The 58,312-nt window shown below is 40.0% G+C and overlaps 3 protein-coding genes across 3 annotated transcripts in view; all 3 read left to right on the top strand.

The window, feature by feature from the left end:
- Positions 1–1,128: 1,128 nt before the first annotated feature.
- CD5L (CD5 molecule like) lies at positions 1,129–7,048 on the top strand. The gene is made up of 5 exons (XM_068537593.1): positions 1,129–1,222; positions 2,510–2,833; positions 3,665–3,982; positions 4,517–4,837; positions 6,065–7,048. Exons 1-5 carry the CDS (start codon positions 1,129–1,131, stop codon positions 6,070–6,072), a joined length of 1,065 nt encoding a protein of 354 aa, XP_068393694.1. The 3' UTR covers positions 6,073–7,048.
- Positions 7,049–17,218: 10,170 nt separating this feature from the next.
- Positions 17,219–36,530, top strand: FCRL1 (Fc receptor like 1). Its single transcript, XM_068537592.1, has 11 exons — positions 17,219–17,249; positions 21,380–21,400; positions 23,662–23,931; positions 31,043–31,330; positions 31,474–31,752; positions 32,099–32,215; positions 33,285–33,312; positions 34,528–34,610; positions 34,837–34,908; positions 35,481–35,512; positions 36,459–36,530. Exons 1-11 carry the CDS (start codon positions 17,219–17,221, stop codon positions 36,528–36,530), a joined length of 1,293 nt encoding a protein of 430 aa, XP_068393693.1.
- Positions 36,531–58,297: 21,767 nt separating this feature from the next.
- FCRL2 (Fc receptor like 2) overlaps positions 58,298–58,312 on the top strand; it is a 14,127-nt gene continuing 14,112 nt past the window's right edge. The window contains 1 exon segment of the mRNA XM_068537591.1: positions 58,298–58,307. Coding sequence (XP_068393692.1) covers positions 58,298–58,307 — 10 coding nt within the window.

The raw sequence follows: 58,312 nt of genomic DNA, 5'->3' as shown, positions 1-58,312 counted from the left end.
ACACCCTGAGGGATGCAGTTTGATTCCTTAAAGGAGTGCTGCTTCTGGGTCTCAGTCCAATACTCAGATTACTTGGTCTTTCTTCTCTGGCCTCCAGGGCTATCCCTTACTGCAAGTGCCGGGAGACACCTGCTCTCTTTACAGCCTGCTCACATCCTAAGATGTTGCTCTCCATCCCTGGGTCCCTCTTTCAAGACCTCAGCTAATGAAGTAAGCTAAAACACTGCCTAGGACACACTGCACTGACGAGCCCCTCTGTTCTTCTCTCTAGCTTTCAAATCTTTTCTCACAACTTTTCTCCCCTCAAGCTGGATTTCTTTTTTTTTTTTTTTTTTAATGTGACTGCATCATGGTGTAAGGGAAGAGGCAGTGGTTTTAAATTTATTTATTTACTTATTTTTGGCTGTGCTGGGTCTTCGTTTCTGTGCGAGGGCTTTCTCTAGTCGTGGCGAGCGGGAGCCACTCTTCATCGCGGTGCGCGGGCCTCTCACTTTCGCGGCCTCTCTTGTTGCGGAGCACAGGCTCCAGATGCGCAGGCTCAGTAGCTGTGGCTCACGGGCCCAGTTGCTCCGCGGCATGTGGGATCTTCCCAGATCAGGGCTCGAACCCGTGTCGCTTGCATTGGCAGGCAGATTCTCAACCACTGCGCCACCAGGGAAGCCCCTGGATTTCTTTTATACTTATTCTGTGTTTCTCTCTCTCTCTCTCAGTGTCTGTCTCTTTTTAAAAACATATTTCTTCTTTCTTAGGAGGTGTTCTAGTCCTCCACTTCATGAAAATGAAAACTGATTTAAAACCAGAGTTTTATCATTCAAAATAAAATGAAATAACCTATGCATGATTCTGATAGCTAATCTTAGCTGGAGTACACAATAATGCCTCTCCAAGCTCTAATCTTAGTTACAATGACCCAAAAGTTATTTCTAGATGACTCTTCTTGAATTATATTTGTACTCAGGTATATATGCCTTAAACTTTGGTGTGCAAAAATGGAGACTTTTCTTAGTTTTTTTATAGTTTTATTTTAATTTCTATCTCTAACCTCCATTCTTCATATTGCTTCCCTCAAGAAATTATGGAAGAAAAGGAGAACAAAAACAAATGAACAAACCAAACATAAACTTCCCAATGCAGTTTAAAATCAGGTCAGACTTTTTTCACCCAACAGCTTCTTCTGGGGTTGATGCCAAGTTCCAGGGAGTTTATGCAGAGTTGAGACAAGGTAGGCAGTGGAAAATCTGGTCCTGAGAAATTGTATTCCATTCTTGCAGGGATCTGGGTCATTCCATGTGGCCCATGTTGTCACATGTTATACTGTTCATATTCTAGTAGATCACAGACCACCAGTCCGAATGTGGCCCCTCCAGGTTCAACAGACCTCTCCATGGAGGTATGGCAAATTTAGGCTTTCTGTATCACTCTGTCACTCTGGGGCTGAGAGGACTTGGTGGGATTGCCTCAAGCCTATTAAATAGAATCTCTTTGAGGGCAACAATGCTAACTATTTTGTCATCACTATTCTCTGACTTCATAAAACAATACCTGGAATGTAGTATCCAGAAGTTTGTTTCCTAATGGGCTCTTCCCTGGTCTCCCTACACAACCATCTCTACTCCACATCTAAGTCTTAGTAGAAGGGAAAGAATTTCTATCAGTCTTTTCTACCTCACGGTTGTAGTCAAGAAGCAGAAACAAGTCCTGGATTCCTCAGAACTTATCTGCACACTCTGTGAAGCCTAGCTCCTACTCCCAACCTCTAGAATCCTCTAGACTCAGTTTTGGGGCCCTGAGACTCTGAGGCTCTGACTCTTCCTTTGCCCAGTACTCTCTGTATTTCTTCTGAGCTGGGTTCTTGGACATGGGAAAATGTCATAGAAGTAGCAAGGATGAGTGGGGGTGGATCGCTGATACTGGGAGAGACAGTCAGGTTGTTCAGCCCAAATTATTTCCAGACACCTTGTCTCAATCTAGCTGCCATGGGGGGAGACAGAGTCATGAGGAAGAAAGAACAAAAACAGATATCATCTCTACACTCCTGTTCTGACCCGGGGTTTCCACTATTTGACAGTGTGACCATATGACCTTGAATTTCATGAGGATCATTTTCTTCATCAGTGAAATGGTGGGGTAGACTTGATGATCTCTATAGGTCCTTCTGATCCTGACCACCAGAGGTTCTAAAAACTCTGCTGGATGCTCAACGAACCTCTTTCTCTTAACCTTCAGACACCTAGATATGACTGCTGGTTTTCGAAAACTAGCAGTCATATCTAGGTGTCTTGAAGTGGAGTTTCTTGGTAGGGTACAATTAAGAGTGTAGCAGGGCTAGAACTCAGAGATGGAGTCCTGAAGCTCCTCTTCCTCCTCTTCCCTTTTGGCCCCCTCGTTTTTCATCCCTCAATTTTCCACACACTGGCAGTGGTGGAAGGGTTCTAAGAAGACTGCATACGTGCCTGAGTACTCTCTGGGCTCCTCCCAGATCTCCAGCCAATATCTCATTTCTTTGCAGAGTCTTCATCTAGACTGCGACTGGTGGGAGGTCGCCATCGCTGTGAAGGGCGGGTGGAAGTGGAACGGGACGGCCAGTGGGGCACCGTGTGTGATGACGGCTGGGACATGAAAGATGTGGAAGTGGTGTGCCGGGAGCTGGGCTGTGGAGCAGCCACAGGGACACCCAGTGGTACTTTATATAAGCCATTGGCAGAAAAAGACCAAAAAGTCCTCATCCAAGGGGTCAGCTGCAGTGGGATGGAAAGTGAACTGATTCACTGTGAGCAAGAGGAAGATGTTTTTGATTGCTCCCACAGTGAGGATGCAGGGGCGAAGTGTGAAAGTAAGTATGGCAGGGCTCAAGGACTGTGTGCCAGCTGCCCACACCCCACATGACCACTCTTTGTCCTTATTCTCCACCATGAACTAATGGCTAATTGGATCCTTGTCCTTCACATCTTACACTTCCTCAGTTGTGGACCCTGGTGACAAACATTATCCTCAGCTAGAATTGCTACTCATCCTTGGTTGAACTAATGATTGTCTCTTAGTTTCAATCTATATGAGAACCTGCTTCTCTTCTTCACACACACAAACATGCACAGATCCAGCAAACACTAAACATTTGTATCTAGAGCTCAGGTGGAGTTATGGGGAAGAAATGAGCTCCCAAAGTATAATGTATGCTTTTTCAGTTCTCAAGGATTCCACCATCTTGCTAGGTAGACAGGAGACGCTCATAGGAAACCAACACACAACAACTGTGTGTGTGTGCGTGTATATATATATATCTATATATACACACACACACATATATATACATATATATATACACATACATACATATATATGTGAATATATATATATATATATATGATTGTTTTTGTTGTTGTATTCCTTTGTTCCATTCATATATTTGCTTTCTATGTATTAATAATTTCCCTCTGTGTGTCTATCTCCTCCTCCATTAGACTGTGATTTGGCTAAGGGACTAGTTCATGTCTTCTCTTTGTTACCCCACAGTTCGTTATCAGAGAAACAATCACTAAATGCTTGCACCCTGATGCTGAGGTCTCATTCTTATTTCTTAGAAAAATTCAGTGTTAGGAGCCCCCTTTTCTGGGAAGGATGTGTTCTTACAAAGAGCAGATGCTTCATCTTTCTTTTCCCACAGTTCCAGAGACTGTGCGGCTGGTTGGTGGCCCTGATCACTGCAAAGGGCGAGTGGAGGTGAAGCACCAACAGCAATGGGGCACCGTGTGCAAAGCAGGCTGGAATCTCTCAGCCGCGAAGGTGGTGTGCCGGCAGCTGGGGTGTGGGAGGGCCATACTGACCCAAAGATCCTGCAACAAGGATACCCAGGGCCAAGGGCCCATCTGGCTGAGTGAGGTGTCATGCTCAGGACAAGAAGGAAACCTTCAGGATTGCTCTTCTGGGCTCTGGGGGAAGAATAACTGCACCCATGATGAAGACACATGGGTTGAATGTGAAGGTAATGCCTATAAGTCCAGCAACTAGGTTCATTCATGAATTTGATTAAATGGAGTTCTATTCAATCAGTGTTTACAGAGAACTACTCATGCATCACATAACCATGGCAAAGTTATTTAATTGTGCTGCCCATCAATTGTCTTGTTTTTAAAATGGAGATAATGATACCTGCCTTTGTATATGAAAATGCTTTAAATGATATTAAGCAATATATTAATATGAACTATTATTTTACTGAATTCTATATAATAGGAAAAGGACACACCATTCCATGTACTTGTTGAAGTCTTCAGTTTTAAAAAGCTACTAGAAAGTCATTCATAAATATTAGACTTTTATAAAATAGATAGGAAAGTGAAAAGGTCTTAGTTAAGGAAACAGTCCTGGGCCACATGGATTGGAACCTAGAGCAAGGGCTATAATCACAGAAACACAGGCGAAGAGTCTCAAAAGTGTTGATGGGGTTTGAATGAGGACGTAGATGATGTTAGTTTTTCTTCTTTCCATGCCTCTCTCCATCCCCTGAACCCTGCAGATCCCTTTGACTTGAGGCTGGTAGGAGGAGGCTCCCGCTGCTCTGGGAGACTGGAGGTGCTGCACAAGGGTGAATGGGGCTCCGTCTGTGATGATGGCTGGGGAGAAAATGAGGAACAGGTGGTGTGCAAGCAACTGGGCTGTGGGGAGTCGATCTTTCTATCTGCCAAAGCCCGGAGAAACTTTGGCCTTGGAGCCGGCCGCATCTGGCTAGATGATGTTCATTGCTCAGGGAAGGAGCAGTCCCTGGAGCACTGTCGGCACAGGTTCTGGGGGTATCACAACTGCAACCACAAGGAAGATGTGGCCATGACCTGCTTAGGTAAGTCCTGTAGATGGACCCCAAAGGAACTGGCATTGAGGGAGGTGAAGAAGGCGGGGGTGGGGGTGAACTCTGAGGATAAGGGTTATTCTACCAGTGCCGTACAGCCGCCCATAATAGTCACCTACTTTATGTGTTCTTCAAGGAATTTAACTGAGACATTCTAGTAGTGAATAGAATGATGATAATAATAATCATACTTAGAAAACCCATACCGCACAGTTACTGAATGTGAGAACAAAAAGCATCTCGAAAATTATTGAATTAACATCTTTATGTTAAACATGAAGAAAGTAAGAGTCAGTCAATAAGCAACTTTCCAAAATCATAACAATTGTTTCCAAATGACAGGGCAGAGCTAAAATGACCAGTACTGACTCTTAGCTCAGGATTAGTTGCCTTAGATTCCCTCAGTCCTCAAACTCTGAGTTTAAACTATAGGAAATGGTCCCGTCTCATTCTACCTGTTGTCACTCCCCAGATATTAAGTTAACCTGTGGGAATAGGGCTGGGGTAGGGGGCTCTTTGGGAATGCCCATGAGTGTCTTTCTAGAGAAGCCGGGATACTAACCCTGAACTCTAAACCTCTATGGGGGAGTGAAGGAAGAAATCCTGTCCCGATGTGAGTCAGGAAATGCAAGCATAGCCCTTGGGTGACTGACTCAAGAGAGTCACAGTTCTGAAGCCCAGTTTTTTAATCAGGGTGGGAAACTGGTGTGCAGGGCTGCCTGGTTAAATACTCAGCTATGGAACTGGGTAAGAGCTGATAGTGGACCAAAGATATGAAGAGCAGCTAGTGCCCAGAAAAGGAGGGCTTTAGTGACAGAAGACTAGGATTTGAGCCTTGCTGTTGCCATTCGGAGGCTAGTTAATCTTAGATAGTCACTTTTAACTGCTCAAGACCTCAGTATTTTCACTGGTAAAAAGGGAGACACTTGTCCCATTCCTCTTGAAGAGTTTTGTGATTGTGTGAGGGTGAGAAGTGTTAATATATGTGAATACTGTTTGTGACTCATAGGGGAGCTGGTTGAATTAAGTGCCTGGGGCACTGTACCAGATTCTGACATGGTTCACATCAGTGTGAGATATGTGTGTGATTAGGTCTGGGAGGGTCTCTGTTTCCTATTCTGGAACCCAGTCTTCTTTCGTGGCCTCTTTGTGTCTGAATGAAATAATCCCCTCTTGGCATGTCCCCATCTTTACTGTACATTCTTCTTCTCTTTACAGAACTGTAGCCTGGTCTTCTTGATGCTTGACCTGATCCCTGCAGGCCTTGAGTGTCTTTTGCTTTCTCCTGGGCCAGAATGGCCTGGCATGAGCACTGAGCCTGCAGGCTTAGCTACCACTCCCTCAGCCCCTCAGCAGGAATCTGAACACTCTGCTTATACTTTGCTCTCAGAGCCAAGCACCCCTATCATTGCCTGGAGATATGAGCTGTTGAATTCTCTCTTGCTGGGGAAGATGAGCTCCTAGTCGCCCTCTCCTCACTGCTGACCCTTTGGCATTGGTTCTGGCCTCTCCTGCTTCTTCTCAACCAGCCCGGCATCCCCAGGCCTGTTACTCTGACCACTACAGGCCCTTTTCAAGACAAGATCTATGTCTGTAAAGAACATGAAAGGAATGAGACAACAAAAGAACATTTGAAGGGGAATATGGGTTAACAATTACTTGAAAGTTGGGGGAAAGCTTAGAGTCTTTTTGAACGCTTTTTCTTAACCTTCAGGTGATCACAACAATTAACATCTGAATATTCTCCTATTCTTTGATGAAAGTAGACCATTCTTTCAAGAGCAGTGCAGTATCCCGTAATCCTAGACCTTTTCACTGCACTTGGAAAAAAATACCACACTCCCTGAATGCCCATAATAAAATATCTTTGTTGACCATCCATATACATCTTGCCAACGTGGTGTGCATTGAACAAGAAGAATCTCACAAATTCACTCTAATTTTTCCAAGGAAAAATGTATTGGCTATGGAGCTGCCACTAGGAGAAGGGAAAGGAAGAGATGCAGAAAGAGTTTAGGGAGGTCCAGAGTCATGCCTCAGGCCAACCAGATGATATCATTTTAATTCTGTCAACTCGGACTTTAGGATCTGCAAGTCTGAGGCAAGATAGAATGATACTAAGGAGAGAATCATGACTTAATTCTAAAAACTGACAACTTTAGATTCTGAGGCTGAGCCGAGTACCTGTAATATGCCTACATTTATGCTTTCTAATAAAATAGATCTCACAGTCTCAACAGTTGCCTCTCTCTGTGATATACTCTTTCTACCCAAGAGGAAGCAGGTGTCTCAGCTTTACAGGGATGACCTTTTAGGCAGGATTAGGTAGAAGATGCAATCTGCCAGCAGATACAATCTTATATGTAATATAGCTCTCTCCTCTGGATGGAGAACTTTCTCCCTGTCTATTTCCTATAACGGGAAAATATGTAAAGAAACCTAGCTTCATAGAAGAGAAGAAAATGCCTTAACAGACATTTTGAGATCTATCCTGTCTACTCAAAGAGATTTTGCCTTTATCTGATCAGTTATCTCAGGTCTTCCTGATTTTCCCTACAGACTAGTATCATGTTCCCTAAACCGCACAGTATTATATCTAGAATCTAGAGGCCTGCTGAACTGCCTTGATTGAGTCATTGAAAAGCTCTTTTACCCTAAGTAGAGTAGAACAGGATTGGCATTTCACAAAAGGAACTTTGATTTCCCCTTAATTTCTACATTAAAATTTCTTTTGTAAAATTCCTACTTAGCAAGACCCCTGAGAACAAATTAGATAAAAATAACACCTCTTGGAAGAGGCTGGGTGATCCAACGCAGAAGGCAAGACATGACAGAAGCCTAAGAGGTAGCGTTGGACGTCCAATAAGAGTGTGCCACTTAAATAGAGGAAACTGAGAAGCTGAAAGTCATAGTTGACACCAGCCTATTAGCACTGTCCAGGAGAAAATTGTTCCCTGACCCAAGAATATGGCTCTTTATCTTGATTTCCAAAGTGGACATGGATGAAATAGTACATCAGAGCCTGAAGAAGTTAGCATAGTGACAAGGACTGACAGTGCTCACAGATATTCATGTTTGTTTCTTCTTCCTGGACATGCCACTAGTCTATCCCAAGTTTGTGTTATAGAAGATACCCCAACCAGACTCCTGCCCCCACCCTAGCAAAGCAGTGCAGTAAACTGGAGCTCTTCATTCAATGAGAATATTACCCATTGGGTATTTTAGGAGTTGCCAGTTGGCATACACCTTATCCTCCAAGTACCTGTCCTGTAACAGGCATCTCCTGACACTTGCCCAGTTCCAGATCCCTAGCTACCCCCGAAGTTCTCAGCACGCACTTGCTCACTACACTTTCTTACAGGAGTCCTGGGCAGCAATGGGTCTCCAGGTCTATGGAGCTAGAGCCTAACACCAAGCACCTACATAATCTCCAGTGGGGAGGGGACCCACCCCTGGGAGTTTACCCTGAGGCTGCAGCTGCAAATTGGCCACAATCAGTCCCCATTTGGACTTGCTGCCTGATGGTCCCAGGCTTCTCAAGTAACTAGGGCTCCCAGGTGTCCCTTTGATCTAGGTGGGACCATATGTCCCATTCTCACAGTGGAAATAATTTACGACATTTTCATATCAAGGCAGTTAACAATAGTGTGCCTTCTCAATGCTCTTTCTCTCCTTACCTGCTGGCTTGTTAGAGAAGACCCCAAAGACCTAGGGGAGGGCAGACCCAGAAGGTGGAAGGAGCCTGGATCTCTGAATGACAGTGTGGATCTCTGAATGATGCATACTCTGCTGACTGTGTCATGAATAAGAAATAAACCTTATTTGTGTTAAGTCACTGAGGTGTTGAGGTGGTTTTTACAGCAATTAGTTTAGTCTGACTAAAACAGATATAAATAGTATTTTAAAAAATCAATTGCATTCCTTCAAAGCTCACCAAAAATATTTCTGATGATCATTTGGCTTCCTCAAAAGCTTCTAGATATCTAATATTCCATGCTAATCAGGAAATGTGAGACTTGGCTCACTCACTTTATTTTACTATAAATTATATTTTATTTTGGATATTTATTTTTGATGGTCTTCTGACCGCCCCCCTCCGCACATACTTTTTTTTCTAAAAACCATGCAAGATGCTCCTGGAGAATTCCCTGCCAACATTATTTGGTGTGTATCTTAAGACTTTATTATTTTTTTTAAGAACAATTTTAGGTTCACAACAAAACACAGTGGAAGGTACAAAGATTTCCCATACACCTCCTGCTCTCACATATGCATAACTTCCCCCATTCTCAACATTCCCAATAGAGTAGTATATTTATTAAAATAATGAACCTACATTGAAATATCATTATCTCCTAGATTCCATAGTTTACGTTAGGGTTCACTCTTGGTGTTGTTCTATGGGTTTGGACAAATTTATAAATGTGTATTCACCATTAGAGTATCATACAGAATAGTTTTACTACCTAAAAATCCTCTGTGCTCTGCCTATTCATCCCTCATGCCCCTCTAACCCTTAGCAACCACTGATCCTTTTATTGTCTCCATAGTTTTACCTTTTCCAGAAAGTCGTATCATTGGAATTGTACAGTATATAGCCTTCTCAGATTGGTTTCTTTCACTTAGTAATATGTATTTGTTTCCTCCGTGTCTTTTCATGACTTGATAGTTCATTTCTTTTATTTATTTATTTATATTAAAAAAATTTTTTTAGTATTAGTTTACAATCTACTTAAAAAATTTTCTTTTTAATTTTATTTATTTATTTATTTATATTTTTGGCTGTGTTGGGTCTTCGTTGTTGCACGTGGGCTTTCTCTAGTTGCAGTGTGCGGGTTTCTCATTGCGGTGGCTCTAGGCACACAGGCTTCAGTAGTCGTGGCACGCGGGCTCAGTAGTTGTGGCTCGCGGGACCTAGAGCGCAGGCTCAGTAGTTGTGGTGCACAGGCTTAGTTGCTCCACAGCATGTGGGATCTTCCTGCACCAGGGCTCGAACCTGTGTCCCCTGCGTTGGCAGGCGGATCCTTAACCACTGTGCCACCAGGGAAGCCCTCATTTCTTTTTAGCACTAACATTGCATTGTCTGGATATGCCACTTTTTTTTTTTTTTTTTGTATCCATTTATCTAGTGAAGGACATCTTGGTGCTTCCAAGTTTTGACAATCATGAATAAAGCTGCTATAAACATCTGTGTGCAGATTTTTGTGTGGACATAAGTTTTAAACTCTTTTGGGTAAATAGTAAGGAGTATATTTCAACAATATAAGCATGCCATTCTGGCTACAGTTGATTGATACCAAAAGTGGGCTTATGTCCAAGCTAGATCAATCAACCCTTCCCAGGAGACAGGAACTCTGACTGAAATCAGGTTAGTTTCTCCAAGTAGCTAGACTTGTAACAAATTAACCCAGGAGCTATGGGTGTTCATTTTCCACATAGACAAGAGAATGAGAGGAAGCAGTTCCACAGAGATACATGAAATGAATGAACGAGATGCACAGAGAGGAACATAGATGAGAGACATAGAACCCAAACAACATTTTCAATTTCTGGTTCTCATCTTTTCCTGGAATCCAACTGCATTCCTGGTCTTGGGTTCTGTGACAAACTGTTGTAGGTTTATAATATATGTATATTATATACCATGATATGTAATATATATTATAGTATACATATTAATATATATTAAATTTTTATTGAATTATCTCATTTTTTTTCTTTTTTGGGGGTGGGGGGGTTGCATCAGGTCTTAGTTATGGCATGCAGGATCATTCATTTCGGTGCACAGGCTTCTCTCTAGTTGTGGCACACAGGCTCCAGAGCATGTGGGCACTGTAGTTTGTGGCATGCAGGCTCTCTAATTGAGGCGCGTGGGCTCAGTAGTCACGGCACATGGGCTTAGTTGCCCCAAGGCATGTGGGATCTTAGTTCCCCGACCAGGGATCGAACACTCGTCCTCTGCATTGGAAGGCTGATTCTTTACCGCTGGACCACGAGGGAAGTCTCTATCTCATTGGTTTTTGTATTTCTAACCAAAATAACCCTAACCAACTTTCCTGTTTTAACTTAATAAAGTGGTAATTGACCTGTCCTATGTAAGTTTAGTTAGATAAGCCCATTTATCAGTAATGAATCAATTCTCACTGCATTTATAAAATCAAGTTTATGGATCTGAAAACATGAGGACTAAGATCTATAACAGAGGTACCACTACGTCGTATTATCCTTGAGTGATTCTGGTCGGTTGGATGACCAATCAACTTGTTTACGCAGGTGACATTTATAGCTCATGCCCTCCTTATTAAAACACAGATGAATTGAGGTACTGCCATCAAGATGGTGACATAGGTCATTCCAGACTTCAGCCCTCATAAGAAAACCAACTAGCAACTATCCATAGACAAGAATGTCATTGTGAAAATTCCAGAACCTGGGGGTGAGGCTGAAAAAGAACCCCTGGACCACAGAGACTGAGAGGGACTGCATTAGAAGGGTAAAGGGGCAGTTTCACTTTGCATCGTCCGTCCCCTAGGCTGCCACTGTGCCACACTGAGAGGTTCTCCCTGGGCCTGTTGTTTCTCCAGTAGGAAAAGAGAGCCCAAGGTGGACACCGAGCTCCCCAGCACTGAGAGATGCTTCGCAGGAGTCCCGCTCAGATCTTGCCTCATGGGATTCACTTAGGTCTTCAGCATTTCTTCATCAGGACCACCCAGTAATCTATTCTGAGGGGAAGGTCACCTAGACCTAAAGCAGTCAGTAAGATGGGCCCACAGTTTTATTTAAATTCATGAAGATGCGCTGAAAGTTGTAAGAATGTCCTCATCTCATGATGTCCTCCTGATGCAGGACCTAGATCCAAAACGCTCCTTGGAGATGTTTGGGAAACTAGATAATGTCATTTTTACTCTTCCCCTAACCCATGCTTTCCCCTCCTTGGGTTTCTTTTTCTTTTTTCTTTGTTTGTAATATTTATTTATTTATTTACTTTTTTTTGTTGCGCCGGGCCTTAGTTGCGGCAGGTGGGCTCCTCAGTTGAGACTCCAGGGCTCTTTAGTTGAGGCTTGCTGGCTCCTCAGTTGCAGCATGCATGTGGGATCTAGTCCCCTGACCAGGGATCGAACCCAGGCCCCCTGTATGGGGAGTGCAGAGTCTTACCCACTGTGCCACCAGGGAAGTCCCCCCCTCCTTGGGTTTCTTTTCTTCTACTCTGAGGTGAAGGCATCCTCTCATGGGGCTTAACACATGATAATGGGATAGGTGTGCCTAATGGCCCATTTGTTCTCTATAGACTGGCTGTGGGCAGAGTTAGAAAGCACCTTCTTGTTGAGGGTCATGGTCTAGGGCAGCTCTGTCCAATAGATATATAATATGAGCCACATATATAATTTAAAATTTCCTAGTAGCCACACTAGAAAAAAGTAAAAAAAAAAAAAGAACAGGTGGAATTAATTTTAATAATATGTTTTATTTAACTCAATATACCCAAAATATTATCATTTAACAGGTAATCAATATAAAAAAATTAACAAGGTACTTTACAATCTCTTTTTTTCTTGCTAAGTTTTCAAAATCCAGTATGTAATTTACACTTACGGTGCATTTCAATTTGAACTAGCTACATTTCAAGTGCTCAAAAGACATTCGTGGTTAGTGGCTATTATGTGTGACAGCACATGTAGGTGTAAGATAAAGTCATTGGGGTTATACCAGCCTTAGTTCTTATCACAAGTAAAACTCTGAAAATTACTTAACACTTCTGAGCTGTAGGTTCCTCATGTGTAAAATGAGTAAATTTTCTACCTCAAAATGTTCAAACTCATCACATCTAAAACTTATAATATCTCCTCTTTATTTCCTGAACTTTCTGTTACTGCCCTATTACTGTCTTAGTTGGTGGCCTTATCATTCCACCTTAGGCCAAAAGAAAACAACAACAACAACAAAAAGTCTCTCTCCCTGCACATCCAGCCAGTCGCCAAGTTCTCTCAGACATTTCCTTAACTAAGTCCACTTCTCTCCATTCTTACTCCTGCTTCAGAGCCTCATAATGCCCAGGTTATCCTCTCCCTAATTCATTTTCTGTATGATTAGTAGTGTCTGTGCCCTGACCATGACCTAGAGCAGAGGTCACAAAGCTGTGGGGCTCTACAAAAACGCTTGTTTTCAAACAATTTTTAAAATTAGTCTCAAACATTTAAAAATTAGTAGATTTTACATAAAATTCCTAAACTCTGATTTCCTTGGACAGTCAGACGATCTAGCAACACGTTATTTTAACCTCCTGGCAATGACCAACTGAAACAGAGTAGCAACTGCTCCCTTAGATGAGGAAAGCTTTCTCCAGCTCATCATAGCCCCACCTGGCCCAACTCACCACCTGGAAAGTACACTCCAAAGCTCCTAGGATAGCATTTAAAGCCTTTCATGATTTATCCTCTGTGTCTCTTCAGCCTCATTTCATGTCAGCACTTCTTCATATTTTGTTCCAATAAAATCAAACAACAGGGCTTCCCTGGTGGCACAGTGGTTGAGAACCCGCCTGCCAATGCAGGGGACACGGGTTTGAGCCCTGGTTCAGGAAGATCCCACATGCCGCAGAGCAACTAAGCCTGTGCACCACAACTACTGAGCCTGCGCTCTAGAGCCCGCGTGCCCCAACTACTGAAGTCCGGGCGCCTAGAGCCCGTGCTCTGCAGCAAGAGAAGCCACCGCAATGAGAAGCCCACGCACCGCAACGAAGAGTATCCGCCGCTCACCGCAACTAGAGAAAGCCCGTGCGCAGCGATGAAGACCCAACGCAGCCAAAAATAAATAAAGTAAAATAAATAAATTTTAAAAAATCACGCTACAAATATCTCAGCAAAAATGCCTCACTACTCATGACTTGATGATTTTGTGTGTTTAGAATGTTCTCCCCTACCTAGAAGCTAGCTGAACTACTACTCATTCTTGGAAATTCAGCTTACACATCACGTCCTCTAGAAAGGTTTGCTTAATTCCCTTACCCCACCCCTTTCCTGATATAAGTTCAGTTAGACTCTCCACTATGTTACCTCTATACCCATAACTATTCCAGTTATCATGTTAATCACTTCATTGTGTTTTGTTTGCTTATGTATCTCTCTTCTCTACTATACTGTGGGTTCCTGGCACTTAAGAAACATGCCTTATAAAAAATCACTGTAAACCCAGCATGCAGTACAGTGCGTGGCGCATATTATCATTTTTAGAGACCAATAAGTAACACCCCTTTCTTACTCACCCAACTTTGGAACAAACTGAGAGTAGCAAGAGTCATGCAGAGGGAATCAAACTTCAGCTTTCTCACCAATAAAAAGTACTTTGGAGGAAGTGGCTTCAGTTGTGTGACCTCAGTGGGTTCTCTGATAACTAACCGCTGTACTAAGCAGATTTACCATGCCAGCCACAGGCAGTCGAGACACCTATGGGCCTCTGCATCAGGGACAGACTCCTTTTGTATGGACAGTGGCAGATTAGAGCATGGTGAAGCCTGGTGGCACAAAGAGAAAACCCAGGTGGCACTAGGGCAAGCTTGCTCAATTGCTTCTCCTAAATGTATCAATCAAATAAATCACATCTCCTTGATAATATTCTTCCTCAAGTATGGACAGAAAATCTCTTCCTTTTATGAAAACAGAGGAATAGAGGATGTGTACTCCTATCACTCCAGAGCAGAGATCCAATAAGTAAATGAGTAATATTAATTTGAAGATGAAATCAAATTGACAATGCATATTAGTAGCACCCAGCCACAAATCTGTTGTGTGACTGTGTTAGCATTTGTTATGGTAATAAACCATATCGATATCTCATGACTTACAGTGTAAACTTTTATTTCTTGCCCAGGCTAACTGAGGGTTGCAGGTCAGCTGAGGTTTTTCTGGGCTCATCTGGGCTTGGCTACAGGCTGTAGGCTGGGTTCAAGTTTCCTCTGTCATCTCATTCTAGGAAGTGTGTTGAAGGAGCAGTCAAATCAAACCATGAAACTGCGATTAAGTGTCTGAATGGATGCAGCAAATACCTTGTATATTTATATCCCTTTGGCATGTCCCATAGCCAAGCCAAAAGCCAGTGAATCAGGGATGTCCACTTCTCCCAAAGGAAACTTGAGCAAGTCACCTGACGATGAGAAAGCATATATAATTCTCTTATAGGTAGGGAGCCAATAGTTGGAAGTAGTAATCCAATCTATTACAGTGACTTGAAACAAATTTCTTCTCCGCTATGGACCACATTTTCTTCATCTGTAATATATGGGAATGAAGATTCCTGTTTTTGACCACACATCTGGGCACTATAGCCCAGACAAGTTGACATGGAACATTAACCATCACAGTTTCCCCTGCAGAAAGTGGGGTTTGTTAGACATGACCCATGAGCATTGTAGATCTTTTCTCTGCATTGTGCTATGTTACTTCACTCTCCAAACTATTGCATTTGAGTTCAAATCACCTCTGTGTCCTCATCACTGCTCCGTGGAGCAAAAGGTGCTGATTTCTCAATAGAAGCATCTTCTTGTGTAAATTCGTATCCTGATGTTGGCGCCCCAGTGATTTCCCCCAGAGGATTTCACATTCCTCTCCTTTCTAGTGGTGCACCCTTTCACTTACCACCTCCTGAATCAGCTCTTATCCCCATTTACTTTGTGAGTGGGTTCATGGTTTTTGTGAGTGGGTTCATGGTTTGTGAGTGGGTTCATGGTTTTTCATTTCATTATAGTATTGCATAACTTAAAGGCGTGTTCCATTTCTTGGTATATATGTATGTACTAATGTTATAAAAATAAAATGTGAGAACTTGATAAATAATGCAGTCTTTAAACCCATGGAGAAGGAGGAGACAGATATTTTAATCTGAAGAAATTGTGAAGGCACACACATGAGCACAGGAAAAGGTGTTAAACGGCACAGTGTATGCAGAATCATACCCTTACACTCTGAGTTTAGAGGGTTCCACATTTCTCATTGAGTTTTTTGCCTTGGCCCTGAAACTTTAAACCAGGCAAACTCATCCCCACACAGGCTTTCCCAAGTCAATCAACAAAGCTGTGGCACACTTTTCCTGTTTTTGGCAATTTCCTAGGGGTCTTTAGTCTGGTCCCCAACATTGCTCCCTCTTCCCTCCAGCTTTGTACATCACTGACCATTTGTTTCTTTCTTTTTTAAAGTTTTTATTTTATATTGAACTATAGTTGATTTACAATGTTGTGTTAGTTTCAAAGTGATTCAGTTATACATAAACATATATCTATTCTTTTTCAAATTCTTCTCCCATTTAGGTTATTACAAGACCGTTTGTTTCTTTTCTCAGTCTTCCTCTTTGGACTCGATACCTGGACTTGGATGTCATTACTGAATAGCATCTTCCCAGGTCCCTAATATCTCAGCTTCTACACATTCTTATGCCTAGATACTCAAAGATTCAAGAAATGTTGAAAATTAAGATGTCTTATTCCCCTCTAATCCACAATCTGAATTAAATACAGGCTTCAAGTGTGGAGAACTGGTAGCCACAAGGTGCTAAAGGAAGAAATGGAAGAGATTATAAATATCCTGATTTTGGGTGAGGGCGGGAACAATATTACAAGTGCCAGGGTTAGTGATAATGGCGAACTGACCCCAAATGCCCAGAAGATAATTTGCATATGCCTGTTTCCTGTATTTCACTTATAAATGTTGCCCAGGTTGTAATTTCCCATGATTTTATTTTTCAGCTGTTTCATGCTCACTTATTGGTACACTGTGAAAGTTTAAATATGCCAGCTAGTATTTTATGGATAGCTTGACCCTAAAAATCATCCTGTGCAACAACTGTCAGACATTACACATAACCTGGGTGACAGCCCATCGGTCCCCGCCTTACTGGCACTTGTGCATAGCGTGACTACGATAGAGGCTGCTGTGAGACAAAAGGATGTGCTGATTAGACATGGTTGAGGAGACATCTTTATCAAAGATGACAGACATGCCATTTGAATTTCAGCAGGACCACTGCCTGATGAGATGCTCATCAAAGCCAGAAACTGCCTTTGGGAAACTTCCTTTGAGCTACCTGTGTTCTTGAAGAAGGAGCTGATGTATTAATATGCATTCTCTTCACATTTTGGAAATAGAACCAAACTATAAACAGGATTATTTTTAATTTTCTTGGCCTCCAGAGCTGAGGAAATAGAGAATGGCCATGAGAAGGCTCTTGTTCCTTTTTCTATTTCTGTAAATGTGTGCTTTCGATTGTGTGACTTCTGATCCCGACTTCCTCAAACCTCTGACAAGCCACTGCCTCCTGATTCTAAGGTGAATTCTTTTTTCGATGAGAGAGCACCTCCAGTTCCAGTACCCCGACCTGGTCCTCATGCTGCTGAGGCTCTTGCTGTTGATCTGTGGTGAGTAGGACAACCCAGAAAAGGGTATGGGATTCCATTCCCTGGCGCCCGGTTTCCTGAAGAGCATTGGGACTTCTCAGGACTAAGTTTCTGCTGGGCAATGGTCAGGCATGCTCAGATCTTTACTTCCCACTGAGGGCTTAGAGTTGGGCAGAAAGTCATAGATACTGGAAAGCCAGATTTTGGAAGAAAACTGTCGTTTTAGTTTTTATCTCATAGGAAGTGTTCACTTTCTGTCTTTCTTTCCACTTTTGATTCTGACTTGCTTCTTGGTGGTTTCGATAGCCACAAAGATAATTCAAACAACAAATTGGCCTCTCAGTTCCTTGCCCTTCTTATCATTAACATGATTTTCCTATATCCTTCCTTGACTTCCCCATTTCTACCATCAAACCCTAGAACTTATCATTACCAACAACTGTCCCACTTCCAAAATCTTTGACTTCAGCACCCACCTCCCTACCTGACTACATTGTATTTCCAGCTCACTTTCTCTAATGCTCCATATTCAACATGCCTTCCCCTCCCCAGGCTTACTTTTCCACTGTCAAATTACTGCACTCCATGTCCTCACTTCTCACAATACTTAGATTCTGTAGTTTATCACAATACTCCCTTGGATGTACCTTCGTCCCTCTTCCCCATAGCACTTTCCTGACTAACACACTTTTCTGCATGCTTCACACCTGTGCCTAAGCAGCTGAATGTGACTCTAAACAAAAGGTACAATCCTGCTGACTTATCTTCCTTTAAATGTAGGACCACCAATCTCAGGTGCCATGCAATCCTCCTATTCTTTCAGAGTCAATGCTCTTCCATTCTTTTTTTTTTTTTAATTAATTAATTTATTTATTTTTGGCTGTGTTGGGTCTTCCCTTCTGTGCGAGGGCTTTCTCTAGTTGTGGCGAGCGGGGGCCACTCTTCATCGCGGTGCGCGGGCCTCTCAGTATCGTGGCCTCTCTTGTTGCGGAGCACAGGCTCCAGACGCAGAGGCTCAGTAGTTGTGGCTCACGGGCCCAGTTGCTCCGCGGCATGTGGGATCTTCCCAGACCAGGGCTCGAACCTGTGTGCCCTGCATTGGCAGGCAGATTCTCAACCACTGCGCCACCAGGGAAGCCCCAATGCTCTTCCATTCTTGATGACCACTTCTTCATACCCACTCCTTTCTCCTCAAACTTTTCTCTTCTTACTCTTAGTTTATAACCTGAGAAAAATAAAAGCAATCGAAAGACAATTTCCTCATCTTTATACGGCTGTATCTATCAACCTGCCCACCTCTGCATTTACATACTCTGCCTTTTCTCTCCCTATTATGGATATATTTTCCCTCATCCGAATTGAAGACAGGACTCTCCACTTGTGCATTGGGTCCCAGACTCCCTTGCTCCATCATCAAAATGTTTCTCCATCCTGGATTATTCCTATAAGTATACAAATATGCCATAATGTCTTCTATCTTAAAATAATAGAAATGTGACCTCCATTTGCTTCACCATTCTGCACATCCTTTTATAGTTTTCAGTGAGTCATTATCTTTACTTGATCTCCTCCCATCCTTTCATTTTAAAATTCATTTTTAATTTACATTACAGTAAGATACACATTTTTGATGCAATGTCTATGATTTTTGACAAAGATTTAGCGTCATATGACTACCACCACGATCAAAATACAGAAGATTTCCATCACTTCAAAAATTCCTTCATGCCCTCAATCCCTTTAGAGTCAACTCCTCCCTCATTCCTAACCCCTGGAAACTGCTAAACTGTTTTAGGTCCTTATAGTTCTTCCTTATCCTTTATTGAATCCACTTCAATCAATCTTTGTCCTCACCACTCCACTGAAACTGCTCTTGTTAATATCATCAACCACCTCTATGTTGCCTCACCCAGGATTCAATTTTTATTTCTCATTTTATTCAGCATCTCAGGGGTATTTGACATAAGTTGATCATTCCCTCTCCTGGAAATACTTTTCCACTTGGCTTCTAAATACCGTATTCTGCTGGTGTTCTTTCTAATTTAATACCTGCTTCTTTACTGACTTTGAAATGTTTGAGTTTCTCAAGGTTGGTACGTAGCCTTCTCTTCTCCATCCATACTCATTCCCTAAGTTTTACACTTTAGTCATTTTAAGCTTAAACAGCTTAAAATCAAGCTTATTTATCCAACTTCGATCCCACCTTTGAACACCTTTCATATATTCAACTGCCATTCAGCTGTCTAATATGCATTTTAAAGTCAACATGTCCTAACAGATCCTTTGATCTTCCACATGAGTCACCAACACCTAGGACTTAACCTATTTCTCCCCACCGCTTCTCCATTTTGTAAATGTCACCACCATTCTTCTGGTTGCTATGGCCAAAAATCTAGGAGTTATACTTAATTCCTCTCTGTCTTTGACACTTTATATCCAATCCATAAGTAATTCCCATTGATTCTACTTCCGAATTTATACTGAGATCTGTCCCCTTCACAGCACCAATACTGCCTAGCCTGAGCCACCATCCTCACTCTTCCAGACTAACCTCCCACTAGTGTTCCCCCTGCTACTCTTGCATGTCTGTAGTCTGTTCTTTCTACAGTGGAAGAATGATTCTACAAATGCAAATTAAGTCAGAACTGTCCATCGCTCTCCATTACATCATGAACAAAATCCAAAGCTATTACCAAGCCCACAAAGCCTTCTGTGACTGGCCCCTGCTTACTTCTCACACACCAGTATCAACCACTGTTCCCCTCACCTAGTCAGTTCCCAGTGCACCTGCCTTCTCATTCTTCCTTGGACAAGCTCATTCCTTCTCAAGGTCTTCGCATTTGCTGTTTCTCTGCCAGGAATGCGCTTTCCCAAATATTCAGAAGGCCTGCTCTCTAACTTCATTCATGTTTCTACTCAATTGACGTCTATCTAAATAGTCAAGACCATCCCAAGATACTCCGTAACTTATTTTTCTACTGTACTTTTCTTATAGCACTGACCATTCTCTAAAATCATGTTACATATATATTTGTTTGATTGGCTCTCTCCCACTATAATGTAAATTCCTTGACAGAAAAGATTGTCATTCATGTTCATTCCTGCAACCTAAGTGTGATGTACAATGCCTGGCATATAATAGGCACTCAAAATTATTTGTGGTATGGATGAATAAATAAAATGTGATTTTCATGCTAGCCCTCATTGATTCCCTTCTCCTTCCTGAGGAACTGATTATTCAAATAAACATTTAATATAAACAGTAGGCATCTCAGACCAAACTGAACTAAAATAGATAATAATAGTGAGATAATATTTATTAAATGCTAGATAAATTTCAGGCATTCTTCTAAGCATTTTGTGGATATCAACTCACTTAATCTTCACAAAACTATGTGAGGTAGGTCTATTATTATCTCCATTTTACAGAAAACTAAAGCACAGAGAGGTAAAGCATTTTTCCCAGAGTCACACAGCTTGTAAGAGGAAGAGCCAGGATTCAGGTCTATGTCATCTGGCTACAAAGGCTGCGTTTTCCCCAGAATTTTCTGTTCTTGACCATTATGCCATAATATTATGGTCAAATCCTTGGGATAAGAGAGAATCTTTGGAGAAATCTGAAGTCCTTCTCTGGACCTAAGCCTCCTCTGCCCTGAAGTTGTTAAATAAAGGGGCATCATGTTTTGAGCATAAGCCTGTCCACTCTCCTTGCCTGACCGCTGTTACCATGAGTCAGCAAGTCTCGAGGTGGATCATCAGACTTTTGAGAGAGGGAATGAGGATGATGGGCTTGAGGAAGGGAGCGGCTAAGTAGTTATACAACAAAGGCGCCACCTCGTAACCACAGGTGAGAGAAGTTATTGGAAATTACAATCATAAAACAGAACTCTGTGTCATTTTGTAGGCAGGTGATTGATGTGGAATGTGGGGAAAGGAACAGAGAGAAAGGAGGAAGGAAGCAGGGTAGGGAAGGGGGAGAAAATAAGAAGATAGGAAGGGGAAAAGAGAAAAAGAGAGGGAAAGAGAGAAAAAAGAGAGGAAGGGCACAAAAGAAGGAGGGTGCGTTGTTGGGAAAGCGCTTGTGGGAGTTAAACTTTGGGTATGTTTGGGATTTGCTGCCCTGTACTGATCTCTGCTAAATTCTCTCCCAGCTCCACTCTGTGAACCAACTGGTGAGTTGCACTTCCTTTTCTTCTTCACGGTCTGTGGGTATCTTGTCACTTGAGCCAGTGCAGGAGGCCTGTGGATGGCTGTTTGATATCCGGTATACAGATGACAGCGGCCCCCTTGGGCCCAGGTTGCTTCTGTTCACACCAGTCTCTGCACGTGACATGTACATGCTCAGCTGATGGAGCAGGTCTTGCTCTGACCTTCTCAAGACCACAATCTTTTTTTTCTGGGACGTCCCAGCTTAGGGAGGGTAATGCTGTTTGCGCAAGGAAGTCAGGGGGTGCTGAAGGTTGATGTTATAGAAGAATCTCTGCCCTCTGGCAGAAGGGCTCCAAAGCCCCTGTGTACTCCCAGCTGGGTACTCCACCAGAAGTGTTGGAAAAAAATGCCAAAGTCACGCCTCCACGGAGAACAACATTACAGTCAGTGCGTGGGCCATGTACAAACTGTAGACTGCTGCCTTCTTCCTGTTTTCAGCCCTGCTCTGCAGTCACAACTGTTACCCCGGTGCATTTTCTCTCTCAGATTCTGCTTTATGCAAACTTACTTCATTAGTTTGCTCCTGATTCAGTCTTAATTGTACCGGATGAGGAAAGGAGGAAATTTTCCCCCAGAAGAAATCTTCCACTAAAGTATATGAGGACTGCTGTCTTGTGCTTAAAATAATAAGCACAGGGTTAAAAGAGATTATCCTGCTACTTCAACACAGGCTGCATGTGCAACTAGGAACACAGGGTTTGGAATTCCTATGACAAGAGATACTCAGAACCAACTCAGGCTTCTGGTTTCCTCACCTGATGTTTGTCCAAGTCTAACTCATGCCTTATGTTAATTCCATGATGCCTTGTGCTTGGCTCCGCTTTTACTCTGTAAATATGCCTGACCAGTCATAGCCTAAGCAAAAATCCAAAGCCACATCCAGGATGAAGAAACAACGTTTCTGCCACCAGGAATTTGCCAGGTAGTCTCTGTGCCTGAGAATTTTCTGAAACAAGCTCCAAGCTGCAAGACTGAGCTCTGGACCCATGCAAACTGCCCTGTCCAGTGTCCTATTCCATCCCCACCCCAGACCCATTCAAAAGAGTGGGTTTCAGGTGCCTAGATGCCTTTTTTATTGCTTTTTCTGCTATGCTCCCAAAGCTGTGCTGCTCCTCAGTCCTCTGGGGACTACAGTTTTCCAAGGAGAGAAAGTGATTAATGCACAGGGTATTCCAGGCCTCAGCACAGGGCAAACATTTTGGTACCACAGTTGAACTGAATTTTTAAAAGTCCTAGGGTAAAGCATTCCAGTCGAAAGGCTTGGAGATTATAGATACTGGACTAGGAATCACCCCTCAGTGATCTAGAACACTTAGCATTTTCATCTGATGAGGAGACAAAGAGGCTTTTCTTAGGAATACTCTTAAAACTTCCCAAAGAACAAAGGCTCTGAAGGTTGGATAAACAAATGTCCTGAGAGCAAACGCAATCAGGGCTTTCGATGTTTCATGGGCTGCTGCAACTGGGATAGATAAGGATATGAGATGAAAGCAGAACACAACTTTACTCATCTTTAATTCATCCGGAAAAGAACCCCTATGGCCAAAAAGGGATACATGCTTTCTATAGGGGTTTGTATAGAGGTCCCAGATCAAGGGATCTGGGCCATGTGGATGTATGGATGCAGGGTATTTCTAGGCAAATGCATGCCTCTTCCTTCCATTAAGAATAGCAATAAAAGGGGCAGGAGAGAAACAGTACAGAAGAAATAAGAGTTCCTCTGAGTATTCCCCAGACTGATTCTCCATGTCTCATATTCTATCTCTGAAAGAGATAGCGTGGGTCTGAGACATCAGGGGAATGGGAACAGAAGAAAATGACCAATATGGCTTATAACAAGGATGAATGAAATATATTTTCCTAAAACTTCAAGCTTCACCATCTCCAATGCCAACTCTAGTGACAGTCATCAGTATCCCTGCATTGTCTCCAAAAGTGTTTTCAGTTCATGGATAGAAACTTCAAAGAGTAATAACCAAGTCAAAGGTAAGGGTTGCCTTGTAGAAGGAAGTGGTGCTGCACAGGGGCAGGAGGTGCTGGGGGTGAGCAGCTGAAAGCCCATGCGCCATGTCGGGGCAGGGCGGTAATGTGAGAAGTGGTCTGCATGTCCAATGAGCTGGACCTTTGAGTCTTGCTGACAGCAAGTGCTGAGAACACAAAGTGCCACCCATCAGGATCTCTGAACCCCATTGCCCTAGAACATGTGTTTAACTCTTCCCTCTAGAGCTGTTCCTGATAGTCAGCCCCTCTCAGCCCATAGAGGGGAATTCAATGACCCTGGCCTGTAAGACCCAGCCCCCTCCACAGAAGTTAGATGTTCAGCTCCAGTTCCGCTTCTACAAAGATGGCAGGCCCCTAGGGCTGAACTGGGACAGCATCCCAGAGCTCTGGATTCCTGCTGTGTGGAGGGAAGACTCAGGGTCCTACTGGTGTCAAGCAAAGACAACACCACTCAGAGTCAAATGGAGCCGCAGAGTCCAGATCCAAGTACACGGTGAGTTCCGGTGGGGGCCTCTGCTGGGCTGGGCTGAGAAGGGCAGAGGTACGAGGCTGGTCTTCCCTGACTGTTGTGTTCTGCTCCTGCATGCATGGATGCTCTTTGACACATGTACCTGAGCTTTTTATTATCAGAGTTCTTAAGGGGTCTTCCCTTATCCTTGCTATTCGCATTCAAGCAAACAAAAGAAGTTTTAGGAAGCCTTTACTGTGTGTCATCACTGTGCTGGAGGGTGTGGAGGAAATAGCTGCATAATATATTGTCCCTGACTATGAGAAGCTGATGCTTAACTGGCATCCTAAACAACGAGGGTGAAATGTGTGGTGGTGTCGTAAAGGTCGACTATTAATAGAAACTACAAAGAAGGGAGAAATCTGACTGAGGTGGTAAGAGGAGGCTTTGAGGAAAAGGCTATGGGGGAAGGGCTTACGGAAGAGAAGCTGAGGTCTGATTTTGAAAGATAAAAAGGAATGAGGGTGTTTTGTGATTCTGAACCATGTTATTCCATATAACATGGTTGACATTTCTGACATCCTCTCCCACTCTCAGACAAAGATGTAGCCATGATACCATAAAGCAATTGCTAATACCTTCCGAAAGCTGGGCTTTCCCAGACTTCCTCAAAACTCAACTCCATGAACCTGGACCACGACAAAAAGCCTCTGGACCGTTCATATGCCATAGGCCCTGTTCTTGTGATTCACACATGTTGTTTTTACTTTTTTTTATTTTATTTTATTTCATTTCATTTTTTATACAGCAGGTTCTTATTAGTTATCTATTTTATACATATTAGTGTATACAGGTCAATCCCAATCTCCCAATTCATCTCACCAACCCCCCTTTCCCCCCCCCCCCCCCACTTTCCCCCCTTGGTGTCCATACGTTTATTCTCTACATCTGTGTCTCAATTTCTGCCTTGCAAACTGGTTCATCTCTACCATTTTTCTAGGTTCCACATATATGCGTTAATATACGATATTTGTTTTTCTCTTTCTGACTTATTTCACTCTGTATGATAGTCTCTAGGTCCATCCATGTCTCTACAAATGAACCAATTTCAGTCCTTTTTATGGCTAATATTCCACTGTATACATGTACCACATCTTCTTTATCCACTAGTCTGTCAATGGGCATTTAGGTTGTTTCCATGACCTGGCTATTGTAAATAGTGCTTCAATGAATATAGGGGTGCCTGTGTCTTTTTGAATTATGGTTTTCTCTGGGTATATGCCCAGTAGTGGGATTGCTGGGTCATATGGTAATTCTATTTTTAGTTTTTTCAGGAACCTCCATACTGTTCTCCATAGTGGCTGTATCAATTTACATTCCCACCAACAGTGCAAGAGGGTTCCCTTTTCTCCACACCCTCTCCAGCATTTGTTGTTTGTAGATTTTCTGATGATGCCCATTCTAACCAGTGTGAGGTGATACCTCATTGTAGTTTTGATTTGCATTTCTCTAATAATTAGTAATGTTGAGCAGATTTTCCCTCTTGGACATGCCTTCTTTGGAGAAATGTCTATTTAGGTCTTCTGCCCATTTTTTGATTAGGTTGTTTGTTTTTCCTAATATTGAGGTGCATGAGCTGTTTATATATTTTGGAGATTAATCCTTTGTCCATTGATTCATTTGCAAATATTTTCTCGCATTCTGAAGATTGTCTTTTTGTCTTGTTTACAGGTTCCTTTGCTGTGCAAAAGCTTTGAAGTTTCATTAGGTCCCATTTGTTTATTTTAGTTTTTATTTCCATTACTCTAGGAGGTGGGTCAAAAAAGATCTTGCTGTGATTTATGTCAAAGAGTGTTTTTCCTATGTTTTCCTCTAAGAGTTTTAGTGTCTGGTCTTACATTTAGGTCTTTAATCCATTTTGAGTTTATCTTTGTGTATGGTGTTAGGAAGTGTTCTAATTTCATTCTTTTACATGTAGCTGTCCAGTTTTCCCAGCACCACTTATTGAAGAGACTGTCTTTTCTCCATTGTATATCCTTGCCTCCTTTGTCATAGATTAGTTGACCGTAGGTGTATGGGTTTATCTCTGGGCTTTCTGTCCTCTTCCATTGATCTATATTTGGGTTTTTGTGCCAGTACTATATTGTCTTGATTACTGTAGGCTTGCAGTATAGTCTGAAATCAGGGAGTCTGATTCCTCCATCTCCGTTTTTTTTCCTCAAGATTGCTTTGGCTATTTGGGATCTTTTGTGTCTCCATACAAATTTTAAGATATTTTGTTCTAGTTCTGTAAAAAATGCCATTGGTAATTTGATAGGGATTGCATTGAATCCGTAGATTGCTTTGGGTAGTATAGTCATTTTCACAATATTGATTCTTCCAATACAAGAACATGGTATATCTCTCCATTTGTTTGTGTCATCTTTGATTTTCATCAGTGTCTTACAGTTTTCTGAGTACAGGATTTTTACCTCCTTAGGTAGGTTTATTCCTAGGTATTTTATTCTTTTTGTTGCAATGGTAAATGGAGTTGTTACCTTAATTTTTCTTTCTGAACTTTCATTGTTAGTGTATAGAGAGCAAGAGATTTCTGTGCATTAATTTTGTATCCTGCAACTTTACCAAATTCATTCATTAACTCTAGCAGTTTTCTGGTGACATCTTTAGGAGTCTCTACGTATAGTATCATGTCATCTGCAAACAGTGACAGTTTTACATCTTCTTTTCCAATTTGTATTCCTTTTATTTCTTTTGCTTCTCTGATTGCCGTGGCTAGGACTTCAAAAACTATGTGGAATAATAGTGGTGAGAGTGGACATCCTTGTCTTGTTCCTGATCTTAGAGGAAATGCTTTCAGTTTTTCACCATTGAGAATGATGTTTGCTGTGGGTTTGCTGTATATGGTTTTTATTATGTTGAGGTAGGTCCCCTGTATGCCCACTTTCTGGAGAGTTTTTATCATATATAGGTGTTGAATTTTGTCAAAAGCTTTTTCTTCATCTATTGAGATGATCATATGGTTTCCCCCCTTCAATTTGTTAATATGGTGTATCACATTGAGTGATCTGCATATATTGAAGAATCCTTGCATCCCTGGGATGAATTCCACTTGATCATGGTGTATGATGCTTTTAATGTGTTGTTGGATTCTGTTTGCTAGTATTTTGTTGAGAACTTTTGCACCTATACTCATCAGTGATATTGGTCTGTAATTTTCTTTTTTTGTAGTGTCTTTGGTTTTGGTATCAGGGTGATGGTGGCCTTGTAGAATGAATTTGGGAGTGTTCCTTCCTCTGCAATATTTTTGTAAGAGTTTGAGAAGGGTGAGTATTAGCTCTTCTCTAAATGTTTGATAAAATTCACCGGTGAAGCCATCTGGTTCTGGACTTTTGTTTGTTGGAAGATTTTTAATCACAGTTTCAATTTCATTACTTGTGATTGGTCTGTTCATATTTTCTATTTCTTCCTGGTTCGGTCTTGGAAGGTTACACCTTTCTAAGAATTTGTCCATTTCTTTCAGGTTGTCCATTTTATTGGCATAGAGTTGCTTGTAGTAGTCTCTTATGATCCTTTGTATTTCTGTGGTGTCCATTGTAACTTCTTTTTCATTTCTAATCTTATTAATTATTAGAAATTATTTCATTTCTAATCTTATTCTTATTGGCTAAATGTTTATCAATTTTGTTTATCTTCTCAAAGAACCAGCTTTTAGTTTTATTGATCTTTGTTTCTGTTTTATTTATTTCTGCTCTGATCTTTAAATCTTTATGATTTCTTTCCTTCTACTAACTTTGGGTTTTGTTTCTTCTTCTTTCTCTAGTTCCTTTAGGTGTAAGTTTAGATTGTTTATTTGAGATTTTTCTTGTTTCTTGAGGTAGGATTGTACTGCTATGCACTTCACTCTTAGAACTGCTTTTGCTGTATCCCCTAGGTTTTGGATCATCTTGTTTTTTTATCATTTGTCTCTAGGTATTTTTTCATTTCCTCTTTGATTTCTTCAGTGATTTCTTGGTTATTTAGTAACGTATTGCTTAGCCTCCATGTGTTTGTGTTTCTTACGTTTTCTTTCCCTGTAATTTATTTCTAATCTTATAGCATTGTGGTTGGAAAAGATGCTTGATGTGATTTCAATTTTCTTAAATTTACTGAGGCTTGACTTGTGACCCACGATGTGAACTATCCTGGAGAATGTTCCATGTGCACTTGAGAAGAAGATGTAATCTGCTGTTTTGGGATGGAATGTCCTATAAATATCAATTAAATCTATCTGGTCTTTTGTGTCATTTAAAGCTTGTGTTTCCTCATTAATTTTCTCTCTGGATGATCTGTCCATTGGTGTAAGTGAGGTATTAAAGTCCCCCACTATTATTGTGTTACTGTCGATTTCCTCTTTTATAGATGCTAGCAGTTGCCTTATGTATTGAGGTGCTCCTATGTTGGGTGCATATATATTTATAATTGTTATATCTTCTTCTTGTATTGATCCTTTGATCATTACGTAGTGTCATTCCTTGTCTCTTGTAACATTCTTTATTTTAAAGTCTATTTTATCTGATATGAGTATTGTTACTCCAGCTTTCTTTTGATTTCCATTTGCATGGAATATCTTTTTCCATCCCCTCACTTTCAGTCTGTATGTGTGCCTAGGTCTGAAGTGGGTCTCTTGTAGACAGCATATATATGGGTCTTGTTTTTGTATCCATTCAGCGAGCCTGTGTCTTTTGTCTGGAGCTTTTAATCCATTCACATTTAAGGTAATTATCGATATGTATATTCCTATTACCATTTTCTTAATTGTTTTGGGTTTGTTTTTGTAGATCCTTTTATTCTCTTGTGTTTCCCACTTAGAGAAGTTTCTTTAGCATTTGTTGTAGAGCTGGTTTGGTGGTGCTGAATTCTCTTAGGTCTTTCTTGTCTGTAAAGCTTTTGATTTCTCCATCGAATCTGAATGAGATCCTTCCTGGGTAGAGTAATCTTTGTTGTAGGTTCTTGCCTTTCATCACTTTAAATATATCGTGCCACTCCCTTCTGGCTTGTAGAGTTTCTGCTACGAAATCAGCAGTTAACCTTATGGGAATTCCCTTATATGTTATTTGTCATTTTTCCCTTGTTGCTTTTAATAATTTTTCTTTGTCTTTAATTTTTGTCAGTGTGATTACTATGTGTCTCAGCGTGTTTCTCCTTGGGTTTATCCTGCCGGGGACTCTCTGCACTTCTTGGACATAGGTGGCTATTTCCTTTCCCATGTTAGGGAAGTTTTCGTCTATAATCTCTTCAAATATTTTCTCTCTCTCTTCTTCTTCTGGGACCCCTATAATGTGAATTTTGGTGCATTAAATGTTGTCGAGAGGTCTCTTAGGCTGTCTTCATTTCTTTTCATTCTTTTTTCTTTATTCTGTTCCACAGCAGTGAATTCCACCATTCTGTCTTCCAGGTCACTTATCCGTTCTTCTGCCTCAGTTATTCTGCTATTGATTCCTTCTAGTGTGTTTTTCATTTCAGTTATTTTATTATTCATCTCTGTTTGTTTGTTCTTTAATTCTTCTAGGTGTTTGTTTTTTAATTCTTCTAGGTCTTTGTTAAACATCTCTTGCATCTTCTCGATCTTTGCCTCCATTCTTTTTCTGAGGTCCTGGATCATCTTCACTATCATTATTCTGAATTCTTTTTCTGGACCTTTGCCTATCTCCACTTCATTTAGTTGTTTTTCTGGGGTTTTATCTTGTTCCTTCATCTGGTACATAGCCCTCTGCCTTTTCATTTTGTCTATCTTTCTGTGAATGTGGTTTTTGTTCCACAGGCTGTAGGATTGTAGTTCTTCTTGCTTCTGCTGTCTGCTGGATGAGGCTATCTAAGAGGCTTGTGCAAGCTCCTTGATAGGAGGGACTGGTGGTCGGTAGAGCTGGGTGTTGCTCTGGTGGGCAGAGCTCAGTAAAAGTTTAATCCACTTGTCTGTTGATGGGTGGGGCTGAGTTCCCTCCCCGTTGGTTGTTTGGCCTGAGGCGACCCAGCACTGGAGGCTGCAGGGTATTTGGTGAGGCTAATGGCGGACTCTGGGAGAGCTCAGGCCAAGGAATACTTCCCAGACCTTCTGCTGCCAGTGTCCTTGTCCCCGCAGTGAGCCACAGCCACCCCCTGCCTCTGCAAGATACCCTCCAACACTAGCATATAGGTCTGGTTCAGTCTCCTATGGGGTCACTGCTCCTTCCCCTGGGTCCTGATGAGCACACTACTTTGTGTGTGCCCTCCAAGAGTGGAGTCTCTTTTTCCCCCAGTCCTGTCAAAGTCCTGCAATCAAATCCCACTAGTCTTGAAAGTCTGATTCTCTGGGAATTCCTCCTCCTGTTGCCAGAACCCCAGGTTGGGAAGCCTGATGTGGAGCTCAGAACCTTCACTCCAGTGGGTGGACTTCTGTGGTATAATTGTTCTCCAGTTTGTGAGTCACCCACCCAGCAGTTATGGGATTTGATTTCATTGTGATTATGCCCCTCCTACCATCTCATTGTGGCTTCTCCTTTGTCTTTGGATGTGGGGTATTTCTTTTAGTGAGTTCTAGTGTGTTCCTGTCAATGATTGCTCAGCAGTTAGTTGTGATCCCAGTGCTCTCGCAAGAGAGAGTGAGTGTATGTCCTTCTACTCCGTCATCTTGAACCAATCTGACCCACATGTTGTTCAATTGAAGCATCACAACTGTAGGAGATAACTGTCATTATCTTCTCCATTTTCCAGGTGGGAAATTGAGTCTCAGAGAAGTTAAGTAATTTGACCAAGCATGCACAAGAAGAGTTGGAACCAACATTCAAACCCAGGCAGTTTGATTTGTAACCTAGACTTGTAGCCATTACACTATTGTGGCTTGAAAAATGGGAGTTTGAGAGATCATGGTTCTGGGAATCACACTGTCTTAGGCAGGGAGAAGACACTGTAGCCTCCATGGGAATATTATGGTGTCTTTCTTACCCTACCACCATCAACCCAACTAATGCCAATTCCAAATCAGCAGGACCCCCTCTGCCCACTAGCTCCCTGCCCCACCTTTAAATAATATAAGCTGTTGACTTCACCGGAGGCCTTTGCTTTCAGGACTGTCGCACCTACCCTGTCCCTGAAACCCTCCCTACTCAGGGCCTTCCTGTGTCATCTTGTGTTCATGTAGGAGTCCCCATCAGTAATGTGAACTTGGAGATACAACCTCCCGGTGGATACCTGATGGAGGGGGAAAAGCTGGTTCTTGTCTGCTTGGTCACTGGGGGCACAGGAGATATCACCTTCTTCTGGTACAAAGGGGCCCTGGGTTTAAACCTGGAAACGAAGACCCAGCGTTCACTGACGGCGACGTTTGAGATCCCTGTGGTGAGGGAGAGTGACTCTGAGCAATATTACTGTGCGGCTGACAATGGCTATGGCCCCAGGCTCAGTGAGCTGGTGAACATCACTGTCAGAAGTAAGTTCCACTGCCTTTCTGCTCAGCCAGCATGTTCCCCTGGGGCACCCTGAGGAAGTGAACTGGCGCTGCGCCTCTGTGGGCAGGGATTGTGAGTCTGTCATCATCAGAGACCCCCTCTGACAGTCTACTATCTCTCTCAGTTCCAGTGTCTCACCCTGTCCTCACCCTCAGGGCTCCCGGGGCCCAGGCTGTGGTGGGGGACGTGATGGAGCTTCACTGCGAGGTCTGGAGAGGCTCTGCCCCAATCCTGTACCAGTTTTATCATGAGGATGTCGCCCTGGGGAGCAGCTCAGCTCCCTCTGGAGGAGGAGTGTCTTTCAACCTCTCTCTGACTGCAGAACATTCTGGAAACTACTACTGTGAGGCCAACAATGGCCTGGTGGCCCAGCGCAGTGAGGTGGTACCACTCAATATCATAGGTATAGCTCACGCTGTGGAACTACTTCGGTCAATGTCTGTTTCTCAGCATTCTGGGAGAGTTTTGCTGACCCCACAAAGTTTCTGGTGGTGTGCTACCAAAGATGAGGCTTCTATGGGTAATCCTGTCCTGGGAGATGTATCTGAGGGGGCATGGGGGACATCAAAGCTGGTGCCTCTCTTCTCTCATCAATGTGATAAGCTGCAAGTCCCTAGGTGCATAAATAAGTCCTACCTCCCCACCTCCCCCAGGAAGAGCAGACCTTGCCTCAACCCACACTCAAGATATCTGCTCTCCAAACCCAAGCCCTTCTCCTTGGCAGTTCATGTACAGGTCTCTCCCTTCAGTGCCTACGGAGGACAGAAAAGAAGTTCTTACTTCAAGAGTCATGGAGGTGCTGCTTGGCATCTCTGGTCCCACCACTATGGCCCTATTATTTTGCTGCTGGCTCAAGAGAAAAATAGGTTTGTATTTATAGAGATTGGTATTTTGTTACTGTGACCTTTGTTCTCACTGAAATAGGGCAAGATTTGTGACATATATACTAATAAGGATGAATATATCCCATTAGCCACCTTGCCTATAGATCTGCTCATAGCCAACCCCACTGCCCCAGCACATGGGATGGCACCTATTAAAGTAGTGAAAGTTTTTAGTAAAGACCTTCATCCCGATGTATTATCAATTGAGGTTAAACTGATACCTTGTACTTTTGTGGTTTAATTTTTATACAAAAATGTAACTACTTAAAATAACTAATCAGCCACTTATAAGAGAAATACAGTTAGCAGTTCCAGCTATACTGACAATCTCCCAGGTAAAGTCATTGCACTAATTCTTATTTGCCTTAGAATACTGTCACATGGTTTTTCTTCTCCCTGAAATATTTACCCACACATCCACACATATGCTTTTTGCTGAGTGTTTCTCACTTTTCAGCTTAAACGTCATTTCCTCCAAGAGGCTTCACCTGGCCACACAGCTTACAATTCTCTTCTATTATTCTTCCTCAGAGTACCAATAACTTCACACATTATTACAATTGATTATTACCTATTTATTTGTATGTTTAATCTTGGTCTCCTGTTCTCCATTGAGCAAGTTGGAGATGGGGCAAGAGAGGACAATGTGAGATTCTTACTTAAATTCCAAGCTTTTGGGCATCTTTGGAGACGTCACCCCAACTATACTGTGTCTATGGAAGTGCCTTTTGTCATGATAGGATTAGGTCGTATGGTTCTAAAACCAAAACCAAAAAATGTTATAGGTGTGCAGGTACAGAGCCTTGGGCTCAAGTCCAATTCTGGTATTAACTGTCTTTGGGAAGCTCGCTTAACTATTCTGGACCTAAATCTCTTCATCTGCAATATGAAGGATCTGCCCAAATAATTACCAGGATGTCCTCTGAGCACACAGTGGCATCTTGCAATGGGCATCCTGAAACAAGGCACATTCCCCGCACAAGCGCTGTATGAAAGCACTGAGAAAGAGAGTTCCTTCATTGACATGTATTTTCATTTGTTTGACTTGCAGGAAGTCGTTCAGCCGGGAATTCACTCAGGTGAGACCTCTGCTTTCTCTGTGTGCACAGTTAATGTAGAAAAATCTATTTCAAACAATTTTTTGAATTGTTCTCTCTCATGAGCTTTTTTCCATATTTTGTCATATCCAAAACTACTACTCCAGAGTTCTTCCACTGATAACTTCATTTGCTATTCCTCTTCTTTTATATATTAACTAATTAATTTAAATCCTTTCATCATTTTTCCTAATTTATCTCCTTCACTAAATGTGCAGAATAAGACAGTTCCATTATATTGACCAGTTTCATGCATTTATTCAATCAACCAATATCTGAGAGTCTGTAAGTCATTTTGTTGAGTGCTAGAAAGCATGAAAATATGGAGAGATCTTGAGAGTTTTAAGTATCCTAGAGTAGTTAAGATATACACACATTTCCATAATGCAGGCCAGAGAATAAGTAATAAACATACTGAAAAATTGTTGATGAAGTTCCTTAGAAGATTAGAAGAGGAAAAGATTTTGTAAAATTTATTTTTGATTTTATTTTATTGAAGTATAGTTGATTTACAATGTCATGTTAGTTTCAGGTGTACAACACAATGATTTAGTTATATATTCTTTTTCAGATTCTTTTCCCTTATAAGTTATTACAAAATATTGAGTATTGTTCCCTGTGCTGTATGATAGGTCCTTGTTGGTTAGAAGAGGAAAAGAGTTTTTAAATACTTCCATCGGGGGATATCAGTGTTTAGCTGATACATTTTATACTGTGTTATTATTTTTGCCAACAAAAAAACAGATTTTTTTCCAAATCAGAATAGCACTTTTTCAGTGATACATGCACATGCAAGAGTATTTTCTTCTTTCCCTTCCTCAAGCTGCTTGTTCTGCCTAGCAACCGGTTTCCATCTGGGGTGAATCAATATTTTTTCATTCAGTATTTACCGAGCACTTATGATGTGAATGGCACTATTCTGGGTGTGGGCAATACCACAGTAAGCTGTCAAATAAGAACCTTACACTTGCGGAATATATACTCCAGTGATACTCTGCAGTGCCTTGCTCAGTGTAAGTATAGAGCTGTGCCTTGTACCAGACAGCTGTGCTGATTTCCCCATAAATTAGCATTCTATTCAGGACACTTTGTAACAGGCTTCTCTCCTTCAGTGTTTTACTCATAATCCCGGATAGTTATGTCTGGGACATCTAGGATGCTATCCCAGATAGGTAGCATGTGTTTCTGTGTTTGCAGGAGCCTTCCCAGCCCTGTACCCCAAGAATCCACCTACCTCAACTCACAAGCCCCAGAGCAACTACACCCTGACTATGAAAATGGTGAGGCTTCCCAAATGACCTGGGCCAAAGTAGGCAGAGCAAGCTGGGGAAGAAGCAATAAGGTTATGTCTATTAACCAAATCCGACCCTGCTGTGTCCCAGCCACCTCTACACATAAATGACTCATCTATCTTCATGGCTGTGATAGGTGGTAGGTATGGAGTGAGTTAAATGGCAGGAAGAAGGGACTGTGTCATGTCACGATGCCTCCTCTTTTCTCTTTCAGTGAATGTTGTAAGTAGGGATGAGGTTTATTCTTTGGTGTACTGTGTGCAGCAGGAACAGCAACCAGCGGCAGGTGAGACATGAGGGAGTGAATTTGTCTCTGACTTTTGTCTTTCCTGGAACCGGGAGGATAATCAGTGACCGTGTATGGCAACATGGCTCTGTTCTTTGGTGCTGCTGCTTTTGCTCTTGGAGCTGACTATGAGCATTGCTGTGCCTTATATGAAGATTGGCCTTTGGTCTGGAAGGTGTCTTGAGTAGAGCCCAATGCTGATGCTAACTTGGCCTCCTGTATATCTCACTCCCCAGTCAAATGGCAGCATTGGAGACGGTACCAGCTATGGACTCCCTGTAGCACCCCAATACAGCTGCCTGGTTGTGGCTGTTGTCCCATCCCGTACTTGGTGGGCACAGAAATGCTGAGAGGTACAAATGCCAGGAGGGGCTGGCGGACCCACACTCCCCCCAGGTGCTAGTTTTCCTCTGTACAGTAAGGAGTCATATTTGTGATAGGCAGAAAAGCGAGACAGAAAAATATTAATGGAAGTAAGTCCATGGGAAATAGACAGGAGAGAAAGAAGCCTTTATTAACACTAATTTAATGAAGGACTTTAAATGGAATCTCACATATGTTTGTCTCCACAGAAGAACCCCCTGGGATGCATACTGGGGATAAGGTGAGTTAGAATCCCTGTTCTTTCCTCCATGCTCTTTCTCTCTTTCTTCTGGGGACAGGCTCTCAAATTTTTAAAATTATGGCCCCTTAGGAAAAACAAGATATCTCATGGTCTATCTCCTACCTTATCTCCTCACACCACAGGGATAAAAACATTTGATTATAACAGTAAAGTGTCATTGTACAAGGTAATTTTAGAGGCTCACGTATACTTTTTTTAGCAATGGACATATGGAAGGTTTGTAGCTAAACTGTAGTGCATGCTTAGTCTAAGAATTCTATAGATTTGAAAATCTTTATCCTGAAATACTGTTGAACCACACATACATCATTTCGTGCTATGAAGTTAACCAAACAACATGTCAAAAACTAAATTAATATTGAATAAAGCTAAACTAAGTAATTTTTGTCATTAAAAAATCAGGAATTTCTAAAGCTTGATCAATTCAAGACTTCACTGATGATACAAAAATGCTTTCAGAAAATTGCGTAAATTCCAACTCTGCACGTGTGCAAATAGAGTAAGTGCTTTGTATTTGAGTCTAGTGTGGTGTGGCAGACAAATATCTCAGGACAGAGTTCAAGCCCTTGATAAACTCCAGTAACAGGCTAAATTTAGTTTATGAATACAAAATTCTGACATCCTTGAAAAATTATAGTCCATGGAACAGCCTAATAATGACTCATAAAAATGAGAGAAGGCTTTGTATGGGTCAGTTTGCAGCTCATCAGGAGCATCTCAGTAGCCCAACAGTGGGACGCAGGCCTTTTGAAAATGGTGGCCTAGGACCACAGTCTTCCAAGAGGCTCCAAGTTTTGTCTTGAGTGGTGCACCATGATAGGGTGCATCCAGGCTGACTGGAAGAGGACTGGGGAAGAAGACCTGTGGGAAACATGTTCGACTTGTCTTCCCTGCTCAGGTTCTATCCATGTCCCTTTGCTCTTAGAACTCCTCAGCCATCTATTCTAGGCTGAAGAAGGCGGATCTTACAGATGTGGACTATGAAGATGTTATGTAAAGTTATAGAAGATTCTGCTCTTGGGAAACCATGCATGACCCCATACCTCGGGACTAATATGTCCTTCAGAGATCCTGGGAGAATCAGCGTTCCAGTACACCTCATCCAGGTGCTTTCCTCCATGAGATTATTCCTGCATCTACTGTGAAGTGAAGTTGGCTCAAGCTTTGAAGAGATCGCCCAGGAGAACCAACGTGAACTCAGGAGTGGGAAGAACTTTGTTACTAGGGCCGGATTCCTATTGGTTCTTTCAGGTACAGGTCAAACTCAGCTCTGAGTTCGTTTTACAAGAGAAAACAGGACAGGAATAAAAGAACTTGAGGTCATGGGGTAGAGGGACAATGAAGCTTAGAAAGCATGAACCCAAGGTTAGTGATTTTGTGGGACTGCTCCATACAGAAAGCTGTGTCCATAATTTTTTGTCCAAGTGCTTTCCCTGCTTAGAGAGTACAGAGCTCCAGCCCTGCCCCTTACATTAATCATCCTGTTTCTACATAAAATATGTGACTCAGTGAATTTGGGGGTCACCGTTACCAGACTAAAATTAAAGCAAAGTTACGTAAAATACCATTGCGGTTACACTAAACTGTAATGACATATTTTGTCTGTCAGGCCAATCTAGGTGCCAATCTAGACGCCCCCATATTTATAAGGAGACGTAATCTCAGTAGGTTTCACTACATCCAAAGTTCTGTACTTGTTGCAACCTCTAAAAGCTTTAGGAATATGTTTTCTTCCTTAATTCACAAACTTTTTGAAAATGTGACAATATGGTTTGAAGTCTGTATTTTAATTTTAAAGCAATCATAAGCTAGCACATAAATTAAAACATTTTAAAAGTATATAATGTAAAAGTTAAAGTCTTCGCTATAAGTTACCGCAAGTGGTACCCATTGTTAAAAGCTTAGCATTGTTAAAATATTAGCTCTGCAGATATTTTTCTATTTTTCTGTAGAAACACTTCTACATACGTGTGAATATATAGATATTTAGAAGTATACCTATTTAATAAAATATCATGAAATATTTTGAAGTCTGTATGTAGATTATTGTACTGTTTTAAAAGCTGTGTAGTGTCCTGTTATATGATACATCATAATATATTTTTTCTTTTTTTTATTTTGCTAAAATATAAATAACATAAAATTTACCATTTTAACCATGTTTCTCTTTATTTCCAGTTATCAAGTTCTTTTTATTCATTTTTTTCCTCATTTGTGTTTCTTCTATTTTTCTCTTTTTTTAATTGAGGTAACATCGGTTTATAATGTTATATAAATTTTATGTGTATATTATAATTTGACTTCCATTTACACTACAGTGTGCTTAACACCAAAAGTTTAGTTTCAGTCCATTACCATATAGTTGGCTCCTTTTACCCACTTTCCCTCCCCCCCACCCTCTTTTCCTCTGGTAACTGCTAATCTGTTTTTTATATCTATGTGTTTGTTTTTGTCTTGTTTTTGTGAGTAGTGTAAGATAGGAGTCCAGTTTCATTATTTTAATATGAATATCCAGTTTTCCCAACATCATTTATTGAAGAAACTGTCCCTTCTCCACTGAATATTCTTGGCTCTCTTGTCAATTATTAATTGACCATATATGCATGAGTGTATTTATGGGCTCTCAATTCTGTTTCATTTGTCTATGTGTCCGTTTTTATACCAATACCATACTGTTTTTATTATGATAGCTTTGCAATATAGTTTGAAATCAGGAGGTGTGATGTCTCCAGCTTTGTTCTTCTTTCTCAATATTGCTTTGGTTATTTGGGGACTCTTGTAGCACCAAACAAATTTTAGAATTCTTCGTTATATTTCTGTGAAAACATGTCATTGGGATATTGATAAGGATATTGCATTAAATGTATAGATGGCTTTGGGTAGTATGGACACTTTAACAATATTAATTCTTTCAATCCATGAACAAGGGATATCTTTCCGTTTATTTGTGTCTTCTTCTATGTCTTACATCAAGGTCTTATAGTTTTAAATATATAGACCTTTCACCCCCGTGGTTAAATTTATTCCTAAGTATTTTATTGTTTTTGATGCTATAATACATGGGATTGTTTTCTTTATTTCTTTTCAGATAATTTGTTGTTAATGTGTAGAAATGCAACTGATTTTTTGTGTGTTTATTTTTATCTTGAAATTTAACTGTATTTTATTACTTCCAGAAGATTTTTGGTGGAGTCTTCAGGGTTTTCTATATATAAATCATATCATCCACATACAAAATTTTATTTCTTCCTTTCTGATTCGGATACCTTTTATTTCTTTTTCTTGTGTAATTGCTTTGGCTAGGGCTTCCAGTATTATGTTGAATAGGAGTGGTGAGAATGACCACTCTTGCTTGTTCCTGATGTTAGAAGAAAAGTTTTCAGCTTTTCACCTTTGAGTATGATATTAGCTGTGGATTTGTCATATATGGCCTTTATTATATGGAGGTACATTCCTTCTATATTCAATTTTGAAAGTTTTTTTTATCATGAAAGGTTTTGTCAAATGCCTTTTCTGCATCTATTGAGGTGATCTTATAGTTTTAATTTTTAGTCTATTAAATTGATATATTACAGTTGTTGATTTGCATATGTTGAGCCATCCTTGTATCCCAGGGATGAATTTCACTTGATCATGATATTTGATCCTTTTAATGTGTGGTTGAATTCAATTTGCTAGTATTTTGTGGATTTTTTTTTTTTTTTTGAATCTATATTCATCAGGGATATTGGCCTGTAGGTTTTTTTTTTTTTTCTTTTCTTTTCTTTTCTTGTAGTGTCCTTGTTTTGCTTTGATATCTGGGTAATTATGGCCTCATAAAATGTTTTTGTACATGTTTACTTCTCTTCCATTTTTTGAACAGCTTGAGAAGAATTGGCTTTAATTCTTCTTTAAATGCTTTCTAGAATTAACCTGTGAAACTATACAGTCATGGGCTTTTCTTTTTGGGGAAGTTTTTGATTACTGATTCAATGTCCTATTTATTACTGATCTCTCCAGATTTTCTGTTCCTTCATGATTCAGTCTTCATAGGTTGAATGTTTCTAGGAATTTATTCATTTTTTCTGTGTTGTCCAATTTGTCATAATATAATTGTTTATAGTAGTTTCCTATGATCCCTTGTATTTCTGTGGTATTAATTGTAATGTCTCCTTTTTTCACTTACAGTTTTATTTATTTGAGTCCTCTTTTTCTTGTTTAATCTAACTACAGATTTGTCAATTTTGTTTATCTTTTCAAAGAACCAGCTCTAGTTTTCTTATTCTCTTCTATTGTTTTCCTATTCTCTATTTCATTTATTTTTGCTTAATCTTTATTATTTCCTTACTTCTGCTAACTTTGAGCTTAGTTTTTTCTTGTTTTTCCAGTTCCTTGAGGTACAATGCTAGGTTGTTCATATGAGGTCTTTCTTTTATGTTTTTTTAAATGTAGGCTTTTATAGCCATAAACTTTCCTCATTAGACTGTTTTTGCTGCATTCCCAAGTAATGGTGTGTTATGTTTTTATTTTATTTTGTCTAAAGATATTTTTTGACTTCCCTTTTGCTTTCTTCTTTGATCCATTTGTTGTTCAGAAGTGTGTTGTTTAATTTCCATTTATTTGTAAAATTTCCAGCTTTCCTCCTATTATTGATTTCTAGTTTCATACCATTGTGGTAGGAAAAAAAATACTTGATATAATTTATTTCTCCTTAAATTTGTTGAGACTTGTATTGTGGCCTAACATATTATCTAGCTTAGGAAATGTTCTATGTGTACTTGATAACTGTGTGTATTCTGTTGCTGTTAGGTGGGATGTTCTATATAGGTATATTAGGTCTATTAAGTCTGTAGTGTTGTTCCAATTCGCTGTTTCCCTATTAATTCTCTGGATGATCTATCCACTGTAGAAATGGGATAGTTAAGCCCCCAACTATTACTGTGTTGGTGCTTATTTCTCCTTTAGTTCTGTTGGTATTTGCTTTATATATTTTGGCATTCCAATGTTAGGTACATAGATATTTACAATTGTTATATCTTCTTGATAAACTGACCCCTTTTAGATTATATAATGACCTTCTTGTCTCATGTTATAGCTTTTGACTTAAAGTCTGTTTTGTCTGATATAAATATAGCTTCTCTCTTTTGGTTTCATTTACTCAGAATTTTTTTTTCATTCCTTCATTTTGATCCCATGTGTGTCCTTATAGGTGACATGCTTCTATTGTGAGCATATATAGTTGAGCCTTGTTTTATTATCCACTCAGCCTTTTGATTGAAGAATTGAATTAATTTACATTTAAATAATTATTGATATGTAAGAACTTACTAATGCCATCCTATTCATTATTTTCTGCCTTTTTTTAGCTTCCTATTCTTTTCTTCCTCTCATTGTTTTCCTTTCTGAATTGATGACTATTCATAGTGGTATGCTTAGATTTTCTTTTTATCTTCTGTGTATCTACTGTAGGTTTTTGCTTTGTTGTTCCTATGAGGCTTACATAAAATATCTTATAGATATTACAGTCCATTTTATGCTGATAACAAGTTAATGTCAATTGCATACAAAACTTCTACCCTTTTACTCCTTCCACATTATGTTTATGATGTCACAATTTACCACTTTTTGTATTGTGTAGCTATTAACAAATTATTATCATTATATTTATTTTTATGCTTTTGTCCTTTAAACTTTATACTAGAGTTAAGTTATTAACACATCACCATATCATAGTATTACAGTATTCTGAATTTGACTATATATTTACCCTTACCAATGTGTTCTATGTCTTCATATGCTTTTATGTTCTTAATTAGCATCCTTTCACTTCAACTTAAAGAACTTCTTTCAACATTTCTTATAAGGCAGGTCTAGTGGGTCATGAGCTCCTTCAGCTTTTGTTTGTTGGTAAAGTCTTTATCTCACCTTTGTATCTGAAGGACAACTTTTCCCAGTAGTTTTCTTAGTTGTTTTTTTTTTTGTTCTTGTTCAGTATTTTGAATATATCATCCCACTTTCTTCTAGCCTGCAAGGTTTGATAATATTATGGGTGTTCCTATGTATGAGATTTTGTTGTTTTTTGTTTTTTGCTATTTAAATAATTCTTTCTTTGCCTTTGCTTTTAGACAATTTTATTATCATATGTTTTGGAAAAGATTGTTTGGGGTTGAAGTTTTGGGTGGCCTATTAGCTTTATGAACTGGATGTCCAAATCTCTCCCCAGATTTGGGATGTTCTCAGCCATTATTACTTTAAATGAGCTTTTTGCCCCATTCTCCCTTTCTTCTTTGGGGATTCCAATAATGAATAGATTATTTTTCTTAATGGTAGTTCATAGTTCACATAGCATTTCTTCACTCTTTTTCATTCTTTTCTTCTTTATTCTCCTCTAATTAGATAATTTCAAAGCATATGTCTTTTATACTTCACAGATTCTTCTGCTTGATCTAGTCGATTATTGATGCTCTCTGTTACATTTATTTCATTTATTGTATTCTTCAGCTCCAGGATTTCTGTTTGGTTCTTTTTAAAGATTTCTATCTCTACGTTAAATTTTGCATTTTGCTCATATATTATTTTCCTGAATTCATTGAATTGTCTTTCTGTGTTGTCTTATAGTTCACTGAACTTCCTTAGAATAGTTATTTTGAATTTTTTATTGCATAAATCACAGATCCATATTTCTTTGGAGCTGGTTATTGAAAAAATGATTGTATTCCTTTTGTAGTATTATATTTCCTTTATTTTTTATATCTCTTGGGGTCTTGCATTGCTGTCTTCACATTTGAGGAAGCAGTCTCTTTCTCCAGTCTTTACTGGCTGACGTTGGGAGAAAAATACTTTCTGTCACCCTGCTAGGAATTCTAAGGCTTTCTTAGAACTTTTCTATGGGTACACCTGATCCACATTTTGTGTTCTCTCTTGTAAGAGAATTCTTAAGCTTGTATGCCTTCTCTTGATCTGCCAGGCCAAGTGCTGCCAGACTCCTTTTTGCTTTCTCTAGGGTGGTCCTGAATGCTTAAGTTGTGTCATTTCTCCCAAGTCCACAGAGCTGGTTCAGCTTTCTGTGTGTGCTCACTGGCCATCTTCAAAGCCTGATTCTTGAAGCTATTGGGAACATACATAAAGAACCATTCCTGCAGTGGGGGAATGTGTGAGTGAGGCCTGTGGAGTGCTATTGGTGCCTGTGGGCCAGTTGGTGGTATCTGCAGGTGAGGCATCCCCTGTGGTTCACAGGCAGACATCCTGATGGATTCTGTGATGCAGTTAGTAGCACTCATGTCCCTCTGGTCCCCTCTGAGAGCCCTATCTGCCACTTTCCCAGTTGCTCCCCACCACTCAGTCACACAGCACACCTCAATATTCCCCTTCAATCTATCCAATATCTGAGTTTTTTGCTCTGAGACTGTGTCAGAAACTCTCTGCTGGACTCCTGGATTTCCACAAGACTTTCTTGTTCTTTGGTGATTGTCTAAACTGGTGGTCTTGGAGGAAGGACAGAAGAAAATTCTTATTCTGCTATGATGATAATGTCACTGTGGTCCAATTTCTTTCTTTATGAACTTTTACTTTCTAGTTCTTTTTGCTACAATCTGTGAGTTCATTTGTCCAGAAGGTGCAAAAGCAGAATTTAAGACTGATAGTTTAGATTTGCTCTCAATAGTTTTAATACTTTATTCCATGGTCTTCCTCTTTCTATTGTTGCCTTTGAGAAAATTTCTCTCCGTTTAATTGTTGTTTCTTTGTAGTTAATCTGTCTTTTCTCACTGGTTACTTTTAAGTCTCTCTATCTTTGGTCTTATGTAGTTTCACTCTGCTGTGTCTAAATATGAATTTATTTTGCTTGAGATAAATGTTTCTTAAACCTGAGGATTAATGGCTTTCTTCAAATTTAGAAAATACTTAATTATTATCTCTGTTATTATATTGCCTCACCATTGTTTTAATTCTATCCTTCAGAAATTCATATTAGAAGTTTTCTAGACCTTCTGACTTTATTCTCATGACTCTTAATTAGTCTTCCAATTCTTCATTTCTTTATTGGGCCTGTTGCATTCTGGGCAATTTCTTAATCTCTATCTTTCAGTTTACTAATTGTTTCTTCAGCTATATCAGTTTAACCTATTTCTTCCTTATTTCAATGACTACATTTTTTTTTTTTCTTCTCAGAGATATTAGTAGCAAAATTTTTAAAGCATGGTTTCTGAAGAGTTGTCTGGATTTACATTTTGGCCTCACCATTTACTAGTCCTGCAGTTTGGGTCAAGTTAATTAACCTCTGTATGTTTTTCATGCTTAAAACTGGGATAGCAATTATATCTAATATATGATGTTGTTTTGCTAATTATGTAAAATCATTTGTTTAAAATGCTTAAAAGTATACTTGGCAAATATTAAGTTTTCAAAAATATTATTATTATAACTTTTCAAATTTGTCTTTTTATTATTTATAGTATTCTACTGCTATGGGCTTAATACAGTTGATTCTTGAACAACATGGGTTTAAACTACGTGGGTCCACTTATATATCTTTTTATTTCAATACATGTACTACTACATGATTCATAATTGGTTGAATCCGCAGATGCAGAACTACAGATATGGAGGACCAACTGTAAAGTTATATATGGATTTTCAATTTCATGGAGAGTTGGAGCCCCTAACACCTGTGTTATTCAAGAGTCAACTGTACTTTATTATTTTAACAACCTTAAAATAGTTTAAATACATTCAATATACTGTAATTCTTAGATAGTTCTTCTGCAGTTTTAGGTATTTAAAGCCTGTATTTATTGTATATTTTGAATCTTGTTCTTCATAAGTTGATGGGTTTTGTGATTTTAGATTAAGAAGCTTTTTGTGCAGTGTAGGAATTCCACGTGACCTGGGTTTCTGACTGTGTCTCTCAAAAGCCATTTTGTATTTAATTCTTCTAAGCCCTTGGTGCTCACTGGCCCAGGACCAATTTTTATAATAATTCTTTATTTGGGATTTCCCAGGGCACGCACAGGAGCATGGCACAGTCCTGGGCTTTTATTGTTTCAGAGGAAACTTTCTATTTTCCCCAAGCTTGATACAAACACAAGCTTATTTGACCTCTATCTGTGCTTGTGGGTAATTTTTTTTCCTCACCAAACCACTCATTTATTAAAAAGAAAGTCTTGTGGTGCTTTAGTTTCAAGTTTCTGCCTTTCGTAGGTCCAAAATTTTGTCTACTGATTCCACATAGACTTTAAGTGCGAAGCTCATAAAAATTATTTAATGTAGCATTTTCTCTCCCACTCCTCCTAGGAGAACAATAATGTAATCTACATGTTTAACATTCTGTTTTCACTTCCTTTTTTAATCTGTAATAGGGGAATTTCCCTTCTTACCTGTTTGGCTATGCATTTTAAAAATTATGTAAAATTTATCCACCCCTGAATGAATGTATGAATGCTTTTTCTGACTGGGAATTATACCTTTGTGAACTGGGAAAGAGTTGCTAGGAGAGCATGTTAGAAGAGTGAGCAAAAACCTCTGAAGGGAAATTGAGATTGAAAGCAGGGTATGATTTGGTAGTACTCATTTATTTTCTGTCACCAACAGCTGATGTTCAACTGCCAGGAAGATATGCACAGGAAGCTGTTCTGGGTGATGCTATTAAGGGTTGGTATAGTCAATGACCCATGGTCCACAGTTCTTTTTGGTAATTGTCCTTCCTGCATGGAAAGTCATATCCCATCCACATTTCTGGAAACCCCACAAACATACAATTAAAACAGAAAATAGAAAGCTTCAGATTGAATTGTCTGATTCGTGGGGGCCCCTCTGCACCTGCCGTCCCCAGGGAGTCTAGGTCACTTATTGGGCGGTATTTTCACACATGGAGGGAGAATGGCTCCTTGTTGCAGATTCTGCTCAGATATCTTCCAGGAGACTCACTAAGTCTTCCTGTGCCTCTGTCTCCCCTCAGACTCCAAGACTAGGTTTACCTCTACTCCCCACCCCAGGAATAGCAATGCCTTCTTTAGAAGGGGTTTATAAAAACTTCTACTAATACTGAAGAAACTGGTACTCCTCATGAAGAAGAAAAAATTGAGTTTGGTAAAATTCCAGTCTCTAAAAACAATCACTATCTGAAACTAAAACTTCCTCCTGCCTTTCTCTAATTGAGCAAATATGGGGATACTTCTTTTAGAAACTGGGTCTCTGGAGCACCTCCATCTTTATACCTGCCAGGGAGGTAATAGAGCACAGCTTCCAGGCATTCTTACTCAGTCTGAATTCCATGTCATGCTGTTTGGCCTATGCAGGGCCCCAGTAGACTTCTAGAAATTAATTAATTGCATTGTAGAGAATCTGCTGGGCAGAAGGGTCTGGTTCTGCCTAAATAACATCTAGGTGTTGTCTATTAAGACAAAATCAATATTTCCACTAGCCAATTCTGCTCCAGAAGGTCTCCAACAAACATTATCACCTTCAAAAGTATATATTTATTACCCTGGACATAAAATTCCTAGGTCAAGCCCCACTCAAGAAAGACATATGTTGTTCAACATAATTACAGTAACTACTAAAATTACTACTACAACTACTACCACACAATGATGATGACCATGACAATGACTACTTCTACGACCATATATGCAGCATATTTATATACATTATGACACTTATTCTGCCGTAGTGACCTTGGAGCCCCAAGTTCAACCAGATATATCCAGAGATCTCTGAAGTTTACCAGCCTCATTTTTCTACCCTAACTGTCCTAGTAGTCAACTTCCTCAAATGGGAGATGTTATCTATTTTCTTCTGAATTGTATTTCATGAAGATTCTCTTCTCTGTTTCAATTCTGGCATTCCCCATCTTGGCACTATGCTCTGTGTCCCATTCAAGACATTGAACAGAATTTGCAGAGACTGTTTTTGCCCTGCATCTGAGATAGTATCCTTCTGCCTGCTGCTACGTGTGGAATCTCTAAGTCAATAGTCTACATGGCTGTGCCAAGAGGCTTTTATATCTATGTGTAACTCTGCTTCCCTGCGGTACCTGTGGCTCCATCTGACTGGTAGCTAAATATCTTTGCAGAGGGATAGTTTTATCTCTCACTTTGGTTAAACATATGCACACACAATTTCACTTTTGCCATTACAGTCTTAAACATTAAGTTACCTTTCCCTCCACTGAACCATTTAGCTTCCTAATCTCTGCATGTGGTCCCTAGTTTGCTTCCAAGTTTAGGTATGCGTCCAGTCTATGTCTATCCATACGTAAATGCCTACCATCTGTCAAATACAGAGCAGCACCCAGATGGAGTATGTCAATCATTTCAGAGGACTTGTTGTCACCATTGTGGCCCGCATCAACCTCACTATGACAACACTTGTCTCTAACGACTCATTATTTCTCTTTTCCACCTGCAACACTCACTTTCACACAAACCATGAATTCTGCCCCACACCATTTGGTAACACCTTAGGAAATATTAACTTCCAACCAAACAGGATACATTTCCATAGAAGACATATTGGAATCAATGAAAGGTTGTGAACATTTTGAAAAATCTCCTCACATGTTTATGAAAAACTTATACCTACCATGAACTCCTCCACCATCTTTTGCTTGCTTCTCTCTCTACTCTCTTCCCTAATTTGCTTCCATCCATCAGAATCCTATGACTTCCTGGCTGGCCAGGATGAGGAGGAATTTACAGGCCACCTAGGAACCTTTCCAGTAGGCAAGAACTTGAAGATCAGCTCTGGTCCCTCTTCTAAACACAAATAAGCCATTTATGAAGAAAGTTAAAGTAGCATTGCTTGATATACTTTAAGGTTAGAAAGGCCAAAAAACCCAGACCATTTTTTAAATGAATCTTTTAAACATATATAAATAGCATATGTTTATTGTAGGAATACTAGAAAACACTAATAAGCAAAATGAGGAAAATAAAAATCACCTTTAATTACATTATTCAGATATAATTACAGTAAAAACTTGGTGTTTATTGTCTCAGACATTTTTTTACTGGAGAGCAAGAGAGTGGTGTGCAGCAGATAAATTGCATTTAGTAGCCACTTTCCCCTTAGCAATATATCATGAGCATCTTTTATTGCTATTAAATATTATTCTACAGAAGCATTTTAATGGCAGCTTGGTAATCCATATATAATTTAATTTCAAACTGCCTTTGTTGGGTGTCTTTAGCCTTTTCTTATTACATGATTATAATGTTTCATCACATCACATACATACATCAGCATTTCCCAAAGTAAAACTAGGTTTATAGTGAATAATATTGTTAAGTATTCACCTGAACAGATAACATTGAGTCTATGGTTATTATTTCACTATCAGTCTCCAGGTTACAAACACCTGTGATTCTGTGATTTAAAGTTTCATGCTGCATAAGGTCCAAAAAGGCAACTCACATCTGTCTGGACAGCCTGATCTGAGCAGATTGTTCTGTATAACATTTCTGAGGACTACATACTATCAGAATGAGAGTGACAATAGGCTTTGACGTGATGCATGCTTTGCAGGGTGTAGACGTATTAAGACAAGCCCGTGGTATAAAAAGCATGATTAGAAATAGGGAAGGGGATAATGTAATGATATAGAGCAAGTGCTTTGAATCTTAGTAAAAATCCCATTCTATGAAGTTAGAAATTGACTAAGGAAAATTTCACCTAAGAAACCTGAGCCATTGCAACAACGGCCCTGTTATCTTAAGAAATATTGAGAGACGATATATCATAGCAAGACATCAAAGTGTTTAAGAGTCAGACTATGGAACTGGACTGCCTAGGTTTGACTCCCAGTTGTTACTACTAGAAATTGACCATACTGGTCTTGATCAACTTACTTGCTTTTTCTGGTGCCTCAGTTTCCTCAATTGCGTAAAGGGGATAGTCCTGACTTCACAAGCTTACTGAGGGTATTAATGACTTTGTGGGCATAAAGCATTTTGAATTTCTTCAACTTATTAACAGCCATATATAAGTGTTAGCTATCATCAGTGTCAAGATGTGGAATTTCTCTGGCATTGAGAAGATCATCGTTAATTCTCTAGCACCTATGGAAAAGAAGATAGTGGTGAGACATTGAAGAGCTCTTCTACTTCCTTTTCTTGCTAATTGTGCAAAACTTACTTTAAAAAGTAGTTTTCATTTCCTGAACACGGGACTCAACAGGTGGCTGAGGGAACATCTTCTCAAATAGCTGAACTAGGCCTTCACGCTCTTATGGTCGTTACTAATCATCTTCAATGAGTTAGAACTGAGGTGGAAGCAAGATGAGATCTCTAACTCTTGAAAGGTCTAAGGGTTTATCAGAGCCCAGGGACCAGTAGAAATGCTCAGTTCTCTGCTTCCTGCTTAGATTTCATAGTCAAATACAAAACAGTTGCCCCAGGAAAATCATATTGCCTTACATCCTAATTCTTAATGTTTAAGGCAGGCCACTTTACCATTTGTTGATCATGAATTGAATGAATGAATGAATCTGTTTTGATTCTCTTAGATCTCAGAGAGTAATATGTTCTCATAAATAAAATTTTCATAATTTCAATGCTTAATACTCCTCCATGAAAAGTATTTAGATAGTTATCTACAAGATTTTGGCTTAAAAGATACATTGAGACCCTTTGCTAATGTCCTTTTGCTTAATCATGGGCTATGAGGGAGAAGAAGTCTGCTTCTGAGAAACAAAATTCCTTTCTCTACATTCAGTAGGCACTAAATAAATATTTGTTAATTGAGTAAAAGGACTCTCACATAAAATATGACTAGAGAAAACATTAGTTCAGGGTGGGTTCAACTCTCATAAACTCTCACTGGGTATGTTTCCTGATGAACTCTTTGTGACTTGAGACCATGTTATCATGTAGCACAGTGTCTACCCTTTGAAAAGCATGGGTGAGAAGGCAGTTGGTGGGGGAGAGGGGAAGCAAAATGAAATGGAGGGAATCACTAAACATCCAACATCCATGGGACTTGCTTCTGGCAATCCCTTTGGGGAAGAGAAGGTTTGCAATTTGCCTCATGATTGTAAAATGAATAAGGGTTAAAGCAACTATATGCCAACAAAAATTAATTTAAAAAAATAAAATGAATGTAGATTGGTTGTATGTTTGAGGGAGATTGAATTGTTGGTGATAATGGGGTAGGGGAATAGAAAATGAGGGAAAGCTGGAATGTTTTGAGCAATTTAGCAGAGTAATATAAATTTCTAAATTGTGATGCAAATGCTCCGTGTTAACCTTGGATTTTTGATCCCCTCACAGCTCTGCTCAGTGAACAGGCAGGTGAGTCACACTTTGTGTTTGTTTGTTTTGATCTGTGGTATATCAGCCACCCAGCTACCACAAGGTCCTGTAGAGATGGATGTAGAAAGACTGGAGAGATGTCTACATGTTACTGCTCCCCGGGCCAACCTGCTCCAGCGTCACACAGTTTCTGCTCCCGACACTTCCTGCTTGGCTGGATGACCAAGCCCTGCCCAGCCTTCGCAAGGCTCCAGTGTTTACCTCCTTGTTAAGACCCCAGGTGGAGGGAGGAAAGTGACATCTGAAAGAGGATGTGCAGTCTGGACAAAAGGCTGATTTGGAGAGAATTGTTTTTCTGGCCACAGGACCATAACTCTTCAACATTGTCTCACTGAACATCCTCACAAGTTCTGAAAATAGTAACCTCTGAGGAAAATGGCTAAGAACTTCCCTATGGGCAGAATGACCATTTGTCTATCATTGTTTCTCTGGCTCTAGATCAGGAGTCAGTAAACTTTCTCTGTAAAAGGCCAGAGAATAAATAGTTTAGGCCTTTCAGGTCTCTGTTGTAACTATGTAACTCTGTCATTGTAGTAGGAAAACCACCATAGACTATGTGTAAATGAATGGGCACAACTTTGTCCCAATAACACTTTATTTACCAAAACAGGCAGCTGACAAGCTCACAAGCCACTGTCTGCTAGTCTTTATTCTAGACCATTATTTAAATCTGGACTTTTTTATATGTGTGATACTTTTCTAATGTTGTATGAATACAACTAATTTCATCTCACTCTTCTTGATTTAAAGCTGTGCTCAACAAAAGAAGTAAATGAAAACAATATTTTATTCTATACATAGAAAATCCATATGAGCCAAGACTAAATCTGAGGAGTTGGAGAATTGTTCTCTTGCTTATCTAATGATAACCACCAAGTGGAAGGGGCTCTGTGGGCTCTAAGGAACTGTACTGGGATAAACAGACCCCTGTCTCACCTTGAATTGTGAGATATTAATGGAACAGGAATGCATAGGAACACCTACAGGAGTTTTGGCCTGGAGTTTTCTCAGGAGCAAGACTCATCTCTTGCATTCACTCTGTCCCATGAATAATCCCTAGTGACTGACTCAAATGTTCAATTAGTCAACTACAGCCCTGAGCCTGTGAGGTTGCCCATCATGTGCCTTTTCAAACGCACCTCTAACCATGACTTATAATATTTCCTTCCTATCTTGGAAAGCATTCTCCTGGGGAATTTTTTCCAACTTCTAGATGAAGACTACTAATGGTATAAAAATCAGCTTGACTGTAGGCCCCAGGGCCAAGTCCCTGTGGGATCTAGTCTCTATCTGTGAAGGAGGGCAAAATTCTTGAACTAAGCTAATTGTTTCTGTAACCCACATTTTCTGCTCTTCTAATTTCATTAAACAACAACAACAGGTTGTCCCTCAATGTTCAACAGGTAAGTCTGGTTTTCCACCTGTAACAGTCAGTAGCAAACCACACATTTTTCTCAAAAATTATAATTCCAAATCCCACAAGCTTCCTGTGGCTTTTGGCTCTGGCTTTGCAGTGATATTTTTGGAGTTATCGCTTCTCTTATATGACTGACCTCTGCTTCCTGATACTACATATCCAAATTCTGGTAATCATGGTATAATTGAACAGTGATAGAAAGAATATTTTCATTTGAGATATAACTTAGTTCCTCACCTTGAGGTCAAAACCCTCAACTATAATCCTAAAATATAATGCAGATGTCACAGACAGAACATAGTCTGATACCATAAATAAGTGAAGAGACAGGGTAGAAACTAGAGAATCTGTGACCAATCTAAGAAGAGCAGCCCCAGGGGAGGATATTTGTCCTTGGCAATGATTTTCTTTTCCACTATAATCAGTCACCTAAGGACTGAACCCTGGATTTAAACTCATTTCCACCTAATTGTACATTGAATAAATGGACAAAAAATTTTGAAAGCATTTAAGTAGAAAGTTCTGAAAATTAAAGATACTGGATCTTGGGAGGACCTTCAAGATGGCAGAGGAGTATGACATGGAGATCACCTTCCTCCCCACAGATACATCAGAAATACAACTACATGTGGAACAACTCCTACAGAACACCTACTGAACGCTGGCAGAAGATCTCAGACTTTCCAAAAGGCAAGAAACTCTCCAAGTATCTGGGTAGGGCAAAAGGAAAAACAAAGACAAAAGAATAGGGATGGGACCTGCACTTCTGGGAGGGAGCTGTGAAGGAGGAAAAGTTTCCACATACTAGGAACCCCCTTAACTGGTGGAGACAGAGGGTGGGTGGGTGGGAAGCTTCAGAGCCAAGGAGGAGAGTGCCTCAATAGGGGTGCAGAGGGCAAAGCGGAGAGATTCCCACACAGGGGATTGGTGCCAACTAGCACTCACCAGCCTGAGAGACTTGTCTGCTCACCTGCTGGGGTGGGTCGGCACTGGGAGCTGAGACTCAGGCTTCGGAGGTCAGATCCCAGGGAGAGGACTGGGGTTGGCTGTGTGAACACAGCCTGAAGGGGGCTAGTGCACCACAGCTAGCTGGGAGGGAGTCCAGGAAAAAGTCTGGACTGGCCTAAGAGGCAAGAGACTATTGTTTCAGGGTACGCGAGGAGAGGGGATTCAGAGCACCGCCTAAACGAGATTCAGAGATGGGCGCAAGCTGCGGCTAACAGTGTGGACACCAGAGATGGCCATGAAATGCTAAGGCTGCTGCTGCAGCCACCAACAAGCCTGTGCGCAAGCACAGGTCACTATCCATACCTCCCCTCCCAGGAGCCTGTGCACCCCGCCACTGCCAGGGTCCCGTGATCCAGGGACACTTCCCCGGGAGAACACACGGTGTGCCTCAGGCTGTTGCAATCTCATGCCAACCTCTTTCACCGCAGGCTCGCCCAGCATTCTGTATCCCTCTCCCCCCAGCCTGAGAGAGCCAGAACCCCCTAATCAGCTGCTACTTTAACCCCATCCTGTCTGGGCAAGGAACAGATGCCAGAGGGCGACCTACATGCAGAGGAAGAACCAGATCCAAAGCTGAACCCCAGGAGCTGTGCAAACAAAGAAGAGAAAGGGAAATTTCTCCCAGCAACCTCAGGAGCAGTGGCTTAAATCTCCACAATCAACTTGATGTACCCTGCATCTCTGGAATATTTTAAAAGACAACGTATCATCCCAAAATTGAGGCAGTGGACATTGGAAGCAACAGTAGACTTAGGGTTTGCTTTCTGCATCTAAGTTGTTTCTGGTTTTATGTTTATCTTAGTTTAGTATTTAGAACTTATTATCATTGGTAGATTTGTTTATTAATTTCATTGCTCTCTTCCTTTCGTTTTATACATATATATTTTTTTCCTTTTTCTCTTTTTCTGAGTGTGTGTGTATGCTTCTTTGTGTGATTTTGTCTGCATAGCTTTGCTTTTGACATTTGTCCTAGGATTTTGTCTGTCCGTTTTTAAATTTTTTTTTATTTTTAGTATAGTTTTTAGTGCTTGTTATCATTGGTGGATTTGTTTTTTGGTTTTGGTGTTCTCTTCTTTCCTTTTTTTAATTACTGTTTTATTTTTTTATTTTTAATATTATTTTTTTATTTTAATAACGTTTTATTTTATTTTACTTTATTTTATTTATTTATTTATTTTCTTCTACCTTTTCTTCTGAGCCTTGTGGCTGACAGGGTCTTGGTGCTCTGGCCAGGTGTCAGGACTGAACATCTGAGTGGGAGAGCCAAGTTCAGGACACTGGTCCACCAGGGACCTCCTGGCCACACGTAATATCAAATGGTGAAAGCTCTCACAGAGATCTCCATCTCAATATAAAGAACCAGCTCCACTCAATGACCAGCAAACTACAGTGCTGGACACCCTATGCCAAACAACTAGCAAGACAGGAACACAACACCACCCATTAGCAGAGAGGCTACCCAAAATCATAATAAGTTTACAGACACCCAAAACCACACCACCGGATGTGGTCCTGCTCACCAGAAAGGCAAGATCCAGCCTAATCCACCAAAACACAGGCACTGCTCCCATCCACCAGGAAACCTGCACAACCCACTGAACCAACCTTACCCACTGGGGGCAGACACCAAAAACAACAGGAACTACGAACCTGCAGCCTGTGAAAAGGAGACCCCAAACACAGTAAGTTAAGCAAAATGAGAAGACAGAGAAACACACAGCAGATGAAAGAGCAAGGTAAAAGCTTAACAGAACAAACAAATGAAGAAGAAATAGCCAGTCTACCTAAAAAAGAATTCAGATTAATGGTAGTAAAGATGATCGAAAATCTTGGAAATAGAATGGAGAAAATACAAGAAACTTTTAACAAGGACTTAGAAGAACTAAAGAGCAAACAAACTATGATGAACAACAGAATAAATGAAATTAAAAATTCTCTAGAAGGAATCAATAGCAGAATAACTGAGGCAGAAGAACGGATAAGTGACCTGGAAGATAAAATAGTGGAAATAACTACTGCAGAGCAGAATAAAGAAAAAAGAATGAAGAGAACTGAGGACAGTCTAAGAGACCCCTGGGACAACATTAAACCACCAACATTCGAATTATAGGGGTCCCAAAGAAGAAGAGAAAAAGAAAGGGACTGAGAAAATATTTGAAGAGATTATAGTTGAAAACTTCCCTAATATGGGAAAGGAACTAGTTAATCAAGCCCAGGAAGCGCAGAAAGTCCCATACAGGATAAATCCAAGGAGAAACACGCCAAGACACATATTAATCAAACTATCAAAAATTAAATACAAAGAAAAAATATTAAAAGCAGCAAGGGAAAAGCAACAAATAACTTACAAGGGAACCCCCAAAAGGTTAACAGCTGATCTTTCAGCAGAAACTCTGCAGGCCAGAAGGGAGTGGCAGAACGTATTAAAGTGATGAAAGGGAAAAACCTACAACCAAGATTACTCTACCCAGCAAGTATCTCATTCAGATTCGATGGAGAAATTAAAACCTTTACAGACAAGCAAAAGCTAAGAGAATTCAGCACCACAAAACCAGCTTTACAACAAATGCTAAAGGAGCTTTTCTAGACAGGAAACACAAGAGAAGGAAAAGGCCTACAGTAACAAACTGAAAACAATTAAGAAAATGGTAATAAGAACATACATATCAACAATTACCTTATATGTAAATGGATTAAATGCTCCCACGAAAAGACATAGACTGGCTGAATGGATAAAAAAACAAGACCCATATATATGCTGCCTACAAAAGACCCACTTCAGACCTAGGGACACATACAGACTGAAAGTGAGGGGATGGAAAAAGATATTCCATGCAAATGGAAATCAAAAGAAAGATGGAGTAGCAATTCTCATATCAGACAAAATAGACTTTCAAATAAAGACTATTACAAGAGACAAAGAAGGGCACTACATAATGAGCAAGGGACCAATCCAACAAGAATATATAACAATTGTAAATATTTATGCACCCAACATAAGAGCACCTCAATACATAAGGCAAATGCTAACAGCCATAAAAGGGGAAATCGACAGTAACACAGTCATAGTAGGGGACATTAACACCCCAGTTTCACCAATGGACAGATCATCCAAAATGAAAATAAATAAGGAAACACAAGCTTTAAATGATACATTAAACAAGATGGACTTAATTGATATTTATAGGACATTACATCCAAAAACAACAGAACACACTTTCTTCTCAAGTGCTCATGGAACACTCTCAAGGACAGATCATATCCTGGGTCACAAATCAAGCCTTGGTAAATTTAAGAAAATTGAAATCATATCAAGTATCTTTTCCAACCACAATGCTATGAGACTAGATATCCATTACAGGGAAAAAAATCTGTAAAAAATACAAACACATGGAGGCCAAACAATACACTACTTAATAACCAAGAGATCACTGAAGAAATCAAAGAGGAAATCAAAAAATACCTAGAAACAAATGACAATGAGAACACGACAACCCAAAACCTATGGGATGCAGCAAAAGCAGTTCTAAACGGGAACTTTATAGCAATACAATCCTACCTTAAGAAACAAGAAACATCTCAAATTAACAACCTAACCTTACACCTAAAGCAATTATAGAAAGAAGAACAAAAATACCCCAAAGTTAGCAGAAGGAAAAAAATCATAAAGATCAGATCAGAAATAAATGAAAAAGAAATGAAGGAAACAAAAGTAAAGATCAATAAAACTAAAAGCTGCTTCTATGAGAAGATAAACATAATTGCTAAAGCATTAGCCAGACTCATCAAGAAAAAAAGGAAGACAAATCAATAAAATCAGAAACGAAAAAGGAGAAATAACAACTGACACTGCAGAAACACAAAGGATCATGAGAGATTACTACAAGCAACTATATGCCAATACAATGGACAACCTGGAAGAAACGGACAAATACTTAGAAAAGCACAACCTTCAGAGACTGAACCAGGAAGAAATAGAAAATATAAATAGACCAATGAAAAGCACGGAAATTGAAACTGTGATTAAAAATCTTCCAACAAACAACAGCCGAGGACCAGATGGCTTCACAAGCGAATTCTACCAAACATTTAGAGACGAGCTAACACCTATCCTTCACAAACACTTCCAAAATATAGCAGAGGGAGGAGGCCACCATCACCCTGATACCAAAACCAGACAAAGATGTCACAAAAAAAGAAAACTACAGGCCAATATCACTGATGAACAAAAATCCTCAGCAAAATACTAGCAAACAAAATCCAACAACACATTAAAAGATCATACACCATGATCAAGTGGGGTTTATCCCAGGAATGCAAGGATTCTTCAATATATGCAAATCAATCAATGTGATACACCATATTAACTAACTGAAGGAGAAAAACCATACGATCATCTCAATAGATGCAGAAAAAGTTTTTGGCAAAATTCAACACCCATTTATGACAAAAACCCTCCAGAAAGTAGGCATAGAGGGAACTTACCTCAACATAATAAAGGCCATATATGACAAACCCACAGCCAACATCGTTCTCGATGGTGAAAAACTGAAACCCTTTCCACTATGATCAGGAACAAGGCAAGGTTGCCCACTCTCACTACTATTACTCAGCACAATTTTGGAAGTTTTAGCCACAGCAATCAGAGAAGAAAAAGAAATAAAAGGAATCCAAATCAGAAAAGAAGAAGTAAAACTGTCACTGTTTGTAGATGACATCATACTATACATAGAGAATCCTAAAGATGCTATCAGAAAACTACTAGAGCTAATCAATGAATTTGATAAAGTAGCAGGATACAAAATTAATGAACGGAAATCTTTTGCATTCCTATACACTAATGATGAAAAATCTGAAAGAGAAATTAAGGAAACACTCCCATTTACAATTGCAACAAAAAGAATAAATACCTGGGAATAAACCTACCTAAGGACACAAAAGACCTGTATGAAGAAAACTGTAAGACACTGATGAAAGAAATTAAAGATGATACAAACAGATGGAGAGATATATCATGTTCTTGGATTGGAAGAATCAACATTGTGAAAATGACTATACTACCCAAGGCAATCTACAGACTCAGTGCAATCTCTATCAAACTACCAATGGCATTTTTCACAGACCTAGAACAAAAATTTTCACAATTTGTATGGAAACACAGAAGACCCCAAATAGCCAAAGCAATCTTGAGAAAGAAAAACAGAGCTGGAGGAATCAGGCTTCCAGACTTCAGACTATACTACAAAGCTACAGTAATGAAGACAGTTTGGTACTGGCACAAAAACAGAAATAGAGATCAATGGAACAGGATAGAAAGCCCAGAGATAAACCCATGCACATATGGTCACCTTATCTTTGATAAAAGAGGCAAGAATATACAATGGAGAAAAGACAGCCTCTTCAATAAGTGGTGCTGGGAAAACTGGACAGCTACATGTAAAAGAATGAAACTAGAACACTTCCCAACACCATACATAAAAATAAACTCAAAATGGATTAAAGACCTAAATATAAGCCCAGACACTGTAAAACTCTTAGAGGAAAACATAGGAAGAACACTCTTCAACATAAATCACAGCAAGATCCTTTTTGACCCACCTCCTAGAGAAATGGAAATAAAAACAAAGATAAACAAATGGGATCTAATGAAACTTAAAAGCTTTTGCACAGCAAAGCAAACCATAAACAAGATGAAAAGACAACCCTCAGAATGGGAGAAAATATTTGCAAATGAAGCAACTGATAAAGGACTAATCTCCAAAATATACAAGCAGCTCATGCTGCTCAATATCAAAAAAACAAAAAACCCAATCCAAACATGGGCAGAAGACCTAAATAGACATTTCTCCAAAGAAGATATACAGATTGCCATTAAACAAATGAAAGTATGCTCATCATCACTAGTCATTAGAGAAGTGCAAATGAAAACCACAATGAAGTATTACCTCAGAATGGCCATCATCAAAACATCTACAAACAATGAATACTGGAGAGGGTGTGTGGAAAACGGAACCGTCTGCCCTGTTGGTGGGAATGTAAATTGATACAGCCACTATGGAGAACAGTATG

Source organism: Eschrichtius robustus, chromosome 3 (assembly GCF_028021215.1).
Source record: "Eschrichtius robustus isolate mEscRob2 chromosome 3, mEscRob2.pri, whole genome shotgun sequence".
NCBI classification, from domain to species: Eukaryota; Metazoa; Chordata; class Mammalia; order Artiodactyla; family Eschrichtiidae; genus Eschrichtius; species Eschrichtius robustus.
The sequence above is the reverse complement of the archived record's forward strand: the minus strand, read 5'-3'. Positions and strand labels throughout refer to the sequence as shown.

Excerpts from the sequence above, each read along its gene's own strand:
- CD5L (XM_068537593.1), top strand. The coding sequence starts at position 1,129 with ATGCAGTTTAAAATCAGGTCAGACTTTTTTCACCCAACAGCTTCTTCT. Across the intron at positions 1,223-2,509 it reads TTATGCAGAGTTGAGACAAG|AGTCTTCATCTAGACTGCGA; the intron begins GTAGGCAGTGGA and ends ATTTCTTTGCAG. Across the intron at positions 2,834-3,664 it reads TGCAGGGGCGAAGTGTGAAA|TTCCAGAGACTGTGCGGCTG; the intron begins GTAAGTATGGCA and ends CTTTTCCCACAG.
- FCRL1 (XM_068537592.1), top strand. The coding sequence starts at position 17,219 with ATGCTGCTGAGGCTCTTGCTGTTGATCTGTG. Across the intron at positions 31,753-32,098 it reads GGTACCACTCAATATCATAG|TGCCTACGGAGGACAGAAAA; the intron begins GTATAGCTCACG and ends CTCTCCCTTCAG. Across the intron at positions 35,513-36,458 it reads GGATGCATACTGGGGATAAG|AACTCCTCAGCCATCTATTC; the intron begins GTGAGTTAGAAT and ends CTTTGCTCTTAG.